Here is a 72,089-nt window from a genome sequence, read left to right as displayed (position 1 = left end):
ATGTGATTGCTGAGTCATAACAGAGTCTCAATTTGTAAATCATGTAAAGTGAAACTGAGTAGCAATAGCTTTAAACTGTGCACGTCTAAAGTGACGGACAAACAGGAGTTGGGGTTCATGGTGGTAACCCATGGCCTTTTCTGGGACCGGATTGATCACCGTGTTCTATTTTTATTAAAACGTTCCTCGATATTGCAGGTCACTGAGGTTACGAAGTCGCGCCCGTTCCTCGTCTTCCTTAGTGAAGACTTCTGGATGGACAACTCGGTCCATTGTCTATTTCAACTAAAATAATATTATTGTTATAAGTCTAGCCTAGTCTAGTCAAGTATGGTCGTCAAATTATCATGTTTTGTCTGCCCTTATTTATGTTCATTAGTATCATGTTAGGGTTGTTCGTTTAATAGTATCATGTTAGGATTATTATTGTTTTAGTGTGTAGTACTCAGCTTTGCTGATTACGTGCTTTTGCTTGTGCATGTTGATCATGGCTATGCCTTATTGATCCTGTGATGACCCAATCTTTGGTGAGCAGTCTCTAAGGATCAGTAAGCATTGTCCATCTGCAGGTTTGAAGATGTTGCATCATTGGGATCGGGAATAGAGAGCTTGTATTTAGTTTTGATTTGCTAAGTTAACTTGGGTTTGTTTAATTGGACTTTAAACTTGTTAGTTGATCTTATTTTCGTTGATTGGTTTTGGGATTAACTATGTAATCGATTATTTATAAACCTAAAGTTAATTTTATGTTTTCCGCTGCAAATGTTTGAATAAGCCGTTACGTTTTCACACGGGCGATAATGCCTTGATAATTCTCTACGTTTTGTTGACCCTAAAGTTTTGATGATGACAAAGCAAACTCCTGACAATTGGTTAAGTTATGTTGCATAATAGGTTCCGAGATCCTTAGAGGGATAATGCTAAGTTAAGGAGATCCTGAGTTGGATAAACTAAGCAACGTGGAATATAAGCAAGTAATTGATCCATGTCAGACACTACATTGAAGAAATAATCATTAAGCAAGGCGAGATCCTTAGGCGAGTTCCTAAGGCGAGATCCTCATATATTATGTGGATCCTCGATGTTCCAGAGAAGGAACAAATTGGGAAGTCTTCGAGTGAAGCTTCTAAAGGTGCAACATGAAGACTACAGCATATGAGTTTATGTTTAGGATTTATGTAAGTATTTAATATTGTTTATACGTAATTTGGAACGAAAGGAACCTAAGTATTTTGGTACGTTTTAAATGAAATATGTTAACTGTAATTATAAAAGAGTTTTAACTTGGAAAATCTTTTTAATAAATAAAATGAATTTAATTAATAAATGAAACATAGGATTCTGATTTATTATCCTTGTTTCTCAAGTAAAAGATTTTCCATGTTCCTTGAAACTCTCCCCACGTATTTCTGTTTAACGTACATTTAGTGTTTTGATTTGGTCTCCCTTGTTTCTCTCCAACTATGCCCATGTTACTGAGCAGTAACTGTTAGTGGGTAGTTGAGGAGAACATGGGTACCCAACCCTAAGTAAAACTCTCCTATAAAAGGAGAAGAGTTTTGGCTTTTCAAAATACAACTGATTTCTACAAAATCTATCTTAAAGAGCTTAAACGTTTTAAAAGAATCAGTTGGCAAAATAGAGTGTTCCTTGAGTTCCTTATTATTATAAGCTTTATTACGTACTAGAGTTTTATATCAAATTGTATTTTGGGTTTAAGGGTTGAGTGATCCTTAATTGACTTAGAGTTAAGTCAAAGAGAAACAGAGCGACTTAGAGTTAAGTCAAAGAGAAAAGGAGCGACTTAGAGTTAAGTCAGAGAGAGAAAGAGGAGCACAGTAATCAAAGGGGATTGCTGTGGGGAACTCGTGTTCGAGAGGAACTCGAGTTAGAGAGTGTATTTGTAATAGAGTTATTACATTAATACAAAAGAGTAGTGAGGTTCTTCTTGATTAGGGTCAAGAAGGTTCCTCCATTTTATATCTTTCTTCGCTCATTATTCTCAGTTTCTTTATTGTTTAAATTCCGCAAGAAACTTACCCAAGTTCCCAAGAAACAATTCACCCCCCCTCTTGTCAAGTGTTCCTACTGAACTATCAGTTGGTATCAGAGCAGGATCTCACAAAAATACAGGAAACCCTGTTGAGAAAAAGTTCCTGGAAAGTATGAACGCTTACGAGAAACTCGAGGAAGGTTATTCCACTCAAAGACCTCCAATGTTCAACGGAAAATTCTACACCTACTGGAAGAACATGATGGAGATCTACATCAAGGCAGAGAACTATCAAGTATGGCGAGTCATAGAAGTCGGTGATTTCGAGGTAACAATGATCAATGCTCAAAATGAGGTAGTTCCTAAACCCATGTCTGATTTTACTAAGGAAGATTTTGAGAAATTTGAAATCAACGCAATGGCTGTGAAAATCTTGCATTGCGGCCTTGGACCTCATGAACATAACAGAGTTATAGGGTGCAAGAGCGCAAAGCAAATCTGGGATCTCCTTCAAATAACTCATGAAGGAACTAATGAGGTCAAACGTTCAAAAATTGATTTATTAATGTCTAAGTATGAACGTTTTGAAATGCAACCAAGAGAAACAATACAGGAAATGTTTACTCGTTTCACTAATATCACTAATGAACTAGTTTCTCTTGGAAGAAATATTCCCTCCGATGAACAGGTTAGGAAGATCCTAAGGAGCATGCCACAGGATGATAGATGGAGAACCAAGGTCACTGCATTGTTTGAAACAAAGGACTTCACCAAATTCAACATTGAACAATTGGCGGGATCCTTGATGACTCATGAATTACATCTAGGAGCAGCTGTTCCTGAGAACCGAGGCCTTGCTCTCAAGGCTGAGGAACAGGAGGACTCAGAACCTGATGAAGATGAGGTTGCTACGTTGGTCAGAAGAATGAAAAGATTTTACAGGAACTCTAAACCTGGAAATCTAAGAGGAAGGAACTCAATGAGAAAACCAAGCGGTTCCAAGTCTGACCAAGGATGTTTCAAGTGCGGTGATTCTGACCATCAAATCAAAGACTGCCCTCAGTGGGAAAATGAAAAAGGGAAAGGCAAGGGAAAGGATCAATATAAGGAAAGATTCAACAAATGCACCTTTGCCAAGCCCAACTTCAAGAAGGCAATGATCGAAGCTTGGGAAGAAGCCACTGACTCGGAAGAAGATGAGGATCAACCAGAAGAAACAACAAACCTTTGTCTTATGGCAAAGATCGATGAATCAACACAAGATCCATCACGTGAAGTAAGTTCCTCAACTCTTCAATCTCTGTCTGTAAATTAATTAGTGGAATTATTGATAGAAACTCTAGACATTTTTAAAAAGCTTATCGTAATAAAGGCTCAAAGTGACAAGGCAATGGAACTTAGCAAAGAACACACAACCTACCTCGATAATGTTAAATCTGATGTACATGGTAGGTTCTTTCAGTTGCCTGACAGGAACACCTCTCTTAAAGACTCTTTTAAAAGAGTTGAAAATGTACATATTATGCTTGATGAAACTAATGAAGTTCAGGAACAGAAGGATTTCGAAAATGGTTTGATTCACTTCACAGATAACAATGAGGAAACTTCTCCAGCTAGACAACATAAAGAGACAGTTGAATCAGGAGTTCAAGAAATCAAAGTGAATCAGGGAGTTCCTACTCAAGAGGAACAAGATCTTAGAGTTCATGATCCAGAAGTTCCTGTTCCTGAGGATCACCCTATTATTAAACAGGAACAAGGAACTCGAGGATCTCAAGGAACTCAAGAAACAGAAGTAACTGAGGAAAGTTTGAATATTCTTGTGGCTCAATCTCAACCTAAGCCATGGAAACATCAGAGTTCCTCTCCAATGGATCTGATCGTCAGCGACATTGAAAGAGGAATTGTGACAAGATCTGAACTCAGGAACTTCTGTACTTTCCATGCGTTCCTCTCCATAATCAAGCCAAATAACCAGAAGGGGATAGAACTCAAATGGATGTACAGGATCAAGCTTGATAAACGTATGGTCAGGAACAGAGCAAGGTTAGTTGTTAAAGGCTACAATCAACAGGAAGGTACTAATTTCGAAGAAACTTTTGTTCCTGTTGTTAGATTAGAAACTATAAAAACTTTAATTATTTTTGCAGCCTTTACAGAAATTAAGTTGTACCACATGGACGTCAAACGTGTCTCCATAAATGAATTTTTTAAAAAGGACGTATGTGTGGAACAACCTCCCCATTATAAAAATCATGAATTTTCAAATCACATCTATAAGCCTGACAAAGCTCTCCATGGGTTAAAGCAAGTTACAAGATCGTGGTGCGAAATATTATCTAAAATCCTTCTGAAAAATGATTTTAAACGAAGCAGATATGACAAAACTTTATTCTTAAAATCAAAAGCAACTGACTCACTAGTTGTACAATTTTACGTTGATAATATACTGTTTGGTACAACTAATGAAAATTTGTGCAAGGAACATGCAAAGTAAACAAGCAGAAAGAAGCACGGAAAAATGAGATTGGACCTCGGGATGATCAAGCTGAGATAAGTAAGCAGGAAAGTTCCTCACAAGGTATGACTTTTATAGATTTATGCATAGCTACTATATACCATTATAAATACATGTGCGTGAAGCATAACTGAAGTTTACCATTGTTAAGGAACAACTAAAAAATTAAAATTAAAATATGTATTTAATTAGTCAAGCAATATGAGATACGTAATTAAAACAGTTCCACTAAAATAGGAGGATCATGGATATATTCTTTTTGTTACAATTTTCTTCCATCTTTTATTTTTCCACAAATTATTTTTATTATTTTTATTTCTTTTTATATATCCATATTTTTATTTATTTTTTTCATTAAATTTTATTTTTTCCAAAATTAAAAGCTAATGGATCACACCTATGGATCTCTCATACCCAATTCCACCACCAAATTCAAATTTCACCAATTCAAACAAAAGAAACCCTAAAAATCAAAAACCCCCAAATTCAAACCCTAAATATCAAAAATCCCCAAAATTAAAACACCAACCACCACTACCGGCGGCCTGACTCGGCTAGCCATGACCACCGGCCAAGTCTCACTCAGCCCAGCGACCGGACTCGGCCCGGCCAACCGATCGAGCCCAGCCGCGGAGCCCACTGTCGCGTTGCCAGCGAAACTGACCCATCCCTCAAAGAAACGCGAGCCACCAGCGTCGGTGACCCACGTCCCTTCGCTGGTGGCGGCTGATGACCCAAACCCGGCTGTGTCCGACACCCACCTAGCCACGCCGACCATCGTCCCTAAACCACCCTCCAATGTCAACCCCTCCTCCAGCAACGATCCAAACGCCGAGGTGCCTCACCGACCCGCCAAAAGGCAGCGGTGGTCGTGGGGGGTCCTCAAACCGGTCGGGGAATGGGGATGTTCGTTCTCAGGGGGAATTTACACCAAACCGTGTTTCTTCGGTTGAGGATGCATATTTGGTGAAAAGCTTTGCAGTTTATAAACTTGATGTTTAAAAGCTTTGCAGTTTATATACTAAGGGGACGTTGTTATACCAAAAAAAAAAAACAAAAAAAAAAAAAAAAAAAAAAAAAAAAAAAAAAAAAAGAGTATGACAGGGTTCACAAAGTGGTTCCAAGGTGAAATATTCTCTGTTGTTTGTTGATATATATTATGATAATGAGAATGATGATGAGAAAGTGGAAGAATGAAAAGACGCAATTGAGAAAGGATATGGATCTATATGCAGTTGAAAAAGGAACAACCTAAACTTGCTACATACCCAAGCCATCTTTCCTGATCCTATCCATTTGTGTTACATTACGCTTTTGATTTTTTTTGGAACTTTTTTTTTTTTTTTTGTATGTAACCATCTGTTGGGAAACATACAATTTCTCTTCCTTTATTTCTGTGGAACTTCTAAAGATCGTATCTCTAAAAACTTGGCTTGTTATTTATTATGTTTTATATTCGAATCTAGTACGTTGGAACTTTACTTTGAGGCTAACTTAGTTTGTCAACCGTTGATCGGAGGACGCTATAATCGGTATATATTAGTATTGTGTATTTCTACTTTTTGTTAATGCCAACAGGGGGAAATGAATGCAAACTTAACTTAAATTGATCACTTGAGTCCGTCTCACTACTCTCTTCTCGATGTAAGTTTATAAAATTTTATTTCTCGTTCTTAATTTTATTTTCGTTTATTAAAATTAATTTCAATTTTCCTTAATTTCATTTAGGAAATTTAGATTAATTTTTATAAAAATACTTTATTTAATTTATTGCTTTATATTTATGCTAATTGATTATTATTGCATTTAGTGAAAGTTTGCTTATGTTGTCATCACCAAAAAGGGGGAATATTGTTGACCCTAAAGTTTTGATGATGATAAAGCAAACTCCTGACAATTGGTTAAGTTATGTTGCATAATAGGTTCCGAGATCCTTAGAGGGATAATGCTAAGTTAAGGAGATCCTGAGTTGGATAAACTAAGCAACGTGGAATATAAGCAAGTAATTGATCCATGTCAGACACTACATTGAAGAAATAATCATTAAGCAAGGCGAGATCCTTAGGCGAGTTCCTAAGGCGAGATCCTCATATATTATGTGGATCCTCGATGTTCCAGAGAAGGAACAAATTGGGAAGTCTTCGAGTGAAGCTTCTAAAGGTGCAACATGAAGACTACAACATATGAGTTTATGTTTAGGATTTATGTAAGTATTTAATATTGTTTATACGTAATTTGGAACGAAAGGAACCTAAGTATTTTGGTACGTTTTAAATGAAATATGTTAACTGTAATTATAAAAGAGTTTTAACTTGGAAAATCTTTTTAATAAATAAAATGAATTTAATTAATAAATGAAACATAGGATTCTGATTTATTATCCTTGTTTCTCAAGTAAAAGATTTTCCATGTTCCTTGAAACTCTCCCCACGTATTTCTGTTTAACGTACATTTAGTGTTTTGATTTGGTCTCCCTTGTTTCTCTCCAACTATGCCCATGTTACTGAGCAGTAACTGTTAGTGGGTAGTTGAGGAGAACATGGGTACCCAACCCTAAGTAAAACTCTCCTATAAAAGGAGAAGAGTTTTGGCTTTTCAAAATACAACTGATTTCTACAAAATCTATCTTAAAGAGCTTAAACGTTTTAAAAGAATCAGTTGGCAAAATAGAGTGTTCCTTGAGTTCCTTATTATTATAAGCTTTATTACGTACTAGAGTTTTATATCAAATTGTATTTTGGGTTTAAGGGTTGAGTGATCCTTAATTGACTTAGAGTTAAGTCAAAGAGAAACAGAGCGACTTAGAGTTAAGTCAAAGAGAAAAGGAGCGACTTAGAGTTAAGTCAGAGAGAGAAAGAGGAGCACAGTAATCAAAGGGGATTGCTGTGGGGAACTCGTGTTCGAGAGGAACTCGAGTTAGAGAGTGTATTTGTAATAGAGTTATTACATTAATACAAAAGAGTAGTGAGGTTCTTCTTGATTAGGGTCAAGAAGGTTCCTCCATTTTATATCTTTCTTCGCTCATTATTCTCAGTTTCTTTATTGTTTAAATTCCGCAAGAAACTTACCCAAGTTCCCAAGAAACAATTCACCCCCCCTCTTGTCAAGTGTTCCTACTGAACTATCACGTTTATTATTAAAAGGTTATTTTAGAAAATAGAGAATTGTCAGGGTGTTACACATTAATTATAATTTTCATTTATTTTGGTGATGTTTTTTTTTAAGTTATACATTGGTGGTGGACTCTTTGACATCCCCTTTAGCAACCGACTTGGGAGTACCTGTGTATCTCCCAAACTTGCTCATTGGCATCTTTTCAAGTGAGTGCGCAACTAATCTTTGCTTGACAATAAAATTTCTTGTTATTAGATACTGTCTGTTGCATTGCATAAAGATAGTTCCATATTACAAACTTTGACCTTAATAACTTTTAGCTCGTTCTTACGAGTAAATAGTATGAAAATTTGATATTATGAAAATACACATTAATTATCTAGCGCAGCTTAGATTTTGAGAGCGCTTGACTAGCATCTATCCAAATAATCTGTTGGTCTTGATTCCCCAAGCTGTAGTTTGAGTTTTGCTAATAAATTGAGGTTTTGTGAGGAGAGAAGGAAATTTGTTGCCTATACTTGAGCTAAAATCAACTTAAATGCAGTGGCGGATCTTGGCTAAATATCTTCCGGGGGCCAAGAATTTTAAAAGTATGATTATCATCGAAACTAAATTTATCTTAATAAATATTTAAAAAATATAACTACTAAAAGTGGCCGGGTATTATTTATTAAATTAGTTGCTATAAAGAAACACAATACTTTTTTTATTTTTTTATTATAGGAGTATAAGTCAACTATTGAGAAATGTATGTCCTCTTGAATTATCTAAAAGACCCTCACATTTTATAGACTCTTTTAAATAGTTGTCGTTTTTTTTTCTTTTAAATTTAAGACACTGGTGCAGTATGTTCTAATATTAAATAAAACAATCATCTTTAATGTTATTTGTAATATATAAATTCAACTAAGAAAATTCTAATAACAATTAAGTAAAAATTATTATCAATGTATCATAAATTGAAGAGGAAACTAAAAAGAAAATTAGCATAATCCTTGTTGCTTTTGTTAAATTAGTGAACAGTCGTAGTAATGTACGGAGTACATTTCAATTCATGTGCATAAATATAAAAATATTGTGTGATGTACTTGTGTGAATGCATGTGTGGTCTGTGGAGTTGATTGTGAAAATTGTAGAAATGAAAAAAGGATAAGCAAGAGAATATTTAATTTCCTAATTGTGTCAGATTTTGTACATTGTGAAAATGTAGTGTTCAGTCAGCCCAACATTATATATTGGGCCTCGTATATTGAAAATTTATAAACTTCCAGATATACACTGCTTAGAGGCCTTCTTTTTGCAGTGGATCCACTTTTTGGGCTACCAGGGGCCAGGCCCTAGATGCCCCCCCCGGAAAATCCGCCCCTGCTTAAATGCAGGAGGAGAATTAATATATAATTTCAACAATTAGTAATTAATATATATCCCTCTCTTCTTCATTTAAAAAATTTACATTAAATTCCATGAAATCAAGCTTCCACTAAAACTAATACGGAGTATCTTTTTATTGATCTCCCGATATGAAGACAAGAGCCCTACTGCCTTAGTCTGCATCACTATGGCTCTGTTTGGTAGGGTATAAAACATTTTCATGGAAAACAGTTTTCTCCTTTTCAATCATTTTACGTTGTTTGGTATGGCGAGGCATAGTAAACAATTTTCCATAACTCTCTCACAGGTGAAAAAATCTTTTCCATTTGAAGGGAAGGAAACCATTTTTTCACCTTTCCTCCTTACCTCCCTCTCCCTCCTTCCCCTCAATCTTCACCATCTTCTCCCATTTTCTTTTAACGAACCAAACAAAGGAAAACTAGTTTGCAATTGCGTTTTTCCTTGAAAATATTTACCATGGAAAATCATTTTACACTGAAAACATTTTATACCAAACCAAACGGAGCCTATATGATGTGAGAGAAAATCATGTTAAACAGACCTCAATTTGGCTGTCTTTGAGGCATCTCAAAGTTTGATAAGCTTCATCAAGAATTCAAGATGATAATCACAAGGATATTGCATAAATTCATCTTAATCCTATAGCGCTGACAGACTTTACATTAAAAAAAAAAACTACTACCTCCGTTTCTGAAAATTCTTTGTAATTACTATTTGCACGGACTCCAATGCAATATTTAACTACTAATGTATCCGATTTCGTATGTGAAAAAATTATAAAATTTGATATTTTGAAAATACATACCGAGATCGATATAACAAGATCTTACATGTAACATTTTGATGTATATAATAGTGAGAATTTACGGTCAAAGTTTTTATAATTTGGACACATATTCCAAAGCGTAAAGAACTTTCAGAAACGGAGGTAGTATATTTGTTGTAGTGTTTGCAATAAAGTTGAGATATCAAGCACTACATACGCAAGTTTCTACTCCCTCCGTCCCGGAATACTTGACCTGTTTTTCTTATCGGGCCGTCCCTTAATACTTGACCTGTTTCTAAAAATGGAAATATTCTAACAATATTATATTATTTCTCACTCCACCCCTATTAACCCACCTACCCCCTACTCCATACAAAAAATAATTAAAAATGCAACCCCTACTCTCCCCCAACCCCACCCCTTCACACATTTCCCACTAACTACATTAAAATAATACCCCACTATCAATTATTACCTATTAAATTAAATAAGTCAATTCAAGTCCCTTAAACTCTGTGCCGGTCAAACCGGATCGAGTATTACGGGACAGAGGGAGTAGTGCCTTTAGCAATTGTAGGTTTTATTTATCCTCAATTTTGTATGTTGATGTTCACCAGGTACATTCCTCCTTTGCATGTCCCTGTTTTGTATGGCGGCATCCCTCTTATAAACGATCACGGAATATGTGAGATTAAGTCAGGTTACGTGGACATTCCGATTGCAATGAAAAAATCCGTGGTGTTCCATTGTTATAAGGTTAAATTTTATTTTATACGTCATCAATTTAGATATTATGGTGTTACCATGGTGTAAAAACTCGCCTGAGTTAACTCGTATCGTCCGGGTTAACAAGGTTTTGGAGGCCGGCGATACGAGATATCCCGAGTTGTAAAGATGTAGACATCTACTTTTGTCCCCATTCCCGAAAGGGAAGGTTCGATGATGAGAACATAAATCTCCACTTGGCAACGCATCTCCTATAAAATAACGAATCTCAATCGCCCTTTTCATTTCACCCGAAACCTGCTACTTATAGAAACCTGCTAAAGATAGTAACTGCCGTAATGGGTAGTTGTTAAAAGTGGCAAGTCATAAAAGATAGAAACCTGTCAGAATTAGGTGTTGCACTCCAACATAAATCCTAAATGAGATAGAAATTGCGAGAGGAATCCTATTCCTAATATGATTCGAAAATAAGAGTTACGTATTAATTAAAATCCTAACGAGCCTAGAGTTCGTAACGGGCCCAGACGCATTCCGTCATAAAGTTAATACGCACTAAAAGACTCGAATAAGTCTCAAACACTCCGGATTCTAAGAGTCCGAATCTGACAAAGAAAACGGCCCAGACCCTATTTTCAACGCCTGGTTCTGGGCGCCGAAATCTTCGGCGCCCAGCCCTGGGCGCTGAAATTACCTGGGAACGTATTCTTTCCTAATTCTTCGTGGATTAGAGCTCTAAAATTCTATTTTCCACGAACTCTTTTCTATAAATATAGCCCCAAATTCGACGTGAAAGAACACACAATTCATTATTCTGAGTATTGACTCCAACCCCTAAGCCTAAGCCTCACGCTGCGAAATTGATCACGCGTTCTGTCGCAATCGATCCAAAAATCGAACAGAAGGTATCCTGTCCCTTGTAGCTGAAGAATTAAGCCCGTAACTTGAGATTTGTTTAAAGGAGAAATAGCAAAGCCAAAGTGGTTAGTTTTCTGAGAACCGTGACGCACCTCTCAAGGGTGCGTCGTAATGTGTCCCTCCGCATGATTTAATTGCTTTCCTCGCCCTTTTATAAATTGTTAAACTATTAAATCTGATTGTTCTATCACGCCTAATAAAGATAATATTTTGGGAAATTGAACTATCATGCTAGGTCCCTTAAAACAATCTAAATCAGATAATCGCGATCGATCTAGTATTATGTGTTGCATATTGTTAAAATCAACTCAGATTAGTTTAATAGTTAACGTATGTCCCTTCAATTATTTATGCTGAGCTAGTAAGGATATCATGCCTCTGGAGTTATCGAAGAGCGAGTACTCCTCTCGGTAGTTACAGTCCCCCGAACCCTCAATCTCTACCTTGCGGGTGTATGTTGAGAGATCCACACACCAAGGATCACAAGGGAACCTATGGCCGTCGTGGTCAAACATAATTGCACTCCCTTTATGTCATGATAACCGGGTTTTGTCAGTTTTTCTCATTGTCGTTAAAAACTGAATGGCGACTCCTATATTACTAGTCAATTGGGTGTAAACTCACAGGAAATCCAATTACACTTGATTTGACAAAAAGAAATGTCACACCCACGAGGGACGAGGTCACGCATTAGCCTCGTGCTTTTTCGACCCCCTCACAAAAGATATTTTTTAAAAACGGCGATATCTCGGCCAGTACAACCGATCAAAACCAAATTTGTCCGCATTAAACGTTTTTAGCCTCACATCTAATCAGTTTTTAGCCGAATTTCCCATGTTTCGACAAAAAGAAAGAGAAAAAGGAAAGAAATGGAGAAACTCCATTGAAATAGAGTAGAGATTCCATTTTCATATATAAAACATGAGAGGAGAGAGAAGGTGGACAAAGAAATTCATTTAATTATACCACGTGTATGGTTTGGGGGAGGGGGACTAGGGTAGGTAGTTAGTGGGGCAGACATGGGGCTTCTTTTTCAAATTTCAAATTTCAAATTCCTACGCGACAACCGCGACACGTTCCGCGACTAACATATTATTTCCGTTACCGAAACTCCGCGACCGATACCGTATTTTTTATCTATGGCTATCCATGTTTGGTAAATGGCTTTTCAGTATCGTTTTGGTTGGTTGACTTTTGTTTTCCTTTTTTTTGGCAGGGGAGTAACATTATTGTGCGAGCTAGGGCTATAGGATGCAAAAAACATGTTCCATTTTGTACCAGCTTTTCCAGTGCAAGTGACCGATTCCCAAGATCGGCTTATTGGTTGAAGAAGGATTGTGAAGAGGGCTCATATCGTGAATTAGAGATAAAAGACTTTGTAACAGATGGGGAAATTATGCTCACTGTACGGGGTGTCCTACCGGCACCACCTGGTACCGGCAGAACTCCCCGTAGGTAAACTCAACCTGCAGGTAATCTGGTCATCTTAGGTAAATATCGTCTACCGGCGTTGTTTGCAAGTCCCCTACCGGCATTATCATGAAGACAACCAACCAAGGGTCACTATCAACAGGTCGCTATCTAACCACAAGGGACCTACCTGATCGTACCTTTGGATTGGTCTATATAAGGAGCACCTCATTTATTGCTATGAGGTACACAAACACTTAAACACACTTCTTTCTTACTCTCTAATCATCTCTTAATCTCTCAGTAATCTTACTTAAGCATCGGAGGGGGGATCCTCGAACCACCCCCGAGGCTAGTTAATCCATTCTGTTGTGCAGATATCAACCGGCACTCTCAACAGGAATACAGTATCCTACAGTCAGTTGTTCTCATTCCACACCCGGAACCATTGGCGCTAGAAGGAGGGGACCTCATCCCTTGAACCGGTAGAACAGTCAGCATGGATCTCTCACAGAAAGACGGTAAAAAATCAAAGAAAAGTCAGGAAAAAGCAACAACTCCGCAACCGGCGACAACCTCCAAATTCCAACCCTCACTTTTAAACCCAGCCCATCCATTACAAGCACAATCAGTTGTAAGCCCAGCAACAAAAAACACCTCGATACCGGCACAAAAGGAATTCACAGTGGAGGACGATGATGAGTTAGAAATAGAAAGCCCTGCCAGAGAGCAACCGAAAACTCTGCTGGAGCAGACGCTGCAGGAGCGCCTGTCTCCCCTGTCGGAAGTATTCACGGGAGAACAATTGAAAACACTGTCAGCGGTGATGGCCGCTTTGTCAGAGCTACCATCCTCGCAGCAGTCAGGCTCAGTCGGCAGTCTAAGAAAGACCAGGTCGGCGATTCCCCAGTTACCCGTTAGGGATCTCCTAACCGCCCTGAATCAAGAAAACACCCCAGAAAAAGAAAGCGCTCGGATCCGGCGGAAACAGAATGGCCTGAAACAGAGCAAGTCCCAACCGCAGAATATGAGCGAAGAGCGTCGGTTCTACAGATAGCCAGACGGCAGACAATCCAGCCAAAGGATTCTCCTCTGTGCCGGGAAATCCTAGAAGAAAGGATGGAAAGGATAAAAATCCCGACAGGGAGATACGATGGGACGACGGATCCGGAGGATCACTGCACCACATTCGAACAGCACATGATGCTGTACACAGATTCTGACGTCATGTGGTGCAAAGTATTCCCATCCACACTCTTAGGAGTTGCAGCAAGCTGGTATAAGTCCATAGAGGCACACTCCATTTACAGTTTTCGACAGTTGCATGCGTCGTTTTTGTCACGATTTGTGAGCAAACAGAAGAGAAAGAAATCGTCGGGAGAGTTGATGTCGTTTGCTCAAAGAGATAGAGATCCGTTAAGAGATTATCTCACCCGCTTTAACAACGAATCAATCACTATTCCCAATTTGCAGCAGGAGGTTGCTGTTCTGGCTCTGATGAGGGGAATGCAAGAGTGCGAATTCAAGAAATACCTCAGCCGGAAATCATACACTAATCTGGGCGACGTCCTGCACAAGGCCAATGAGTACATCAGGGGGGATGAAATGATGAAGATCTCCAATGTGGTAGTGGCAACCGGCGGAAATGTCGGGTACAATCCAGGCTATAACCCCCAGGCGGGAAAAGGAGGAAACAATTTTCATCAGAACAATAATCAGAAAGGGGCAAGCCAGAGAAACCAGAATAACAGAAATGCCAATCCACAGGGGCAGAAACCCCGGCAAGACAGAAGGGAGGCCAGAGGACTCTTTGATAACTACACTCCGCTGAACACACCGCGGACGGCAATTTACAACATAAACAACAAGATGGACGGCTGGAGAAGGCCGCCACCAATGCAGAGTAGGGAAAGGAATGTCAAGAAATTTTGTGACTTCCATAATGAGTACGGCCACCTAACAGAGGACTGCAGAGACCTCAAAGACAACATTGAGGATATGGTCAGAAAGGGGTATTTTTCACAGTATAGGGCGAGGCAAGGAAATGGTAACAACAACTCGGTGGGGGGAAACCCTGCCAATTCATACCGGCCACAACAGCAAAACCAACAACAATACCCTAGAATCCAACAGCCATATCAGCCACCTAGAATCGAGCAAAAACAGCCGGAAACCAGTGCCAGAGAAGAACAGAGGGATGGCGGGAAAAAACCACCCGTGTATGTAATTTCTGGCGGTCCAGTCCACGGAGGGACAATAAGCGGCGCCAGTAGAAGTTTGGAGGAACACAGGCACATGGTAAACTATCATAACACAAGAGTGTGGCCTAAGCCACCCAGCATACCAGTGATGACGTTCTCGGAATCGGATTGCAGATGCATCATTTTCCCGCATGATGACCCGCTAGTTCTTACAATCGATATAGCAAATGCCGATGTGAACAGAGTACTGGTAGACGGTGGCAGCTCAGCAAACATCATCTTCTGGGAAGCCTTCAAACAATTGCACATACCAGAGGACGAGCTTCAAAGGGTGAACTACCCAGTAATCGGTTTCTCAGGATCTGTACCCAGAGGGTAGTATACGGCTGCCGGTGAAAATCGGAGAAGGATCTGAAATGCGAGATCTAATGGTGGATTTCCTAATCATTAAAGTACCAGCGGCCTACAATGTGATCATCGGTCGCCCATTCATACATGACGTGCAGGCGGTAGTCTCCACCTATCACTTGACAATGATATACATGTCGAACCTGAAAAGGCCGGCAAAGATAAGGGGAAGTCAGTTGGCGGCAAGATCCTGTTACTTGACTGCTTTGAGAACACCGGGAAGAATGGTCCCAGAAGTAAACTTGACTACTGAGCCGACAAGGCAAGAGGTACACTTGACTACTAAGCCGGCAAGACAAGAACAACTGCCAAAAAAGAAGAACTGCGCAAAAAGAGGTCGAACTGACCTGAACATGGAACACTTTGATGAGAGGCCGGTATCAGCACCAAGACCAATGCCAGATGGTCTGACAGAAAATATCGAGCTGGAGGTTGGAAATATGGATAGAACAGTCGTGATCGGTACAGAAATGGGGAGTGACATGAAGGTCAACCTCATAAGCTTGCTGAGGGAGCACGCGGACATCTTCGCATTCTCAGCGGATGAGATGCCAGGTATCGATCCAGAGATAATGGTCCACCGGTTAAACGCCGACATAAATGTTAGGCCTGTACGGCAGAGAAAACGTAATTTCTCCACGGAAAAAATGGCAGCAATACAAGAAGAGGTGGATAAACTGCTGGCGGCAGGTTTTATTGAGTCATGTGACTACCCTGAATGGTTGGCAAATGTAGTAATGGTAAAAAGGCCGAGTGGGTCATGGAGAATGTGTGTAGATTTCACCAACCTTAACAGAGCATGTCCGAAAGATTTCTACCCACTACCACGGATTGATAGGCTGGTAGACTCTACTAGCGGCCATGCAATGCTCAGTTTCCTAGATGCTTTCTCAGGGTATCATCAGGTCAGCCTGCATAAATCAGACAGGAAGAAGGCGGCTTTTATCACGGATGCAGGAGTTTTCTGTTATAAGGCGATGCCATTCGGGTTGAAAAATGCAGGGGCAACGTATCAAAGGCTGGTCGACAAGGTGTTTGCCGACCAAAAAGGCAGAAACATGGAGGTCTATGTAAATGACTCTATCGTAAAAAGCCGGAAAGAGGAGGATCATGTTAACGATCTCCGAGAAACTTTTGAAACTTTGAGAAAATACAGGATGAAATTAAACCCAAAAAAATGCGTCTTCGGAGTAAGGTCGGAAAAATTCCTGGGTTTCTTGGTCAGCGAGCGTGGCATAGACGCTAACCCCGAAAAAGTAGAAGCAATCATCAGTCTGCCGCAACCCAAAAGCGTAAAAGACATACAGCGGTTGACAGGAAAAATGGCCGCCTTAAACAGATTTGTGAGCAAGTCGGCAGATAAGCAAATGCCCTTCTTCACAACCTTGAGGCAAAACAAGAAATTCAAATGGGGGCCGGCAGAGCAAGAGGCTTTTGAAGCTCTAAAAAGTCACCTAAAGAACCTGCCAACAATAGCAAGGGCAAAAGAGGGTGGAAAATTACAATTGTACATATCGGCGTCGCCAAAAACAGTTGCAGCAGTACTGGTAGCCGAAACAGAAAACAAAGGGCAGCAGCCAGTATATTTTGTCAGTCATGTGCTAAACGACCCAGAAACAAGATACACGTTGGTGGAAAAATGGCATATGCAGTCCTCATCGCGGCTAGAAAGTTAAGACCATACTTTGATGCGCATACAATCGAAGTGCTAACAAACTTTCCTCTCGAAAAAGTCATCAGCAAGCTAGATACATCAGGCCGGCTGCTAAAATGGGTAATAGAGTTATCCGAGTTTGACTTGGAATTCCGGCCAAGAACTGCAATCAAAGCCCAGGCATTGGCGGACTTCATAGTTGAAGCGTCATACCAAGAGGATGAAGTACAAGCTGAAGTATGGGATGTGTCAGTGGATGGTTCAGCTGCACAGACAGGCAGTGGGGCTGGAATAATCATGAAATCGCCAGGAGGAGACATTTTTTAGTATGCTATAAAGTTTATGTTCAACGCGTCAAATAACGAGGCAGAATACGAGGCAGCAATCGCCGGCATCCAAATGTGCCTCGCAGCAGATGCCAAAAGAGTAACACTGACAACAGACTCTCAGCTGGTAGCAAGTCAATTCAGCGGAGAGTACGAGGCCAAAGAACCTTCAATGGTCAAATACCTGGAAAAGTTGAGGTCAGTGTCGGCTCAGCTAGAGAAATTCAGCATTAATCTGGTACCCCGAGCAGAAAATACGCTGGCAGATGCACTATCAAAGTTAGCAAGTTCAAATGTCGCCGACTTGAAAAGAACAGTCATGATGGAAGTCATGAATAAGCGAAGTACGGAGTCGGGGGAAATACGGGTCATGGCCATCACAACTACGTCAGAAGGGTACGATAATATCCAAACATACATACAGACTGGAGCCCTACCAGCAGATTTGGCAGACGCCAAAAAGACAAAAAGGGACGCGGTTTGGTACATCATCCTGTGGGACGGTTGTACAAAAAGTCATTTAGCCTGCCACTCTTAAGGTGCCTGACAGCATTCGAGTCAGCAAGGCTGATCGAAGAGATGCACGAAGGGACATGTGGGAACCATGCCGGTGGAAAACCCCTTGCCATCGTCTGTCAAAGACAAGGCTATTACTGGCCAACAATGTTAGAAGATTGTCGAGCATATGTAAAAAAGTGCGAGAAATGTCAAAAGTTTTCAGCTGTGATAAACTTGCCAGCCAATGATTTGATGCCCATTCTGAGCCCAATCCCATTCGCACAATGGGGAATGGATATTGTTGGACCATTCCCAATGGCGGCTGGAGGGCGCAAGTTCTTAATAGTAGCAGTGGACTACTTCACCAAGTGGATAGAAGCAGAGCCGGTAGCAAAAATAACGGCAAACCAGGTGAAAAAGTTCATATGGAAAAATATAATAACAAGATTCGGGCTGCCGCAGGCAATAATTTTTTATCATGGATCACAGTTTGATTGTGCACCCATACAATGCTTCCTGGGATAATACAAAGTAAAGTTAGCTCACTCGTCAGTATGTCACCCACAGAGCAATGGGCAAGCAGAGGCGGCGAATAAGCAAATCCTGGCTGCACTAAAAAAGAAGCTAGAAGACTGTAAAGGCAAATGCGCAGATCTTATGCCAGAAATTTTGTGGTGCAACAGAACTGCTATCAAGGAGGCTACCGGCGAGAGTCTGTTTAAGTTAAGCTTCGGGTCTGAGGCGGTCATACCGGCAGAAATGGCTCTGCCAACTATGCGAATCCAGCATTACGATGAGGAAAGAAACGATCAGCTGCTGCGACATCAGTTGGATTTCATGCCAGAAATCCGCATGAAAGCAGAAATCAGTTCGGCAGCATACAAAAGCAGAATGAGCAGAGCATACAACAAGAAAGTGAAACACCGGCCTCTAGGAGTAGGAGACCTGGTACTGCGAAGAACGGCGACAACAGGAAAAGGAAATGCTCAAGGAAAGCTGACAGCTAATTGGGAAGGACCATACCAGATATGGGAGGAAATTGTTCCTGGATCATACCGGCTAATGCAAATGGATGGTACCGCGCTCAAAAACTCCTGGAACGCCAGTATTCTGAGAAAGTACTATGTTTGAAAAAACTGTAATGATGATGTACGAGCAGACTGATTACAATAGCAGTCTGCATTTTGCTGTTATGTATAATTAGGGCGGTCCTCAAATACGACCAGTCCATAAATGAAGGAAGAAAAAAGCAAAAAACAAATGCTGCATAAATCAACACGCAAAGGTAATGTATGGATGTGATCAGTAACAGTAAAGAAAATAAATGCCGTATGTGCACTTTACTGTGAAGCGTAGCAGTCCATAATAAGTTGATGTGATTAGTAACTTTGGAGAAAATAAATGCCGTTAAGGGGCACTCCATTGTGAAGCGTAGCATTCAACGAAGTTTATGGATGTGATCAGTAACAGTAAAGAAAATAAATGTCGTATGGGCACTTTACTGTGAAGCGTAGCAGTCCATAATAAGTTGATGTGATTAGTAACTTTGGAGAAAATAAATGCCGTTAAGGGGCACTCCATTGTGAAGCGTAGCATTCAACGAAATGTATGGATGTGATCAGTAACAGTAAAGAAAATAAATGCCGTATGGGCACTTTACTGTGAAGCGTAGCAGTCCATAATAAGTTGATGTGATTAGTAACTTTGGAGAAAATAAATGTCGTTAAGGGGCACTCCATTGTGAAGCATAGCATTCAACGAAGTGTATGGATGTGATCAGTAACAGTAAAGAAAATAAATGCCGTATGGGCACTTTACTGTGAAGCGTATCAGTCCATAATAAGTTGATGTGATTAGTAACTTTGGAGAAAATAAATGCCGTTAAGGGGCACTCCATTGTGAAGCGTAGCATTCAACGAAGTGTATGGATGTGATCAGTAACAGTAAAGAAAATAAATGCCATATGGGCACTTTACTGTGAAGCGTAGCAGTCCATAATAAGTTGATGTGATTAGTAACTTTGGAGAAAATAAATGCCGTTAAGGGGCACTCCATTGTGAAGCGTAGCATTCAACGAAGTGTATGGATGTGATCAGTAACAGTAAAGAAAATAAATGCCGTATGGGCACTTTACTGTGAAGCGTAGCAGTCCATAATAAGTTAATGTGATTAATAACTTTGGAGAAAATAAATGCCGTTAAGGGGCACTCCATTGTGAAGCGTAGCATTCAACGAAGTGTATGGATGTGATCAGTAACCGTAAAGAAAATAAATGCCGTATGGACACTTTACTGTGAAGCGTAGCAGTCCATAATAAGTTAATGTGATTAATAACCTTGGAGAAAATAAATGCCGTTAAGGGGCACTCCATTGTGAAGCGTAGCATTCAACGAAGTATAAAAATGAGATCAATAGCCGTAAAGAAAACAAATGTCGTATGGGCACTTTAGTGTGAAACGTAGCAATCCATAATAAATTGATATGATTAATAGCTTTAGAGAAAATGAACGCCGTTAAGGTGCACTCCATTTCGAAGTATAACATTCAAACAAGTTAAGTAAATCATATCAATATGAGGAACATGCATTTCGAAATATAACATTCAACAAGTTGGCAATGCAGTAATACCGGCATAATTGCAAGTATCATACGCAAAATGAAGTAAATATGAAATCAAAAATAACTTGTTATAAATACATGGCTACAAAAGGAAACACACGAAAAACCGACAGCCATCACCCAAAAAACTTGCGAAGTGATTAGCTGATAACAAGGCACAAAGGGATGCCGAATAAAACCGACACCGCCACGATAATACGATGTTCTAAATTAAAATTACATCAACATTAAAGTGCCCTAACAGCATTTGCTAAAAAATCAAAAGCCAGCCGCCAAAAAATAAAAATCCTAACAAGTATGAGGCTGACTGGGAAAAGAAGAAGATCCGCAAGAGGAGGGAGGTGATGACTGCCGAAACCGTCAAACGGCATGCTCATCATCAGACCAATAGGCTGCTTCCGGAACATCCAAAGGAGGCAAGGTCCTCTGATTAGCATTACAAATCACCGCCTCGGGTAGCTCCTGAGGCTCAAAGCCGGTAGCAACCTTATGCAGCTCTTTCTCCTCATACCCATCCTCAAACTCTTGCCAACCATCCTCGTCCAGCTTCTTCACATGGAAAACGACCCGATGCGCAGCACACCAACCTCCGTTATGGCGCAGAGTGAGAATGTCATTAAACCAGTCAGACTGAAGAAGTTTATCAACAGCCCTCTTGGCGGCAGATTTCTTCACTCCCGGCAAACTTTCATTAACACTCGTCAGCTATTGATCCAAGCCGTTTTCCCTCTCAGTCTCAGCCTGCAGCCTAGGCTCAATATCCTTGAGCCGTTTATTAGACGCCTCCAAATCAGAAGTCGCAGTATCCAACTTCTTCTTGCTGTCTTCCAGCAAAGACTCAGCATCCTCAGCCCGCCTCCTCAAGTCGGCCATATCAATGTTGTTCTGAGTCAGCTGCAGCTGATTCCAGCGGTAAACATAGTACAAGTCCATGCTGGACTGAACGGCCTGAACATAAAACAAGGAAGGGAATCAAAACGGCCCTCAACCAAATGGACATATTACAAATAAAAAATATATATATAATAAATGTATATACAAAAAAAAAAACAAGATAACATACCTTGTATAGGTCATTAAAGTGTTGAGCAGCAGGGGCATCAATCTGACCTTGTGGCCTGTCAGCAGGCGTTATCAAATCTTTAAAAGCACGGTAGCCTAAATCACCAGCGTCCTTAGCTGAGTCAGTGGCCACCGGCTCCCCACACAGCAAGTCAATGGTGGGGTAAAACTGATCGGTAGGTTCACCGCCAGGAGTCTCGAACCATGACTTCATTTGCGGTGGAATCTTGAAAGGAGTATCCTCGATCCAACCACCGGTGCGGAGGGGTAGGTGATAATTCAGCCTAGAATCCCCAGACTTGTTCTCGCTGCGACTAACAGGAGGCATACTAGAATTACCACCGGTAACAGCAGCAGAAGTAGCTTGGTGGTGGAAGTTCTCAACAAAGCCGCCGACAGGACCCTCGTTGTCCAAAATCTCAATAGAAGCTTGAGGAGACGGCTGCACCTGAAGGGTTGTATCAGCAGTTTTCTTGGCGGCAGATTCCAAGACAGGCTCATTCGTCTCAAGATCGGCGAGAACATCATCCTCACCGGTGGCCTTTGCCCTTTTAGTCGGATTAGACCGGCTGGAATTAAGAGACGACCTTTTGCGGCGGGTTCCACCTCGGCCTGTAGGATTGGATTTCATTGTGGATGATGGCGGAGCTTTAGAAACAACAACAGAGGAGGATTTGGATTTGCAGGCGGCACTCATGCGATTATTCGCAACAGTGGTAGTAGAGCGACGAGAGGAAGCTCGTGTTGAATACGTTGATATTGTGTCGTATTTCGCTTTAGGTTGAGGAGGCTGCGTGCACACAAGTCTCCAATTCTCGTCAAAACCAAGAATATCTCTATCCAAGGTTTTCGTACCTGAAAAAGACGACAAAGGAATTAATACCGGAAAGACACTTGTACAAAATAAAAAATAAAAAACCTAACTAAGCAAAGTAAGAATAAGAGCTGGCAAATCAACTAATGGTGTGTCTACCAAAGCAATGAGTATTGCATAAGCCGACAGCAGACAACGGTTGGCTACCCAAAATATAATAGGCATTGGGAAGCCAATTTCTATTTACAGCCTGCTTTTTGCTGAGGCCGACATCAAGAATGTCGCACTCTAAATAATCAAATTCTTTTCTTTCCCGACGGCCCAAACCACGCTGGTTATACTGCTCCATTCGAGGCCTAGGTTTGGTAAAGGTCCGCCGAAGAAGAAAATCGTCGGGAACTTGAACAAAATAAAAACGATCCTGCCAGTCTTTACAGCTCGACATAGGAGGATGCACAGTCTTCCTTTTTGTTGCACTATATGCCGACATCCACCCTGTCTCACCGTCCTTCTTTAACCATAACAACCGCTTGAATAAATTCAATGTCAGCGGCCATTGCTTAAACAGACACAGCCAGACAAAAGAAATAACGGTTCTGATAGTAGTAGGTGTAACCTGGGCCAAACAGACATTCCAGGCTCGAAAAATCTTCTCAACGAAAGGATGCAAAGGAAAGCGAAGCCCAAAATCAAAATGCTTCGCGTACACAGCAATATGGCCGGGAGGACAATCAAAAATTGTAGCACCTTCAGGCGGCACTACCAATTTATATTCAGCCGGTAAACCAAGAAAAACCCCCCCATGAACCACATGATTTTTCTTGATAATCAACTCGCGCCATGTCGTCAAAATCTTTGTCGTACGAGGAAGAGTGTCTAAAGGGGGAAGCTCTTCTTTCCGGTGAACATCCGTGGCGTCGTCGGTAAAATAAGGCTGCTCCTTAGCCTCATCCGCAAGAACTTCGGCCACTATAACGTCGGCAGGATCATCATCATCTGAGCCAATACCATCATCGTTGGCTTCCATACCCTCATCGTTGGCTTCCATACCATCCCTACCAGATACGCCGGCTTCATCGCCAACACCACTTCTGTGTTCGTCAACACCCTTACCGGCGGAATCCTCAAAAATGGAGTCACCATCAGAGTATTCTCCAATAGCCATATCAACATCATCAGTAACAGGCTCTTTACCAGGGCGGCGGCCGCTAGTGCTAGCCGGTTGTTCTGGTGCCATCCTATCAGCCTGACCAAAAGAAACACCGAAGTTGCCAGTATTAGTTCCATACTGCCCATGGCCACTACCGGCGGAATCCAAAAAGTCCCGATAAGAGCGAATGTGATATCGCACTGAAATAGGGGAAACATCTAAAACGGGCTCGGTAGCCGGAGTAGGGCGTTCATGAGACTGCATTTCCCTTATCATTCGAGCCCGCAGTTGATGTAGGGCAAAGCAACGCTCTCTCTCAGCCTGACTCAAACCCTCGTCATACACCTCACGAATGGCAGTCCGTCTTAAATTAGATTGAAAGTACGGCTCCTCCCGGGCCCAACTACAATTACTCTCTCGAGGAACACTCCAACCAGAAAACCCAGAAGGTTGAGAAGAAGGATTGTCCCCGCCCAAAGTTTTGGTCATTTTGAAGGCGGCGGGTAGTAAAAAGTTTAACACAAAAAAAAAAAAGCAAAAAGCTAAGAAATCAAAGAGGAGCAGAAAAGAAGGGGGGATACCTACGAGTTTTCTGGAGTTTGAAATACAATGAACCACGTGAAAGGGAAACACAGGAAAAACCTACAAAAAACACAGATACGAAGAAAAAATCAACCACAAAGATAAAACAGGGGAAGGAAAACCCAATATTCAGTAACAAAAGGAAAGGAGGCTAGTAACCTTGGCAAATTCAAATCACCCCAACAACAAAGGCTTGGTAAAACAGCAACGGAGTTCAACGCAAAACCGCAAGGGAAGAGAGAGAAGTCGAAAGTTCAAAAGAAGTAAAAATGTTTGAAATAGTAAATTCTCGAAGAAGTTTTGGGGTCTTATAGGTCAAAGAGGGGGGATGTGAAAGGTCATGCCCCTTAAGTCGAGCAGTTGAAGAGACAGTTACGATCGAAATCAATGGCCCAAAATAGGCACACAAAATGAGGCGCAGGATGAAGGCCACGTGGAAGAACGTGGCTAGCAATCTCCCGCCACTTGCAGGGTAAAAATTCAAAAAGTGGCTAGTCATCTGAGGTATTCCCAAGGTGGCTAGTCGTCCAAATCTTTTCAAGGGAGCTAGTCGTCCAAATCTTTTTCAAGGGGGCTAGTCGTCCAAATCTTTTTCAAGGGGGCTAGTCGTCCAAATCTTTTTCAAGGGGGCTAGTCGTCCAAATCTTTTTCAAGGGGGCTAGTTGTCCAAATCTTTTGCAAGGGGGCTAGTCGTCCAAAATTATTTCAAGGGGGCTAGTCGTCCAAATCTTTTTCAAAGGGGGCTAGTCGTCCAAATCTTTTGCAAGAGGGCTAGTCGTCCAAATCTTTTCAAGGGAACTAGTCGTCCAAATCTTTTCAAGGGGGCTAGTCGTCCAGATCTTTTTTCCAAAGGACCTAGCAACATAATTCTTCATTCAGAGCGAAGGCAGTCAGCAAACTGTTCGCGGTCTTTTCTCAGAAACACTCGCAACACAGTTAACGCCCGCGCTTCACTCTGAGGGGGCTAGTTGTACCACCAGGTATCAAAATAGTACTTATTTTTTCCCATTAATTCAGAGCAAGCGCAGTAATTGTCATATATGCGCTTACTCTGAGGGGGCTAGTTGTACGGGGTGTCCTACCGGCACCACCTGGTACCGGCAGAACTCCCCGTAGGTAAACTCAACCTGCAGGTAATCTGGTCATCTTAGGTAAATATCGTCTACCGGCGTTATTTGCAAGTCCCCTACCGGCATTATCATGAAGACAACCAACCAAGGGTCACTATCAACAGGTCGCTATCTAACCACAAGGGACCTACTTGATCGTACCTTTGGATTGGTCTATATAAGGAGCACCTCATATATTGCTATGAGGTACACAAACACTTAAACACACTTCTTTCTTACTCTCTAATCATCTCTTAATCATCTCTTAATCTCTCAGTAATCTTACTTAAGCATCGGAGGGGGGATCCTCGAACCACCCCCGAGGCTAGTTAATCCATTCTGTTGTGCAGATATCAACCGGCACTCTCAACAGGAATCCAGTATCCTACAGTCAGCTGTTCTCATTCCACACCCGGAACACTCACCATTAAGAATGACAGTTTCTCATCAAAGAAAAAAAATTGTGTACTTGTGCTTCACATGGCCTACAAATGCTCTTGATTCCGGTAAGATTGTACTTCCGTAGTTCCTTTTTGTTCGTCTCATTTTCCTTTTTTAGCATACTTTGCAGTTACCAGTGACATCAGTGTGTACATTTCAACTACATATTGTAAAAACTTATAAAATAACATTTGAAATGAAACGTTCAGACGAGTTTATTAACATTCTATATGAGTATGTTTTTCTTATATAAATCGATGATTTTTCATGATAAAAGTTTCTCTTTCTTCAACTGAAGTGTTTTTATTATAAGAGATAAATAAAAAGGAAGGAATGGTGTAATTAGATATTTTATGTAATTTCTAATACTATGTTATGAGATATAACGTCTCCTTTGAGTAGACTTATATTTTATTTCCGCAATGTGTTTTCCTTAATAGAGATCAAAGAAGACGAGAAGAAAGAGAAGCAAACTGTATGTTAGAAGAATTAGACCGTGAAGAGGAACACGAAGTATATAAGTGACATGGTGAAGAAAAGGAAAGAGAGACATAGAATGAAGAATTACAATTACTACGTATCAAGAAAGATTTTGTGTCAGACAAACATTTGTTCGGAGCGGGAATGCCTAAAGTGTTAGAATCTGCTCACTTGTTTTCTCTACGGAATATTTGTAAATTCCATACTACATAGCTTAATAAAAATTGTTAATCTATATATATATTATACTAAAAGAGAGGAAATCAATGTGGAACTGACAAATGTCGCTCTCTGATTTGCCTCTCTTTTAATTAAAATAAATATATTTTTTAAAAATATTCTCTGATATATATAGAATAATATCAAACTCTTAATTAAAGAAAATAAAATTATATCGTCATACTCAATACTCATATTCATCTTTAACTTTATACTAATTTATACGAAGTATATATTAACTAATGTGTGTAGCTTACCATATAGCAACAATCATTTTCATATTAATGTTTAATATGGAATATGGTTTTTCTAAGTTAATAACCTATATACACCTAAATGCATACGATAAGAATGATCCATTATTGAAAAAAGAAATGCCTAAATAAGCAATTACACCCCATAGACTTGACGAAGTAAATTTTACCAGTTGTGTGAAAATTGTATTTTTGGAACTTACCGAAAACAATGCAAAGAAAAATACATGTGGGATATTTATCCTTAAATAGATATTATTTCCATGGCTGCCATCATTGGTAAAATCAATCTAGCGCTAGAGCAACAAACTCAACAAGATATTACACTCTTTAGTCTCCAACTAATCAACACCCGACATACGCGACCATCGCAATTTATTGTCTTATTGAGACAGATGCTAACCGCCATGAGTCCACGACTATTGAGAGAAATTAAGTAATGATTTTGAAACGGACTAAAAAGAAAAGTGACATTGATTTTGAAACGGAGGAGAATCAATCTCCCATAGTCCATATATACGATATTGTCGATATTCTTTAACATTGACATCATTTGAGAGCAAAGAGAAAATCAATGCGGAGTATATAAAGGAGATCGATGGCGGTTGTGTGATTGTGTTTGTGCATAGGTTAGAAATATCGGAAAAATAATTAAATAAAAAATTTATAGGCTCGCATGAAAATTGAATTATTAATATGGGAGTACATATTGTATAACGAGTATCAATATGAATGGCAATAAAATTTTAAAAAATAAATCGCAACAATCTTTGACATAAAATATTTCACATGATCCAAACATATATATTTTCCCACATACAATATTATGGAAAACGTGTATATTCTCTAATCTATATTAACAAATTGAACAAAATGTGTACTAAGATGTACTACCTACGTTTCAAATGATCTTTACGGGTTACTATTTGCATAAATATTAAAACAAATATGAAAAGTGTGTAAAAAGTTGGGTGCATATAATAAAATATGGATAAAGTAAGGTAGATGTGTAGAAATGTGGGTAAGAGGGGTAAGATAGTAGATTTTTATGTCATAAAATAGAACAAAGAACAATTTAAAAAACATTTATGAAACAGACTAAAAAGAAAAGTGTAAAAATCATTTTGAAACGGAGATAGTATATTAATATTGAAATATGTTTTTGTATGGATATTTTGTTACAATTACACCCCATAAAAATAGATTAAATCGTAGTCTATTACATTTTTCACTCTTTGATTTAATCACTTGATTAATATATAATTGTTTTTGGTGAGAATCGGTCACAAGAGAAATATAATTACAGAAGGAGGAGTGAGATTCGAACCTCGGATATATAAAAAGAAAAGAACCGCAATAAAACAAATAATGAGTATGATAGTAAGAGTAAGAATTAAACTAATAGACAATACATACGAAGTAGATCACAATGTATGTAGTACATAGTTAAACAGTATATAGATTGTGTTTTATCTTACACAGACCCTAAAACGTTTAGAGTAAGATTTGAACTCGAGACCACAACTAGGTTAAAGAAAAATGTTTTAAATTTTAAAGATTTAAAAAAAAAAAAAAAAAGTAATTGGTATAACAATTACTCTTCTCTTCATATGAAAAATTACAATGAGAATAAGTCAAAGGGATTAAGAAAATATAATTGCATCAATATAATTAATATCAAATATTTTTAATAGCCCTTTTTCTTTGATATGACTTCTTTTAAAATTGTCTTAAAATGCTCATGCGTAATACCTGGCCTATATTGACAAAATGATTATCTAAAATATATAGATATCAATATTTTAAATTACTACAAAATTAGTAAATTTGTGAATTGGAGCGGGTTAAATGAACAACTGTCTGTATCCACCCTAATTAGATGAGAATTTTGTTGGTGGAGGATTTAGGAAGTGGCGGCAGAAAGGACCGATGATAAAAATTGCATTCGTCTAAGTATTTAATCTCCTTGCAATAAGTTTCATATGCAAAGATTGATAGTTTTTGTTTTTGTTTTTTACACCTATGTATAATATTAACTCCTACGTAGTGTTATTCAAAATTCCTATTCAAAAATTTAGTGATGAAAATAGAAACATTCCAGTATAGTTCATCATCCAAACAAGAGAAAATAATTTGTTCAAGTATTACTTAGTCGTATCGATGTTGGACATCTGCCCCCAAGTTGTATTATATATTATGTTTTATTCAAAATTATATTCTTCAATATCACTAATGATTCATCAACCTTAGTCTCTTATATTTTGAATCCTAATTAATATACTAATAACATATTCTATGAATTCTTACTCATAATAATAATAAGTGGTATTTGAATGGAGTATGAGATTGTTTTGAAACAATGTTAACAGTTGATCAATAATGGCTAATTGTTTGAAAAATAATTATTTCTGATTTTTAATATTGTGTTAGATTTCTATTTAGACCAACTTTTGTAGATTGTCTATCATAAATAAACTTTATTTGGAAACTTGACTTAAATTGATTATTGCCTTTGATTATAGTTTCTTATGTTTTTTCTGCTCGATATATTTTTCAAATGAGACTATAGTAAATGGGTCGGGTTGACAAGTATACTGGGTTACATCATGTTCAAGTTTATATTGGTTCAGTTTTTTAGTGTTTAGGCTCAAACAATGTGGATAAATCAATAGCGTGATAAAAGGGGTAAAGGGTTATGCTTCGGGTCATGTGAATTTGGTTTCAAATTATAAAATCACAATTTCTAATATATTGAGGCCTTGATTAGGGGACGGCAAAGTCAATAACTAACTTTTAGAAGTGTTAAGAATTTAAGATCAGTAGCGGGAGTAGCGGGATTAAACGGGCTATAGGTTATAAACGATTCGAATTAAATGGGATACAAGTTGTAAATGGTTCGGATTAAGTGGGTTACGGATTAAAACAATTCGGGTTGTACGTACACAGGTTTTCCCTGGGTTCATACGGTTCGGATTGAAACAGATTGGGTCATTAACGGATTTTGAATCCATTCGGCTCGGATTCAAACGGATAGGGTTGCTGCGGAACGGTTTATTATCGGGTTTAGGATCTTAATCGGGTTAATATTTTCCGGTCGGTTTGGGTTGAATATAATCGGGTCGGGTTTGCGTTCCAACTCGCGAGTTATTAGCGGTTCAGGTTCTAAACGATCGGACCAACCCAACGGGTTCAACGGTTCAGGTTGAGAATTTACATCTCTTATAGTATAAGATGATAATTGTTTGTTATACCTAACATGAAATCATAGGTGATGCATGAGAAGGAATAAAAAAAATCTACGTATTTTTCTATGTTTCTTTTCTAAATTAATTTAACTTTGCACTTAAAATTAAAATATATAAATCGTGCATCGCACGGGTCCTATACTAGTTACTAACTAATTTTCTAACAAGTGATGTCAATTGTTATTTTAATCAATTTTTAGGTCAATTAGTCAATTAATGATGTTTTAATTGTCCCTAATTATACTTAAATCATTTCAATGAATTAATAAATATTAATCCTATTAATTTTTTAAAAGAAACCCAAAAGATTAGATTAAGTTTAATCCTCAAGTCTTATATGTGACCAGCTTGATGGTGTGGCGTGTTCACATTTATAAATAAGCCCAACGCGTTTAAAGCTCAACACATTGGTTAATGGAATCTAAAAGTAACATTAGCATAGAAAATAAAGTAACATCGGTTTAAAGTAACAACGAATACAATGTATAAGTAACACCATCATGGAAAGTCAAGTAACACAGTCTATATCAGGAAGCTTTAACATGAAATTGAAAAATCTGTAAAAAAAAAAAAACAAGAAAAGTAACAGCGAATACAATGTACTCCCTCCGTCTCTTTTTGTTTTTTACATTTGGTATTTTGCACGCGTTTTAACGACTAATTAATGTGCATTGAGATTATTCTAAGTTTTTCATGTGAACGAGAAAAATTACGTTTATTTATAATGTTTTCACTCTTTTCAAAACTATGATATTGGGAAAATGAGAAAAAGTTAATGTCCATATGGAAAAGTGTGAGAGATTAAATGACCAAATAAATTTAATTGGTTAATTTAATAATTGGACACAAAATTTGATAGAATATTAAATGATTTATCTGATAATATAATAGGAAATGTAAAGAACATTTTGGAACACCCAAAAAGGAAAACATAAAAAACAAAAAGAGACGGAGGGAGTATAAGTAACACCAGAATAGAAAGTCAAGTAACATCAGAATAGAAAGTCATGTAACACCAGTCTATACAACTATGAAACAAGAAAAAATAACAGTGAATACAATGTATAAGTAACACCAACATAGAAAATAAGTGTAACATCAGTCTATACGAGGAACCTCTAATACGAAACTGCAACAAAACAAGAAAAGTAACATCGAATATAATGCATAAGTAACATCAACATTTACATTCAAGTAACACCAACATAGAAAATAAGTGTAACATCAGTCTATACGAGGAACCTCTAATACGAAACTGCAACAAAACAAGAAAAGTAACATCGAATATAATGCATAAGTAACATCAACATTTACATTCAAGTAACACCAGTCTATACAAGGAACCTATCTCTCACATGAAGTTGAAGAAACTACAGTAAAACAAGAAAAGTAACCGCGAATACAATGTATAAGTAACATCATCGAATCAAGTAACAACAGTCAATAATCTTTTCCATAATAGCTACGCGCGTCGCACCATTAAATTAATAGTGTGATTGGTCACACAGAAGACGTGTTGCTAGCTTACTTTTCTTGTCTGCGACAAAGGAAGAAGACTAACCAAAAGAATACCAAAATTATGTAATCAAAGAACTTCCTGCCAGTAAGACACTACTTCTACTGATGGACATCATGGAGTAATCAAATACTTCCACCGCTTCTTTTTATTTATTTTAAACTTGCCCTATTTTTCTTTTATGAAAGTTGCATATTAGTTACACCATTTTCCTTTTATGAAAGTTACATATTAGTTGCATCATTTCCTTAACTTAACTAACATGTAACTTAACTCAATAAAGACTTTTTTTTTACAACTAGGTCACCTTAAGCTCCGAGGCACTTTTGGTACTAAGGACTCGATAGGGATAAGTGGGATAAAATAAAGGATCTGCCCTCGTTAGTTGATATCATGGAGTATAAGTTTTACCAGATTCGGGAGTTGGGATTGAGCAGAATCAGAATCTCGAATGTGCCGACAGTACCGACCTTACTTCAGGGTCGGGGTAAGGAAGAGCAAATTCGACCTGGTTCAGGTTCACATATGTATCATTAAGCAAAAACGAAAGCAAGTTTAGAAATCGATTAGTCAATGGATTTCAACTAACCTCTTTCTTTGCCTACGGGATGTGCACTCTTTTCTTCTTTTTGTTAAGGGTAAATTGGTCATTTTCAATTCATTTCTTACCCTTTGGTATAAGATTGGTCAGGTGAACTAGAAAATACTTCCTCCATTCTTATTTATATGACACAATTATTTAGACACGTTTGCCAATGCACGATTGCAAACACTAATATCTTCAATTATAGATACGAAAAAATTATAAAAAGTTGATATTTAAAAAATATTTATTGAGACGAATCTAACAAGACCCCACACGACTATGTTTTTTCTTAAGTATAAATCACAAAACGAAGTCAAAGGATCATTTGTGAATAGTGTCTAAAACTCAATTGTGTCATATAAATAAGAATGGAGGAAGTAGTTGTTTGTGAACAGTTCCTGATCAATTAGATAAGTTCAACTTGTGCTTGATTCGTTTGTAATCGAACCAAGTTTGAGCTTAGCTTTTTAGTTCAATAACTAAACAACCAAACTCAATTGTGTTTAGCTCGAAATCTCACAGGCTCGTTAATTTAAGAAAAATAATGCATATTTATAAGGTTTTGTCATATTATATCCCTTTATATCAATACCTAGACTATCAATTGAATGGCAAATAGCTTGTTAAACTGAAACTAATGTCTAATTACAGATGATTTGATTAGGGTCGAAACAAAACTGATTACAATGTTCAATGAATCCAAAAATAAAACTTACAACGGGAGCCAACAAGAACAACAGGAAACAAACACTCCAAAACTATACCATTCACAAGGGTGTATACAGGGATACAACATCCAAGACAGCAAACTCCCTCCATTTTTGTTCTAAAGGGACTTATTTCTTTAATAATTTAAAACGACCCCTTGATAGATTTTCAAGCTTCTGGAAGCTGAAACAATTGTCCTTCACTTTCAGTTCACCAAATTTAGAAAGAGACAATGTATCCAGCCTCGCCGCAATAGCAACTGCACTCACTACTGTAATGCGAAGATCCAGTATCAATTAACAAGACTGTTGTATCAATTAACAAGACTGTTGTTCATTGTCAACTCCCACCTGATGCATGGAAGAAGGGCGGGGTACAAGGAGCGATAAGTCACAAGGAGTCCTCATATCTGATACTTTTACTGTACATGGGTGATAACTCATTGTTCGCAACCTAGTAATGAATTTTGCACTTAGGGTAGTTATGAGTTATGCTAACACTGCTCAATAAGCTCTGTAAGGCTTCTGAAATGTAATGCTCACACTTCTCTCCCTGAAATGTAGTAAAATATTAAAATCATTTACAAGATATTAATATTTCATCTAATCTTATGCATATAATGCACTTTAGTCCATACACACGATCTCTAAGTGAGAAGGACGCAAACATTAAAATTTAAAATGTCAACACGATACATCAGAACCAAAAGATATATGTAAGACAAACTAAACGTCTTTTCAAGTTTTGGCTGTGTGGAGGAAGTATTTTCGGATATCAGATATGTGCTTGCAAATACATATCATAGCAAAAGACAAAATAAGAAAAAGGACAAAATAAATTAAATGGTACTTTTTAAAACAAAAATGGTACTATTTTTTACAGAATGGTACTTTTTTTTTTTACAGAATGGTACGTCCTATTTTGTCTTTTAGCTATTTGTCTTTTAGCTGATATGTGTGTTTCCACACATATCTGATATGCGAAAAAACAACCTCGTAGTAGGGCGAAGTAGCAAACTCATACCTGCATATGAAAATATTGTGGCAACTTTCAAATGAATTACTTTATCTAATGCTCAATCAATTCTCCTACATCTGATTCACCCAAAAATTAAAGCTAAGCTTCTTTGGCATTTATTTCAATTATCCCTTACTTTAATTTTGGGCTTCCAACACCGTCAACAATCTGGCATTTATTGCCTCCAAATACTTAACCTTATAACACCTGGTTGCTCGGTTTTTCATGTGGTTGCCTGGTTGGTTTTTCACCGGGTCACTCCCAACCTCCCTAACCATATCCTCCTAAAAAGTTTCAAACTCAATCAGTGCTCCTATAGCACACTCACATTTATCACATCATTAGTTCAATAAAAAGGGAAACACACAATTAGGTTGAAAGTAAAATACAAAGAGGTACCCATGATGTCTTGGCCAACTGGTTAAGAATGAGGGCTTGTGTACAATAGGTCTCAGGTTCCAATCCCCCCTACGTAAGTGTAATTTATATTGCCCTTGTGAATCATTCGCACCGAAAAAATAAAAAATTAAAAAAAGTCCTTAGACTTGGGGGTTGTTTGGTTGGGCATATTGGAATGGGTTGGAATGGAGGTAGAACCCATTCCATCCATTTTATTGTTTGGTTGAGACTTTTTGGTATGGGATCTCATACCCAAGGGTTTCTAACTTCTCCCAATTCCCATGGAATCCCATACCCACCTCTCACCCAAGTTTCCCAATCCATTCCCTCAGGTCACAAACCCTAACTCACAAAAGAAAGATGAGAAGAGGAGCCATTCAAAATTGAACGGTGCCCGACTGGCTTGTCGGCAAAATACAAGGATTTTGCATCTTTTTGTTCATTTTTATCAAATAAATACAGAGTATGATTTAAATTTGATTTTTAGTTTTTTTATTTCTATTTTTACATAGGATAAATTTATACAGTATTAAACTGTTAATGAGAAGAAAATTTGAAATTATAGTTTGCAAGTATTTTTTTTTTTAATTTAAAACTAAATTAGTTACATGAACACTAGAAATAGGATATAGAACACATTCCAATGTTGAACCAAACAAATCCATATTGGTAAGGGGTTTTCAATCCATACAACCATGGTATGAGAATCCATTCCAATCCATTAAACGACCCCTTAGTTCATACCCCAAGGAAACTTAAGGGAATCAAACTAGGAGTACAACAACATCATGGTCCATGAAACATGAAAAACTCAAAATAAGATCTAAAACATACAAAATTGTTCTCTAACCAACACTCACTCAAATTAATACAATCTCATTGGGTGACCTGGATATCCCTTGTCATAGCTGCTCTAGGTGGTGGGCTCAAGCTCGTAGTTAGAGTCCAGATAAAGGTGGTCTCCTTACTCTTCCCTCATGACGGCTCCGTTAGAGCTACCTAAAAGATACAATTAGTGAGGTGATTTTCTAGCAGAGCCGCCGTGAGGGGAAGTGAAAGGAGACCAGGTTCATCATTTGTGACAAGTAGGAGCTTGACCAGGTTCATAGGTTCATTGACCCCACCCCTGAGAGCTTGATGAGATTGGATTAATTTGGGTGGCTGTTGGATAATGGAGTTGGTTGGAGAAACTTATGTATATGAAATCTTCTTAGTATGAGCTTTTTATGTTACTTGGACTACGATTGTTGTATTTAATTTCCGTAAAATTTCCTTAGGGTATGAACTAAGTATAGAGACATCTTTGTATTTAAGTTGAACTAAGTGCAGGTAGAGGTGCAAACGAGCCGAGCCGAGCCGAGTCGAATATTACCCTGTTCATGTTCATTTAATTTCATTTAATTTAGGCGAGCTCGAGCTCAAAAATCTGTTCAAGCTCGGTTCGTTTCAGAGATTTTGTGTTGGTGAACTATTCATGATCGTCTCGTTTAATAATCGAGCCGGACTTATAAACGAGATTTTTTCTTAAACGAGCATTGCGCTATAGAGTTTAACCATTTGAAAATATAATATTGAATGTGCACTAATTTCGCCTTTTAAATTCAATTTTTTTTTATTCTACGACACTTTTTTTGGATGTTAAAAGTCAAAATACGATTTTTATTTATAATAAAACAATTATGTATCGCAAATTTGATTATAAACACAAATTGACGAGCTTGTTTATGAGCGTAAGTAAACGAGTTGTTCATGAACTTAAATGAACGAGCATGCGTTTGTTCATGTTCAAGCTCGTTTAATAAACGAGCTTCAAAAGTTGTTCAAGTTTGGATCATTTATTAAACAAACGAACATGAATGAGCTTTAACCGAGCCCGAGTAGTTTATTTAGAGTCTCGGCTCATTTGCACCCCTAAGTGTGTGTTTCCCTTAACTTTTTATGAACAAATTTTATGTTGAATACATTATGTACAAGTATGTGTGAATATTTGTTTATGTGATAAATGTCAGGGTGCTATAAAAACCCGTTAGGATATATTTTAGGAGTTATATTGTAAACTGATGAGGATTGATTGCGATCACTCATTATTTCCTAAATTCGTGCAAACGTTATACTATAAGTTAAGTGTTAGACTCATCTAATATATACACAACCAAGAGGCCAATGAGAATGTCAAACAATTGCATCCTTAATTACTTATGCATGATATCACAACAACAAGAACATTTAATCAAAGGCTCGTGATTATGGAGTTCCTCCCACAAAGTATTCAATTTTGCAAAATAAGTAGACACAAACATGTTTTTGGTTTGTTCACGCTTTGCAACAGAGGTAGGTAAGTGCTGAATTCGAGGACCATTAACAACATCTAACTGAGATCTAAGATTGTCCATAAACACTTAGCATCCCTATGTTTGGAGAGAGAAGACTTTACCTTCGGCTTACTGGTGTTTGTTATCCACGAAACTAGCATGCCTTGAATTTGCAAAATTGAATACATTGTGGGAAGAACTCCATAATCACAAACCTTTGATTAAATGTTCCTATCATGTAGAAGTAACTAGGAATGTAATTGCTTGACTTTCTCAATGGCCTCTTGGTTGTATACATATATTACATGAGTCTAAAGCTTAACTTATATAACGTTTGCACGAATTTAGGAAACAATAAGTAGTCACAATCAATCACAATTAATCACCATAAATTTACAATATAACTCTTAAAATATATCCGTAGTTTATGGTGACCGTATGAAGACCAATGGAGGTGGTCGAGGTAGAGGCAAAAATAGCGGCGTGGCAGAACACGACAGCCATAATCCTGTATGTCGTGGGTGCTACAGACACGGAAAAATGGAGGGCACTCTTTTGTTTTAACCTCACTATACTATTCATAGTTGCGGGCCACTATGTACTTACTACTTTTACGAGAAGCAAGTGAATGGGGCCAATGTGTGGCAAACAGAACGCTTCATTAAGTCATTTTTCACCCGCTCTCGATCAAAACAAAATAGAAGAAAACTATTAGCCTAAGGCAGATTCAAGGTATGTGACCATCCGATGTCGAATCATCTAGTTGCTTTGACTACAGAACCATGCCTGTCTAGAGGTTTCTTTGGTTGTAACAAGTTTTTCTGTGAAAGACAAAAAATTCTTTGCAACTATTACATAAAGTAAGGAGTTTCGATATTTTAAGGAAGCCATGAAGGACATTAGTTGAATGTCAATGCAGGAAGAACTTCAGGCATTGGAGGACAATTACATGTGGACTATGGAATGTTTACCTACCGGTAAACGTGCTTTGGGAAGCCAATGGGTGTATCGAAATAAATTTAACACTAATAACATTTTAGACGGGAGAAAATCAAGATTGTTGATTCTTGGCAATCATAAAAAAAAAAAAGCCCATTAACTACACCGACACTTTTGTTGCGGTGGCTGAAATAGTCCGCAGGTTCGAAAAATTATGAATTTTATCAAATGGATGTTCATAATACTTTCTTACATGGCGATCTGAGGAAGAGGAGTACAAGGAGCCACCTCTTTGTTTTTACACAGCAGGGACTCCGAGAACGGAGTCTATCTTAGCTTGGGGGGAGTTTGTGTGCCTTGGGTCGTCATTGGACTTCTTGTTTGGTGTGAGTAGTTAATGGTCATGGGAAGATGAAGCTAGCAACCCTCATAAGTACTCTAAGGGATAGGTGGTGAACCGTATCCTGGTACCCTTTGGGCCACTTATAGTGCCCCCAATGCATCATCTGCTGTTCCTCGGTAAGTGAGGGCATGGGGATTCGCTACATTGGGGCTGCGTGTCTAAAGGTCGGATCACCCTTTGGATTACTTCCCCCGGTTGCCTATAGTCATATGGTAGGTAGGAGACTTGTTCTGACCTAGGGATTAGACTCTCGGGGCCTTGCCAATAAGGGGAGGTGGGTTGGCCATGTTGCCATTCGGGCACTGGACCGACCTTCTTGAACCGGTCGGTTGGGGTAGTTAAGGTATGGGGCAATATTTCCACTTCCACTCTCGACCTGTTGAGAATACAGACGTTGGGCTACAAAACATTGATACTCATTCTCCTCTAGGTTCCTCGTTTGCAAAAGCTTTAACCTCTCTAAGGTTGGACAAGTAATCATCAGTAGAGGTAGAGAAGAAGAGGGTCTCTCAAATGTAGCAATGGAGGAGACACTAACACGCCTACTGGTTGGTTGGTCAAAGCTAAGGGGCATGTCACCGTGGTTCAAGGATATAAAGGATGCCTCCCAAGTGGTGACGGCCCCTACCCTCTGGTGATGTCCGGGTGGGAGAGGATACAAAGGTGTTGTTTGGCTACCATCCAACTAAACCTTTTACGTCCTCTCTCACTGTCAATCTCGGTAATGAAGTTTGCCCTCACCATCTCCTTAATAGTGAAAGTGCATTCCTCGGAACTGAATTCATCACATCTATATAATCCCCGTGACCTAACTCTCTAACTATGCGTATGATAAGCCCCCCACATTTGATGACACCACTTAATTTTGGATTATCCCTAATATTAAGACATCTTTTAATGAAATGGTAAGCCGAGTTTACTAATCCTTCCTCCGGTCGATTTTATAAACAAGCGGTGGACTTTTAGCTTGGCTTGAGTGAATTTGCTCATGTCTTCTTTAGAGAAAATGGCCATGTTTATCAATCTAGAGGCCGTTCTATGTGGTAGAATCCTCACTCTATTTGCACTTGCATTTTTCCAATCTAAAGATGATAGCCCCGTAATCTCTTTCCACCATCTCAACTGATCATGCCCAGAATAGGTGTTGCTATGAATATCAAAAACAGTGTTAGACAACTGGCCATTTGAGGATTTTGTTTAGTCTAGTCAAAGTCAAACATGTTGGCTTGTTGAAAAGTCTAAAACTAATCTCGTACTCGGGGTACTCATTATCATTAGTGATCTTGGACCTGTGTAGGGTGGATAGGAATTCTAATGTGGTCCTCTCATAAGTTAGTTCTGTGATAGTAAGGAACTCCCCCCAACCTAAGTTCTTAGGATTTTCCTAACTCATACATCGATCCCAAGATCTTGGCAAGCTTCTTGATCATAGAAAAGAGTGGGAAACATTAAGTGCTCATTTCAAGGTAGGATTTTTTTGCTAGTACTTGGGATGTTAAGTGGTAGCTCAATAAGTCGTTCATCCTCATGCTCGGGTGTTGGTTGTGTGGAAGAATAACGATTGGTTTATTTTTTTATTTTCCCCCCTTAAGTCCCATCATTCCCTTTTTTAAAGCATACATTTTTATTTTTTTGGAATGGTTTGACACAAAATAAGGGTAACGTAAGCTTACACAATGAAAACAACCACAATTTTCAACTTCACAAAACACCACAACACACTCCCTTTCCTTCAAACCCCCATTCAATCTAATGTACCTGTTTTAACAATTCAACAATATATAATACCCAAGCACAATGGGGGAGGGTTGCCAACAACTAACAACACTATACAAAAATTAAACAAAATGTCACACAACACACTATTTACACTAACTACAATAATCACAAAAATTCAACATTTAACCACAATGCAACTAATTTTTTTTATTATTATTATCAGTTTTTTGTATTTTTCACAAAAAAAAATTAAATAAAAAATATTTTTAAATTAATTAAACCTACGAATTTCAGATTTTTTTATTAATTAATAATAAATTTTAATATTAAAAACCTTTTCTGAAATTCATAGCTTTAATTAATAAAAAAAAAGGTATAGAAGTTTGTAGCTTTAATTAATTAAAAAAAAAAAAGGTATTTTTATTAAAATTTATTTTTGTCCGAAAAGTACAAAAAAATCAGATATAATATAACAAAAAAAATTTAGTTGCATTGTGGTTAATTATTGAATTTTTATAATTATTGTAGTTGGTGTAAATAGTGTGTTGCGTGACATTTTGTTTGATTTTTGTATACTGTTGTTAGTTGTTGGCAATCCTCCCCAATTGTGTTTGGATATTATTGTTGAATTATTGAAACAGGTACATTGGATTAAAATGGATTAAATTGGTGGTTTGAAGGAAAAGGAGTGTGTTGTGGTGTTTTGTAAAGTTGAAAATTGTGGTTGTTTTCATGGTTTATTTTGTGTCAAACCTTTCCCAAAAAAAATATAATGCATTAAAAAGGGGAATGATGAGACTTAGGGGGGAAGTAAAAAATAAACCAATCATTCTTCTTCCACACAACCAACACCCGAACACGAGGATGAGCGACTTATAGAACCACCACTTAACATCCCAAGTACTAGCAAAAATTCCTACTTTGAAATGAGCACTCAATGTTCCCACTCTTTTCTATGATCAAGAAGCTTGCCAAGATCTTGGGATCGATGTAGGAGTTGGGAAAATCCTAGAGAACTTAGTTTGGAGGGAGTTCCTTACTATAGCAGAACCAACTTATGAGAGGACCACATTAGAATTCCTATCCACCCTACACTGGACCAAGATCACCAATGATAATGAGTACCCCGGGTACGAGATTAGGTTTAGACTTTTCAACAAGCCAACATGTTTGACTTTGACTAGATAAACAAAATCCTCAAATGGCCAACGCTCAACACTGTTTTTGATATTCATAGCAACACCTATTCGGCATGATCAATTGAGCTGGTGGAAAGATATTACGGGGCTATCATCTTTAGATTGGAAAAATGCAAGTGCAAATAGAGTGAGGATTTCACCACTTAGAACGGCCTCTAGATTGATAAACATGGCCATTTTCCCTAAAAAAGACATGAGCAAATTCACTCAAGCCAAGTTAAAAGTCCACCGCTTGTTTATAAAATCGACCGGAGGAAGGATTAGCAAAACCCGGGTTACCATTTCATTAAAAGATGTCTTGATGTTAGGGATAATCCGAAATTAAGTGGTGACATCAAATGTGGGGGCATATCATACACATAGCTAGAGAGTTAGGTCACGGGGATTATCTAGATGTGATGAATTCAGTTCCGGGGAATGCACTTTCACTAGTAAGGAGATGGTGAGGGCAAACTTCATTACCGAGATTGACAGTGAGAGAGGACGCAAAAGGTTTAGTTGGATGGTAGCCAAACAACACCTTTGTATCCTCCCCTACCCGGACATCATCCATACTGTAGGGGCCGTCACCACTTGGGAGGCATCCTTTATATCCTTGAACTACGGTGACCAGTCCCTTAGCTTTGAGCAACCAACCAGAAGGCGTGCTAGTGTCTCCTCCATTGCTATATCTGAGAGACCCTCTTCTTCTTCTATTTGTACTGATGATTACTTGTCCAAAACCTTAAAGAGGTTAGAGCTTTTGCAGACGAGGAACCTAGAGGAGAATGAGTACCAAAGCTTTGTAGTCGAATGCCTGTACTCTCAACAGATCGAGAGTGGAAGTAGTGGAAGTATTGCTCCATACCTTAACTACCCTAACCTACCAGTTCAAGAAGGTCGGTCCAGTGCCCGAATGGCAACATGGCCAACCCACCTACCTTTATTGCAAGGCCCCGAGAGTCTAATCCCTAGGTCGGAGCAAGTCTCCTACCCACCATATGACTATAGGCAACCGGGGGAAAGTAATCTAAATGGTGATCCGACCTTTAGACACGTAGCCCCAGTGCAGCAAATCCCCACGCCCTCACTTACCGAGGAGCAGCAGATCATGCATTGGGACCACTACAGGTGGCCCAAAGGGTATGAGGATGGAGGATACGGTTCACAACCTATTCCTTAGAGTACTTATGAGGTTTGGCAGCCTCACGCTTCATCTTCCATACACAAGTGACTCTGAGGACGGAGTCCATACACAAATACACAACAGTGACTCCGAGGACGGAGTCCATCTTAGCTTGGGGGGAGTTTATGTGTCTTGGGTCGTCATTGGACTTCTTGTTTGTTGTAGGGTAGTTAATGGTCCTTCTTCTTGTTGTTGGGTGACTTTGTGCTAGGGTAGTTAATGGTCCGTTTCTATTACCAAACTTAACTCATCCTGTGTTTAGTTCAACCTAACCTAAAACAAGACAGTATACTTACCAAAACCACATAATAACTAACGAGGTACAACAATCTATCATTAAGATACAATAAATTTTCGCATTATGAAACCGTAGGCAACTCTTGAAACTAGGTGCTCTTGTAAATCAAGTTCATGCTCACAGAGACGCAGACTAAGGTTACTGTATTTCATTCCTTTTCCAGTTTTCCCTTTTTCGTTTCTCTTCTCATTTTCCAAAATTTCCTTGTGAGTGTATTGTTATTGTGTTTATCCCAAGTTTTAGGTGCGTAGACAGCCTTGGATTTTGAAGAATATAACACTGAATACCAAACACCAAAGAAAATACTCTACAACAAGAATTAGACATGGAAAGATATAATTTTTAAAAACAAATAGTGACCTGTTCAGCAAACATACTTTTACTAATGACCATATGAGAATTTTCTATGTACAACTGGCATTACCTTAAGCAGACACGAAGATGCAACAAGAGAACTATCCCAATCACAAGAGAATTAGAAGAATAACCTAGATTTCCAACAAATATTAAAGATGTTGGAGGAGTGGGGGTAGCACAAGCGTTTTAGGCTGCATTATAAGTTGTCCAATAAACTAAAGGTTCCCTTAATACCTGATAGAAAATGCATAAGTTTAAAAACATGAGAGCATAACTGTCAAATATTTCATGTTAAAGTCCACATCCTTGCATATATTCAGTCTATTAAAGCCTAAGACTAAATCAAGCACATGGAAAGATTCAACAAGAACAAAAAAAAGATATATTGAATGATAAATCCTTACCACTTTTCCAACGAATATGCCTCTTTAAGCTGTCACGTCTCTGCCGTCAACAACCCTGCTGAAGAAACCTACATTATAGCATTGGATTGCTTCATCAACTCTGCCCACATCTTTAAGCGCATTACCCTTATTTAAGGAAAAGGATAACAAATCAGGTCTAATAACATGACAATATGCGGAATATACAAAATGATTCCTCATAATCAGCAAGATCCCAGAAACAAACCAAATTATTGTATGCCTCCAGAAACTCTGAATCACAGATAATGGCCTCTTTGAAATGAAGAATTGCCAAATCAAAATGCCCTTGCTCATAATACGTACTAGCCAAATTACCTGCCATTGCAAGGCCACAATGCTATGTCACAAACATAGAAAATACTAATTTGGCGAAATATCCATCAACGAACACAAAATCAAACCCAGAAATACTTCTGACAACCAAACATGCCAACTTGAAACAAATAAATTATATATGAGAACTACACATTTATGGGTAGTCTAACACAAGCTACAACAGTTTCCCCACAATCAACAAAAGAAACTACGAATATAATACAACCATGTTTGATTCTCCCTCCATTTCTATGTTATTCTTGGTCGGAATATTCTAGTTGAAGAAAGAGAAACTTTGGCCATGAGTGTTCATTAATAATATACAATGACTTTAAAAGCTTGGGTTCAAAAAGGCATCAGTAATGAAATTATTCAGACAGATAGCTGAAAAAGTCATTGGTAGTTACGGAAAGAAACAAACAGAACATCACAATAATTCAAATCTCAGAGATTTATCTAATCTCATAACTCCTACAACAATAACGTAGAAAAAAAATAGGAGGCTTACCAAATGCCATTGCATAGTTTGGTCGCGCCTGAAGAGCATGCTGATAGCACGTGACAGCTTCTTGACTCATTCCCAAAGCCTGAAAAAAGTAAAGTAAATAAAAGACTGTTTTTTCTCCATGCATAAATTTGTTGTTAAACTAACCAACTCAGCAGCATAGAAAGAAGCACTTCAAACCAATTTACCTTGTAAACATTTCCCAAGTTCAAATATGCATCAGGAAAAGATGGTTTAAGTTTCACACCTTCTGAGAAAAAGCAAGCATGAAGGTCACAAGACTCACAACTCACAAGTGATTGGGTAAAAAAAACTAGATAAGAGTTATCAGTAAGAATGATAAAGTAAAGCACGAAAAGTTACTCTTAATCTGTATACCATAATTCAAAAGAAAGGGGGACTCATGAGCTCTATCTACCTTGTAATACTGAAGCGCCCTGTTTAGAGAACCCGATTCCATAAAAAGGCCAGCAAGATTTGACCAAGCAACCCCGAAAGTTGGTTGTATACGTTTAGCCTCAAGATAGCAACTATAAGCCTGCACAAAAATAGATTCTAAAATATGAAGACTTGGAGATGGAAGTAACAACATGATCAACATTAGAGCCTGCCATGTAGCCAAGAATTGATATCTGTACTGAACTGTAAATAAAGCCATTTACAGACACGAATTACTCCCATCAGTAACACAACTGGTGATTGAAGAAGAAAGAAAAGAAAATTAAGGGGGGTGGAGGAGAAAAGAAAAATCAAATATTGTGACCATCATTTCCCGTTCAAGTTTTTCCTCCATTTCTTTTTTATCTACTCACTTCACTTTCCATCAATACCAACGCTCCCATATAATTTTAGGAGAGAGAAAAGCTAAAATGTGATAGTAACCTGCATAAAGTAGTATACGTGAGAGTAAAGAGGTGCGTCAAATGTCTAAAAGAAGTAAGTTACCAGTGTGTAGATTAAAAGAGACATCCAGAAAAGGAAAGTAGGTAAACAGAAACGGAGGAAGTATATCATTTTGAGCCTATTTTATAAAAGTCATAACGACCGAGAGGATGATCGTACCCAGAACTGAAGTGTATGAGTTAGAATAACATGGAGCTGAACATCAAGAGAACCAACATACAAAAGAGGAGATAAATGCTTTTCAAGTATCTGTTTCTTTTACTTTCCTTTCATTTACTCCGGAGGAGTGGGAAGTACATTCGCTTTAATAAATTTATTTTTAGTTGAAAAAACATTTACAAGAACCAAGATGTGCAGATTTTCGGGTCCAACTTATTTTTATTTTTTTCAGGAAAGTGGTTGAAATCAAAACAAAATTGGCCGAGGTTGGGTGAGACGGGAGTACGGGAAGCAATCGAAAAATGTACGGTTTGTTAGAACTAGACGGAGATAACTGTTAGATAACACAATTTTGAACATTACGAATTAACAACTGCGTATAGAAGAAAACACTATCAATGAGTTCAAGAACTTCCCTCTGGCAACTTTCTTCCTCTGATATACCCCATAATTTAAGGAAAAGAATAAACAAAGAGAAGTTGAATAGGAGACCCCCCAATAAGCTAAATGCAACACGAAGTAAGAAACTAAAAGTCTAGTCTTTCAATAGACTAGCAACACACGATACTGACCAACATCTTTCCGATGAGCTTCAAGAAAGCAAATCGAAAAAATATCTCCCTTTAAAGTACAGAAAAAATAAATATCTTTGACATAGCACTGTGTAGGACTTACTTCTTGCACTAAGCCTTGTGCCTTCATTAAATTCCCAAGGTTGCTATGTGCATCGACCTGATCAAAGGCACAGAAAGTTCAGCCAAGATATGGCGTTGAAATCCAGAATTCTGACCTTAAGCCTTATTTGACCAAGGTTGACATAGAGGGAGAAAGAAGGAAGAATAACAACGCTGTGGCATTTAGGAACCGGGATCTAACCAAAAGAGGATTTAATGCCAGAGCCTGGTGGCAACATTGGGCTGCCTCAATCAATCTTCTCCCTATACGCATGTATGCACTATGTCACGGATGGCCTCCCACACCATCGCATGTGGCAGCATGCAAGGCAACAAGCATCGCAAGGCAACAAGCATCGCAAGGCAACAAGGTGCACCGCCAAGGGTGGCGGCAAGGTCGTTGGGCACCACCGGGCAACGTGGTGTTCCATCGGAAGTTGGGTCGTATGAGTCGTTGATGCATCGGGGTGCATCATGGTGCAGGGACATGGACGCTGGCACTGGGCGCTAGACAACACCCACCCCCTATAGAGGTTTATTTTGAATAGGCCATGAATTCCCAATGAACACCCACATGACAATAACGTAATAATGGGTCGTTTGGGGACCAAACGATATCCAGATGGGCTGAAACTTGAGAGTGCCACGTATTTTGGCCCAATGAAGATGATGGTCGGGCCATATTTCGGGTTTGAGGCCCAGAAGGCCCGGTTTTGTAGCAGCTATGTCCGGTTGTGCACCGGAAGGTTCTAGAGTGCTCCGGAGGCATCTTGGACACTCTAGCTTGGTTGTTCCTTGAAGGTTCTAGGTAGGTGGAGTCTAGAACCTTGTTGTACAGATTAGGGGAAATAATTCTAGAGACCTCTTGTATAGAGGGTTCCCTTGGAGGTGAGAACATTCTAGAGAATTGTAGGGAATTCTTTGTAAAGAGTAGTGTAGAATATTCTAAAGTGTAGAATGTTCTAGGCTAGGGATTTGGGTGCCTATAAATAGGCTTCGCCATTCATTTGTGCCAATCAGCCAACACCTTTGTAATTCTCTCAAGCAATACAAAAGGCTTTCAAAACTCTCTTGCTTACAAAGTTTCCTTACTTAGCCATTTTCGTAGCACACTTAGCATAGCTACAACATCGGGTAGCCTTGACTAGTGATCCGACAGGAGTGTGATGCTAGTGGGCAGCGTGCAAAGGGCTTGGAAATAGTCAGCACGTGACAACTAGCTAAGATTGACCTACGTTATAGCATTGGATTGCTTCATCAACTCTGCCCACATCTTTAAGCGCATTGCCCTTATTTAAAGGAAAAAATAACCAATCAAGTCCAATAACATGACCATATGCAGAATATACAAAATGATTCCTCAAAATCAGCAAGGTTCCAGAAACAAACCAAATTATTGTGTGCCTCCAGAAACCCTGAATCACAGTTAATGGCCTCTTTGTAATGAAGAATGGCCAAATCCAGTTGTCCTTGCTCATAATACGTACTAGCCAAATTACCTGGCATTGTAGGCCACAATGCTATGTCACAAACATACACAACACTAATTTGGTGAACTATCCATCAACGAACACAAAATCAAACCCAGAAATACTTCTGACAGCCAACCATGCCAAGTTGAAACAAATAAATCATATATGAAAACTACACATTTATGGGTAGTCTAACACAAGCTACGGCAGTTTCCCCACAATCAACAAGAGAAAGTACAAATATAATACAACCACGTTTGATTCTCCCTCCATTCTATGTTATTCTTGGTCAGAATATTCTAGTTGAAGAGAGAGAAACTTTGGCAATGAGTGTTCATTATTAATCTAGAATGACTTCGAAAGCTTGGGTTCAAAAAGACATCAATAGTTCCATTATCCAGACAGATTGCTGAAAAAGCCATGGGTAGTTTCGGAAAGAAACAAACAGAAGATGGGTATGAGCAGAGTTTGTAAGAGAGCGTAAAGGACGCTATTTGTCTACACTCTACCCGAAAGGAGGAGGAGGGTAATGGAAATTAGAGACATTGAAGTGTAGGGTTACAGATGAAGAAGAAACAGAACCAAGTGTAGCAACTCGATCGGTGAATGTTGTTCTTACGTAGTTTTGGTGTTACTTCATGTTTTGGGCAATTTTTGTCTTTTTCTTTCCTACACGGTAATTATAATTTTATGATTATATTCCACTTTTTTTTTGTTGATTTGTAGAATAAATTCCTTTATCATTTTCAGATTCCTGGTTCCAACCTATTGATCCTATCCTAAAATAAATAAAATGTTATACGAATTACTTAATGTATATATAACGATAAGGTATAGGAAGGTAATTCGGTTTCTAATTTTATGGTTATTCCTTGATGTAATGAGTTATCGATGAATTTTGCATACAAAAATGTATATATATATATATATGTATAACAGTTTTATGTGTAAGACAATCTTCTTGCCATTTAGCCATACTTTTAATCAAATAATTACATGTTATGATCAAATGATTACATTAAATTAATTATGATCTACAATCAAATAGTCATACCTTCTAATTAATTAGTTATTTTTTCTAACCAAATAGTTGTTACACTTTCTAATCGTGTTATAATATTTTTCAATGTCGTAAGTTTCTGTAGATCTCCTAATATACTCCTTCCATCTGTTTTTGTTTTTACGTTTGGTATTTTGCACGCGTTTTAACGACTAATTAATGTGCATTGAAATTCCTCTATTTTTTATTTAAACAAGGCAAATTACGTTTATTTATAATGTTTTCACTTTTATCAAAATTCTGATATTGGAAAAATGAGAAAATTTTAATGTGCCAGTGGAAAAGTGGGAGATATTAAATGACCAAATGAATTTAATTGGTTAAAATAATCATTGGACACAAATTTTGATCGAATATTAAATTATTTATGTGATAATATAAAAAGAAATGTAAAAAACATTTTGGGACACCCAAAAAGGAAAACGTAAAGAACAAAAAGAGACAGAGGGAGTAGTAAATATATACGGAGTATACTTTTATATAACGAATATTTCACACCTACTACCGGATATCTACATTGTTGTCTTTTTCTTTTTAATACAGAAATGTCATGTATCTGTATCCCGTTTGTTAGAAATTCCTCAATAGGGCTTTGTTATATTGGAGCGAATTAATCTAAACTTATATAAGTTGAATTGAATGAATTGAAGCTAAACTTCAATATTCCGGTGATGCTTTTATTAATTTATTTTTGGTGCGATTGAGCCACAAGGGCTACAAATTACAAACGGGGAGAAGGTGAGGATTCGGCCATGTGACTTATCCCTCGTATATATATCCTCTATTTTAACCACTAGGGCAAACCTTTTTTTTTCTTTTGAGGGGGACACTAGGGCAAACCTTATTGTTAACTTATAAGCTTTATTTCCTTGAGAAAAACTTATAAGCTTTATAAATCACAACATTCATTGGCACTAGTTTTTGTTGTTGACTTAATCAATAAGTTTATTGAACAAGTAGCTTGAAACTTTGAACACGAGCTTGATACAAAGCAAGCAACTTCTCCCTAGGAGGTAGACATTCTTTTACAACACCAAACTTAACAAACTCTTGAGCCCAATTCAAGTATTCCACAAAAGAGGAAATCTCTCATGCACCAAAATCTTTTTTCTTGTAACTTCCTCTTGTACTCTAACCCAATATGCAATCCCATTAGCAACTATATCAACAAACCCAATATTTTCACCACCAAAAAACTTCTTCCTTTTCACACTAAGCTCATTTTCAAGCCATCCTAAGCATTCAAATGCTTCATCCATGGCCTCTTCACACTCTTCTCATCAACCCACAAGGCCTTTTGTCGCGCTCGAAACAACCTATCATCTATAAAGTTTGCCCAAGAGAGGGCATTAGCTTTCTCCCAAGGGTCCTTAGGCAAAAGGGGAAACATTTCACAAGTTTCATCGATGTATTGAAGGATAATTAGTGACTCTACTATTGGTTTACCATTATGAACCAAACTTGGGATCTTTTTATTAATAGGGTTGTACTTCAAGAGTTGAGGGCTCTTGTTGGTGAGGTCTTCTTCTATGTATACATAAGGGATGCCATAAACTAAAGGTTCGCTTAATACCTGATAGAAAATGCATAAGTTTAAAACATGAGAGCATAACTGTCAAATATTTCATGTTAAAGTCCACAGTCCTACATATATTCAATCTATTAAAGCCTAAGACTAAATCAAGCACATGGCAAGATTCAACAAGAACAAAACAAGAAAATAGTGAATGATAAATCCTTACCACTTTTCCAATAAATATGCCTCTTTGAGCTGTCACATCTCTGCCATCGACAAGCATGACCAATCTGCTAATCACATCATTAAGCATCACGAACTTGTGCTCATCTATCATCTAACATATCAAGCACCTCTTAAAGACACTTCTAATTGCTCTATCCTTTCGGCAAGGTCATGTTTCCCACTATTCTTCAATCCATCCGTGACCACATCAAAGTTTTTCGATAAAGGTGGTAAGTTCATCTCAGTCATCTCAACCAAATAGTTTGCAGCCTCAACAAATCTACCCCCACGAGCACACATCCTAATCAACATCGTGTAAACTGGCCTATTTGGCGGATGCCCTTTAATCTTCATGTCACTGAAAAAGCAAAAGGCATCATCAAACTGTCCAGCCCTACACAACGCCTTTAGAATTGGGGCATATAAACTCGGAAAGGGCTTATGACCTTCCTCAATCGAGCAATGTAGTAGCCTAAACGCCTCATCCAATTTATACAACTTAGCAACAATCGGAATCATGATTTTATATGTATCAATATCAGGGCAAAGCCCCAACTTACACACATCATTAAACAATTCAATGCAAAACTCAACCTCCCCCGACTTAAAAATGGCTTCCAACAACGAATTAAACGTCCTAATATCAGGCACAAATCCTTCCTCAGCCATTTTCCTAACCAAACTCTTAGCATTTTCAACATGACCAGCATTCAACAACCCATCAATCAACAAATCCCGGCCTCGAACAGGCGGATTAAACCCCTTCTTACTCATCTCCTCTAAAAACTCTTGAGCCTCCCTCAACTTCCCGGCCTTACACCACGCGTTAACTAGCACCGAGTAAGTCTCCTTATTAGGATTAACCCCTTTTTTAATCATCCTCCTAATCAAAGAATAAGCACCATAGAAATTCTTCCCCTCACACAACGCAAACAACAAGGAATTATAAACCCCAACAGTTTGTTCACACTTGAAAACCTTAGGACAAGAATTGAAAACCCTAACAGCTTCATCAATAAAACCCTTACTACCATACTCACGGATTATAAACTCAATTACCTCAGTGGAGAAATTCAAGGAAGACTCCTTGCAAAGCTGATGAAGTGCCTTCCACATGGTCTCCCAATGGTGAGTCCTAGCTAGGGTTTTGATGAGCTCTTCGTGTTCGATCGCGGTAGGTGAGTAGGAGGGAGAGTAAGACCGCGCCCAATTGAAGAAACGGAAGGACTGTATTCCGTCACGAGAGCAGCTGCGAAGAACGCGGTAAACGAGCTCGTTGGTGACGGTGAGTCGGAGCTTGTTTAGGGTTCGCTCGAGGTAGATGTCGCGGCGAACAATGTTGGAGATGTGGTGGATGGCGGCGAAGTACTCGTCATTGGTGGTGGTGGTGGTGGAGGAGGGGTGTTTTCTGCCATTGGAGGAGGAAAAGGTGGAGAGGAGGGAAAAAAGGGAGTTGAGAGGGAGGAGAGAGAAAGGGGTAGATGGTGAGGTGGGGTGGGAATGGAGGAGACAGTGTCGAAGGATGGAGTTTGCAGTTGATGATATCATTCTTCTGCTTTCTCCGTTCTGGTGAAGAGACAGAGGAAATGATAAGGACTGTAGGTGGTGGTTCTCCGGGATGCGGAGAGAAGTTCTGGTCGGTAGTGGTAAGATCGCATACAGTGAGTACTAGTCTTATATGCACGCAATCGCGTGCGGAATTATATAAAAAACGTAAAATCGAGTGATTGTACTTATCTAGTAACTTTAACCTACTTATTCAACATGCTTTTTTCTTTACTTTCTTAATCATAAATAGAAACTAAAACTACCAAACAAAATTTCAAAAGCTAAAAAGGTGCAAGCACACAAATAGAGAAAACACAGATAGAGGCCCTGAGACTTGCAGAAAGTATTGTCATGTTAAATTCGAAAAAGTAGAGATAACACAAATAGAGGCTCTGAGACTTCAAAATATTTTTTACTATTACATATTTCTCCATCATTCTCATCCCATCAAAAATTAAGGCAAAAACTTAAATGACTAATCAACAGCAAGTCTACTCAAATTAAGTCTCATCCCAATGCTTTCATTCATCCCTCCAGCTCAAGGAAAGAAACATCAATCAACAAAGAAGGGTGCACACCGCACCCTAACAAACAAAACACTGCATAAAAAAACAGAACAACAGTAATGTTAAGACAACATCAAAACACTGCAGCAGAACACATCAGCTGTTGCTGGGAAAAAACAGAAGAAAATTAACACTTACTGCAGCAGAACACATCAGCTGTTGCTGGGAAAAAACAGAAGAAAATCAACACTTGAAACAACCTGCGAACAACAGGAACAACCTAACAACAATTGGTGATTAATTAAACAAACCAAAATAATTCAAAAAAATACTCTGTAATTATCAATTTCATATTAATTAAAATGAACAAACCCAGAAAAATTAAAGCAATGCCCAAAAAAATTAATGGTGAAATAGTATCAGGATCGCACCAAGGAATTTGATCGCCGGCGCCGAAGAATCAAATATACAGGTTATGCACTGGTATAATTAAATCTGCACAAAGTTGAAATTAAATCAGCTTCAAGGATCAGTATTCAGTGTAGAAGTTCGAAAATTTTAGCAATCCCGCTAATAGCTGAGAGCCAACAAACATTTCAAATTAAAATAAATTTACAAACAAATTGTTTAAAAAATGAAGGAAACTAAAACCAAAATTGGATCAAACAACTAACCTACCTCAGATAGAAGGCAATTTTTCTGAAAAAGTTACTAAAACATACAGTCTCTCTATCAATGTAAAAATCAAAAAAATCTGCGAAAGTTTACATAAAGTCTCTCTGTATGTCTTATCACATGAACCTGGTTTTGGCACAAAAGAACAAAAGGAAAACTTTTTCAGCAAATTGTACATTTATAGACGATCATTTTCGACAAATCACATTTTCAAACATTGAAATCTGCAAGTAACCAGAATTAATTACTTAGATACAGAATCAGCTATCCATGCAGATAATTTCACATGAATATAATGAAGCAGAAAATACACAGCAGTGCAATAACTTTTGCTTGAAGGATCAAATAAGCTTACAGTTGGAAGACGTAACTATTAACAGAGAATGTTGTGTGGGTTTTTTCCATTAAGTAAACAATGAATGTATGCTTCAAACTTTATATGAACATGAGGTATCCTGGTTTAAGAATTCATGAATAACGCGATCTATGGTTCTTGTATACACCAGATGATGACCCCAACAACACTCTTTAATAGCAGAGTGAGCAATAGCAGTTCTCTAAGCAGAGTGAGCAGCACAAAGTTCTCTAATAGCAGAGTGAGCAGCACAAAGTTCTCTAATAGCAGAGTGAGCAGCAGCAGTTTATGGCTAGAAATTTGAGTAAACATGAGATTAGCTCACTGAAGTTCTGCATAGGTTGATTAGCTAATACATTCTCATCCAATTGCTAATTAATCAAAAAACAAAATTATATGAATCGCCGAATAATTACTTGTTCAATTCCAGTAATTATGTCCAGGACTTAACACTAAAGTAACTCGCCAAAACACTAACAAATACCCAAAAAAATCATGAGAACTCAAAACAATCTTGTATACATTACAATCAATTTAACATAAACCAATTATTAATGAATTATCTATTAATCTCTTATGCATGAAGACATAAGTTCGATGTGTAGCTGATAGAAAAAAGATGGGGCCACAGATCTAGACGAACCTAAAGGTGATTTCCAAGAGGAAGTGAGTGGTACCAGGATCACGCAATACCCGTGCCGCCTTTCAAATTTGGGCCAGCTCCCTCTTCAAATGCAGCTTGCTCGGATCATACACTCTACTCCTCCCTGCCATTTCCTTCTTCACCTCCCTTTGTGTTAATATTCTACACAGTTAAATCTGCATTAAAAACACAACCTTCACCAACAACAAAAAAATCGAAGTACCCAGAAAAGGGATTTGAATTTACATGTAGTTTAGAAACTACCCACATCAATCAAAAATCAAAAAAGGTCCCCACTTTTGTTTGTTGTTATAAATCTGTATAAATCCCAAAAATCCTCTCTTTCTAATGAAGGAAGAACATTGAGAAGTGAGATATCTATATGATGGTGAAGTAATGTGTAAGTAGACCTATAAAGTATAATGTAATAAAATCCTAAATTAATTTATAGAAGATGCAATAATTTAATTTATAGATGATTGAGGAAAGAGGTACTACTGCTACTGTACTACTCCTAACTTTGTAATAATGACAGCAAAGCACCCAAATTTCAATCATCAATCAATGGAGCTGGAACAAATTAAACCCCCAAATCTTACAAATTTGAAATAAAAAATTTAAGAAATGAAACAAATTCAAATCACAAAATCTGCAAAATTAAAAATAAAAAAAATCGAATTGACAATCTAAATTCACAATTCACGAAAGAAAAAAAATTGAAATAATTTCGAAAATTTTCAGAATTGGTGATTAATTAACAAACTAAAATAATTCAAAGAAATACTCTGTAATTATCAATTAAAATAAATACCAAAATCTAGCAATATATTGGAGTACTATTTAATTTCATCAAAGCAACTGCCAAATCCCATAACAAAAAAATTCCCAAATTGGTAAAATTAAATAGTAAAATTAAATCAAATGAAACTCACCACGATTTTTGATGTTGTTATTGTTGCTGTTGTTGTCGGAAAGTCGCCATCTCCGCCCTCCCTCCGCCGGTCCCTGCACCACCTCCGTCGTATAACACATCTCCGGAAAACCCAGACGTCATCTTTTTCTTCTTCTCACCTTCCAATTGTTTGAATTGAAGCCAATGCGTTAGGAAACGGACAAAAGCAAAATTTATAAGGCCCCAAATCATATTTCTAAAACCAATTAGGAATCCAAATCAGATTTCTAAAACCTAATCAAAAGCAAAACCTCGTAATGAAAATTGCAAAAACGAAAACTAAATAGCACTTAAAATCCTTAGTTTTGTAAAATCGGGATCGCAAAAATAGAATCAAAGACGAAGAAACCACAAAATTGATGGGAAAAAAATAATTGATTGTATGAATTACCTGATGATGAGATCGAAGATGAGAGAGAATTGAAGAATTGAGATTTTTGAGTGAAGGGAGGAGAGATCGTCATCGCCTCCTAGTTTGGAACCCTAATTTGCAATTCGTACTTGTTTGCTCAGATTTTGAATTTCGAGGGTTTCCCTGGTGATCGGGGAAGAAGACGGGGAGGTTTCGGAGGTGTGAGATTGCAGAATTACCATGGAGTTGAGAGGTTAGAAAAAACGATGGAGTTGGAGAGGCCAGAGAAAAGGATGGAGTTGAGAGGAAAGAGAGGGGATGCGTTCAAACCCAGTGATTTTCTAGGGTTTGGAATCAAAGTTGGGGGTTAGATTAGGAGGAGGAGAGAGAAGAAAACGGGAGGGAGGAGAGCAGGAAGTCAGGAAGGGTTGAATGTGAATATGTGGGGGTATTATCGTCAATTCAAAGATGGACACGAAAAGTTAATTTACTTAAATACCCTCAGGAGTTGGCTTATATAATAGAGATGAGTAAAATCGGATATTCTGTCTGATTTAATAACCACATCGGAAACCGGGTTTTTTATTAGTTAAATCATCTAGACCCATATCCAACCCGATTTAACTGAAAAATAGACAATCCTATTATAACTGGACATGGCCGGACTTGCACAAGGGCTCATGTGTGTCTTTGTGTCATTGAGTTTTCTAAGTTGTATTCATTGTTTTTAAAAGTTACACGTTAATGTCGAGTTGACGGAAAACTCAATTCTTTTTAGATGCATTTACTTTTAAATATACATTCTCCTAACATTCTACTTCGTATGTATGATTTCCTTAAAAAAACAAAACAATAACAATTTTAGTGACTTGTTATAAACCGCTATAAGATTAAACAAAAACGCCCTAATTTACTATGAACTTCCCTTTGTACCCTTACTAGATTCTTTTCCAATTACATGCCCCTTTTACCTACTTTACTGACTCTCTCCTTTCACTCTCTCTCCTCACCTTCACTGATACATTGACACCACCGTTATTATTGTAATCCCCCTTAAATTTATAAACTTTATTAATATATTTTAACATATAATTAATTATATTTAAATAAAATTTACACATTTTAGTAATATATATATATATAATTAACGTATATTTATTTTATTTTATTACATTCTAAATATTTTAACGATTTATGCAATCAAAAATGATTTTAGAGTTTTATTTTGAAAAGAATTTGAATTAAGAAAACATGTTTGAATTTGGAAAACAATCCTAATTGGTTTTGTATTCAAACACTAAAACCCAATCCTAATCCTAGCCCAAATTGGTAAAGCCCAGAATTAATAAACCGGTAATTCCCTATCCTTGTTTCAACTTCACGTGAAAACAAGAATCTCAAACCCTTCTTCTTGCTTCAACTTCACGTGAATAGCTCTCAAGCCTCTCCTTGCTTCAGCCACCAGCCAGCCGCCATGTCGGACAACCGTTGTCCTCACCGCCGGTAATCACTCTCCTCCTCTCCCCTCTTGCTTCGTCCTTTCTTCCGTTTCCTCCTCCCCTTAACCGTGGTTCTGTTTTGCACAGCCACCAATCGCGCAACCACCTTCACCATGCGACCACCTGCTCGCCGCCGTGCCTCTAACCTTCGGCCGCCCACTCTCTCCTCCTTATTTGGTTATTCCTTAAACCCTAAACTAATTAATGAATTTAATTACGTTTTAATAACTTAAATTATGTTTCTTGAATTTATAAGTTTTTATGATTATGAATTATTACAATTATTGTTTCGATGTTCTTAGCATGTTAATTTGGTCTTGACGAAGTTTTAAACGAGTTTATATTGCTGGGAATTTAAAGGATAATGTTTTGTAGAGTTTTTAATGAATTTCAATCATTAATTCAATAGTTATCATGCGAGCATTAAGATGGAACCTTTTGAGGCATTATATGGAAGAAAGTGTAGAAGTCCCACTTGCTGAAATGATTTCAGTGAAAACATAGTTTCGGGAACAGAATTCATCGAGGAGACTGTCAAGAATGTAAAAATGATTTAGGCTAGAATTCAGGCTGCCCAGGACAGGCAAAAGAGCTATGCAGATTTGAAGAGAAGAGATGATGAGTTTGCAGTAGGTGATAAAGTGTTCTTGAAAGTATCACCAACCAAAGGCGTGATGAGATTTGGAAAAAAGGGCAAGCTAAGTGCAAAATATGTAGGCCCATATGAGATTCTGCAATGAGTAGGGAAAGTAGCATATAAGTTGGCCTTGCCAATGGAGTTCGAAAATATGCACGACGTGTTTCACATTTCCCAACTAAAGCGTTATATCCCTGATGAGCGTCATATCTTAGAGCCTGAGGGAATCCAGATCGATAGTAGCCTCACATACGAGGAAAGGCCTGTGAAAATCCTCGATAGGAAGGTGCATAGTACACGCAATAAGGACGTCAGTATCGTGAAAGTGCTTTGGTCGAACCATGAGTACGAAGAGGCAACGTGGGAAGCCGAAGCTGAAATGAAGATTAAGTATCTAGAGTTATTTTCTGAGGTGAGTTACGACGCCGTAACTCGTTTTCTTTAAAGGGGTAGAATGCGATAGAAATTCGCGCTTTTTACCTATTTTTATAGCATTTTTATGCATTTTATGCTCATTTTTAGCAACTTATACATGTTGATGAAGGAAATAATGCCCTTGGTCCAAGTATGCATTCAATGTTAAGTCTAATAAATGCGGTTCAGTATTAATTAACAAGTTAATAATTCAGTGAGATCAAGTGAGCTGAATGCCTAGCTAGAGGCCGCTTCAGTTCAAGTGGAATTAATGATATTAATCCACAGCTTACTCTTGACTGAACCCGTAGGGTCACACAAATAGTACGTAAACGGATCAAGTATTTAATGGCATTAAATACTCCATCTATGGATATTCGGAATCGACGGATCTTGGTTTCAGTGGGAGCTGAGATCGTCACAGGCAAGAAATGAATACTCCGGAAACGATGATATTGCCGGAAACGGAAATATGGATCGTATCGGAAATATAAATATTATCCAAGTCGTAGATGTTGCCGGAAACGGAAAGATGGTACGTATCGGAAAATATTATCGGAAATGGAAATATTGTCGGAATCGGAAATATTGCCGGAAACGGAAATATTGTCAGAATCGGAAATATTATCGGAATCGGAAAATAATTCCAGAAACGGAAATATTAAATATTTGTTCGAAACGGAAATTAATTCCGGAATCGGAAATATTAAATGTTGTTCGTATCGGAAATGAATTCCGGAATCGGGAATTTAATCGGAAGCGTATCGTACGAATTAGCATCGGACGAGGCCCGCTAGACGAAGGCCCAGCATGAAGCCAGGCCATCGCCCAGCGAGCCGCACGCAGCAACGCACGCCTCGACCAGGCCCAGCGCAAAAGCCAGGCCCAGCCGAAGCTTGGGCGCGCGCGCGGACAAGGCTGCGACAGTGGGCCTTGCGCTGTGCGCTCGGCGTGGGCCGCAAGGCCTGCGTGCGGGTGTGCGGTGCTTGTGCGCCACTCGTGTGTGCTACTCGAATCCTAAGGCTACCGGGATTCGTAATATGATTAAATCTAATCCTAATAGATAAAGTTTGTTTAATTAGAGTCCTAGTAGGATTATAATTAAATAGATTTGTATTCTAATAGGATTATAATTCCTTTCCATAAACTCTATAAATAAGTGCCTAGGGTCACATATTTACATCGAGCATTAAAGTATTCAAAGTGAGTTTTTGAGAGAAAAATTCAGTCACACATTTGCCTATAAAGTGCCGAAAATAATAGTACCTTAAGGGCGATCCTAGTTGGTCAATCTTAAGGCGGATCCGGACGTGCTGTGGACTATCTACGGAGGGACGACACTTGGAGTCCTAAAGACTTGTTCTTGTTCGGTTCGGGCGCAGCTAGGGAAGGCACGCAACAAAGAGTATGCATCTAAACTATGCTAAATGATTATGTGTAAATAATATGTTTTCCTGGCTTTATGGTTTTTCCGCATGATTTATGAATTGTCATATGTATCATAACCTAACAGTGGTATCACGAGCCTCTTATTATTTTCATAATCTAAATTGCATAAACATGGTTAAATATTACAAATTTGCAAGAATTAAAAGGGGTGATTAATTTTCGTAATTGTTAATTAATTGCAAATTGCGTTTATTTAATTATACGTACGCAGTTTTTCGGCAGTTTCTTCGTTACTCATCCAAATCGAGTGATTTTTGTGTCAATTCCGCATGTAAAAGGCATTCTAAAATTTTGACAAAATTAGTATTTTTCTGCCGAACCCAGAATTCTCAAATTCGAAGCCTAACTATGACTTTTCGGAGGTTTTAGTTTTTCGAATGCAAAATTTCGTAAATTTAAGATGTTAAATTAAATATTTGCGATTCTTGTTGATAAATCTTGAATTTTTGATTGACCTACTGTATATGTTTAACAAGTTTGAATGCCTAGCCTTGTTAATTATGCAATCTAATTTGTAATTATGATTAATTTGTTGAAAATTAGAATAATTTAGAATTAATTTGATTTTCATAATTAATTATAATTTAATTAGATACCTATGATTAAAAACCACCATAAAAATTGTAAATTTATGATAAATTTTAAATTTTTATGACCTAGACTTGAATCCATGTTAATCGGAAATCAATTGAATAATAAATTTTCGATTTTTCGCCCTAAAATTATGAAATTAATATTATTTATTAATTTGTCATTAATTTTAAATATAAATTTTTTAAATTTTATGCAATTCGTTCATATAACTTGCACGCACAAAGCAATGGACGCTACGTGTTACCCTTAAAGGGTGTTGTATAGTGCGGGCATGTGACGACGAGCAAGGGAGCTCGTCGCCCATGCGGCACGAATGCAATGAGCAAGGCCATAGTGCACGAGCACAAGGCAGCAGCCCTGCCTTGTGTCGTGGGCCGTGAGAAATGGACGAATGGGCGAGGGCGAAAGCAGGCACAGCAGTCGCGTGTGGGCAGCAAGCGAGCTGCGCCACAACGCGCACTGCCTCGCGCAAGCGTGCGGAGCCTCGCGCGCAGCGAGCGCAAGCTCACGTGCCACGAGTGCTCCGCCCAGCGTCGATGCCTCGCGCAGCGAGCGATGGCTCGCAGAATCGAGCGCGCGCAGCAAGCGCTGGCTCGCACAAAGCGAGCGCTGGCAAGAGTGCGCAGCGAGCGCTGGCCCGCATAAAGCGAGCGCTGGCGAGCGCGCGCAGCGAGCGCTGGCTCGCATGCAGCGAGCGCTGGCGAGCGAACGCAGCGAGCGATGGCTCGCGTGCATTGAGCGCTGGCGCGCGCGCAGCGAGCACCAGCTCGCGTGATGCATTGTGAAGGAAAGCAGCAGCAGCTATGCGACGCAGCGCATGGGCTGCGCGCACATGGCCAGCGATGGCTGTGTGCGTGTGGCCCATGGGCGTACGTTGCGTGGGGTTGTTGCTGTACGATTAGATCGTTTTGAAATTTTAATTTGAAATTTTCAGTCTACGTAATTTTAATTAATTTTAAAATTAATAATTTAAATTATTTTCTTGGATTTTAATTTTGAATATTGTAATTATAATAAATTTTATTTATTCTAATTATTTTACTAAAATTAAAATCATGAATTAATTTAAATACGACTGAAATTAAATTAAACTTTTTGGATTCAATTATAAATTTATATGAGCTTTAAATTTTAATTAAATTTGTATGTTTCCGGTTAGACTAGAAATACATTTTTATGTTTAAAATTAGTAAAGCATATGAATTTATTGGTTTAAGTGGGAGCGCTTTTAGTCATAAACTCTTGATTAGGTCTACAAATCCTTAAGGTTAAAACAACTTGATTAGAATTAATAAGGACTGAATAATTGGTAGATTATTGGTGCCCTTGATTAATTGCTGCAAATGTTTAAGTGATGCATAATGTGTTTTACTAACCAGCTATGTGGGCCATTCATGATAATGAATGGGTGAATGGTATGTATTGTATATGTACTGTTTTGCAGGTTATAAAGTGACTAGTATGGCCCAAATAGGATAGAAAATATGGTCTGCGTACCATTAATTTGAATGTAATTGGTCTAAAGTACCAAAGTTGTTTTTAATTCAAATATGGTTTGCGTACCATCAAATAGTTGTAATTAGTTTTAATTATAGCTTATCCTATTTGAAGAAAATGGTGCCTCCCACGGAGATTTTCAAGACGGACTTTGAAGTTAAAGCTTCAAGATGAAGTCGGGCCATACTAGATCACATTTATCTTATGCATATTTTAAGTTATTTATTGCTTTTAAATATGTCTTAAAATGCATGAGATCAAAAGCTTGATTATGTTGCATGATTAAGGATTTTAGTTCACTTAAAATCTAACCAACATAGTATGAGCCTTAAGTTCCAAACTTAAAAATTGAGTTAAAAGGTGCCATGCCAAAATATACACTTGCTTGGATATCCTTTACATCAATCTAGTAATAGTTTTCGCTCAGCGAGGTGTTACTTATTGGTCCTAAAGGGACAAGGTACACATATAATTGTGAGTACATGTTAGTTTTGGTGAAACTCAACGATATAAGTAAGGAGTCCTTTTATGTCGTGGCAAAATCGATAGGTTTACCTAATAAGTTCTTAGACGTACCTATCAACCAAGAATAGTTTCTAGACTATTAGCAAAAGGCTTTTGCTTACCTAAGATGTTTTAGGATTAAGTCGACAAACAGTGCTTAGTTCTTCAATGATTTTAGGATCTTGGAATCATTTTATTCACACCTGCCGGAACACATAATTCGAATAAAATGCTAATGACTTGTTTAAATTGCATGATTGCTTTCATTTTCAAGTTATTATTCATGATAAATGTTTAGACTTTGCATGCTTCAATGTATGTTTTAATTATTGTTTATAATTAAATATCTTGCACTGCAATAAATCCTTTTAGAAAGGTAACAGTAAATTTCCTCGATTGGTAGTGAATTCAAGAACGATTCACGGAAATGAGAGAAAATGAGCAATTTAAAATGTACATTTCTTTTCGCGACTTTTATGGTTGTTTTCGAATATCAAAATCGAATGGCAAACCAATTGGTGCTTGTGAATTCAAAATAAAATGTAGTTTTGAGATCATAAAGCATTGAGTTTAAACGCTCAGCTTTACCAATGGTTAACAACCTAAGATCTTTTTTCCATTTAATTCTCGAATGAGTCTAGTCCCTATACATTCGAATAGATCGATGCTTAGAGAACTTTAGAAGCTTCTGGTAAGATCATCTAGTTGAAACAGAATATTCAACATAAATAAAATGGTAAGAACTCTGTTGGAATGACATCAGACATGTCTAACAAAGTATAAAAGTCAACACTATAGAATTCAATTCTTAAGACTATAAGAAAGGGTACAAGAAATAGGAAAACAAGGAACAAATGAAAGGAATTTACGATTCCGTTTCTACCTATAAGTTTATGTTTAAAGAAAAGTGACCTAGCAATCAAACTTCCTTGGTATCATATACCGCTTGAGGTTCTTACTTCGGTAATAACTCAAACGATGGAAGCTAGGCTACACTAATGACCTACAAGTGGGAAATGAAGCATGGCAATGCTACAATAGTTGTAGGGTCATCTAGTTTGTTTTAAGTCCTTTCAAGGCAGGAACTAAATGACTATTTTGTTCCATAATCAGCATACCTAAATTTCTGCTTCAAACACAGAAAGACTCACATTCAGAAGAACAAAAAAAATGTTTGTTTGTTTGTTTATTTGAATAAAATGGTCATTTACGGGATGAGTCAATATGCTTGATTAAAACAAACAACTCTTTAACAATAAAAACTTTACAAGGTTCAAATCAAACCCTTGATTTGAGTTCCATTAATCTTTGGCATTGTTGCTTAGATCATATCAACAAGTTAACATTCACAAACTCTATTTTAATGGACTTTTGAAAGTTGGTTGATTTCTAGATCAACTTAAGACAAGCTAGTCTTACTTGTTGAAAGTAACAAAGAATATGAACTATTGTTAGAACGCCTAGACGATAGAGTTCAAAGCTAAAGAAAGGTTTTATGACTTTATTATTTCACATGGATTTGAGTGAATATAGGTTTATTTACTCAAATGTGATATAAGTTGAATCTGTTTGGCTAGTTCAAAGATTCAGAAGTATAAAATCCACTTGGCAAGAAATCATAAAGATCTAGGTTAGATCATGTTGATGATTACTTGGGACCAAATATGATCATCAATGATTGTGTGTTGTAATTTCACAATCTAGCTCCATAAGATATGGCATATCTACGTTGGAATAATCGAAGTCAATTAGTACTTGATTCGATCAATGATGAATCATAAAGACTTTTCCTATAATTTCTAAAACAAAATGCTCAACTACCACCAAACTAAACCAAATTCATCAAAGCTATTGAAAAGTAATTTCAGAATAACTTTTCATAAAATATATCTAGAGAGTTGCTAAACTCAGTGGGAGCTTAGTGTTTGTTATTCAACAAACTAAGGCCCAAGTATAGATATACGTTTCATTGTGATTTATTCAAATGAGACACAAGGGTATTGTTTCTACCACGAATTTTTGAGAACATAATGTTTGTTTGCTCGAAATGATGTCCTTTTGGAGATTCGTTTCCAAAATGACAAGTGGGAGAAAATAGACCTCGAAAGTCTTTGAGGCGAACAACAAACATAAACGGACATTCCGGAGGCTTTTCGAAGTGCTTCAGAAAACCCGAACTTATTCTTTAAGGACTTTAGAAGTGGCTTTAAAGAATAGACTTCTCTTAGAAGACTTTACAAGTGCTTCAAGGAGAACAGAATATTCAAAGGACTTTCAAGTGGCTATTGATATTCTGTTGTTTGATGTTCTATACCCAAGTAGGCATAGAGTTCAAATCACTGAAACTATGAGATTCTTCTATAGTGAAGAAACATGGAGTTCAGGTCACTGAAACTATGCAATTCTTCTATTAGATAGTGAAGAAACCTACAACTTACAGTCAAACTATTATCATGTAGATTAATGAGTTTGTGACCTGTAAGAAAGCTATGACGAAACCTAGATTCCCTAAAATGGTTAGAGGCCATATATAGACTCAAATGTTTTAAATGGTTAGAGGCCATAAAACATACTCAATGTTTTGATGACAAAATTGAAATTTTGTTGATTTGCAAGAATAGTTTCACACCTATTGGTTGCAAAGTTTGTTTTAAGGATAAAAACCATCAAACATGAAATTGTGTTCACACACAAAGCTAGATTAGTTGCTAAAGGTTACAAGCAAATTCACGATGTGTATTGTGTTGAAACCTCATGCAAAATCGTAATGCTTAAGTCTATAATTCAAGCAATGATTGCATATTGGTACATATGGCAATTGGATGACAAAACATCTTCCTCAGTCAAATGTTGGAAGAAACTATGTACATGCTATGTCATAGGATTTGTGGATCCAAATAAATGCTTGAAAAGAAAAGCTAGTTTATAAAATCTAAGTACAGATTTAAGCAAGCAATTGGGAATTGGAATTGTATTTTAGTGAAGCTAATAAGTATTTTAGTTTCATAAAATATACATGATTCTTATAGATATATAAGAAGTTTAGTGGGAGTACATAATAACTTAATTGGTCCTATGTGTATCACACACATATCTCTCTATTGTGAAATAACATTCAAATGCTAATGACTTAGATTTGAAATTATTCATCAATAATGGACCATGGCGAAACTTAGTACATACTGGGTATTAAGATCTATTTACAAAGATCTTATAATATTATTTTGGATTAAGTAATGGCATTTACTAAATCAAACACGAAAGACTCCATTGGAGATATTCGACCCATATGAATAAATCTAAGTAAAGGATGTTTGAACTATGTATAAGCATTTACTAAGTTAAACATCAAAGAGTCTAAATGAGATTCTTAACCTATATTATATGTCAAAGAATTTAGCTGAATTTAGTATCTACTGAAACTAGATAAGCTAAAGTTACATGAATAGAATTCAATTGGGAATTATTCTGCAAAAGAATTTATCATGTATGATATAATATGAGGATCGCCAAAAACGTATCGTATGACTTTAGGCATGACGAACATATACCAATCTCTATTGATCTAAGTGAAGATCAACTAGATTGAGATCAAGAACACTTATGGTACTTGAAAAGGTACATAGGAATAGTTCTTGATTCAAGGAAATAAAGATATGCTAAATATTGATGCTACACGCATAAACACTGGCAAAGGATCAAGCAAGACCCTTTGGAGTTAACCATTGACAAGGACGAGCTAAAGAGCATCGTGTTTCGAAATGGCAACATGGATTGGAGACCATGAGTTGTTGCGTGGGAAATTAAAATATTAATTTCTATGTTCTAAGATACAGCTGGAAAGTCTTCCACATATCTGTGAACTGCTTGGATAAGCAAATCCAAACAAAGCATCACTAGCAACCTAAACAGTTGAAGTAAAAGTACTTATTGCCTAAGAAGCAATAAAACAGGGTTGTTTATGTTAAAGAGTTCTTCACTGAACTTGGGAAGATCACCTATCTGCTGGCTTGATGGTTCTTCATTGAAAAATGCGTAGAACCACTCTTGAAGCAAGAAAAAGGTCTGCTAACTTGATGGTTCTTCATTGAGAAATGCGTCGAACCACCATTGTAGCGAGAAAGACTAGATCACAAAATAAACATACTCAAAAGATCTTATCATCTATCTCGAAGAACATTCGATGAAAAGGATATTAAGATTGGCAAAGCATGATAACTAAACCTATGCAACAAGTGAGAAGCAACACTTACATTGTAGCACTGGAAATCAAGCATAGCTTTGAAATTCCATGAACTGTTTTAGAAGATGGGTTTGAGGCCCATGGTTGTAAAACATTGGGGTTGAACATTTATCATATATGAAATGCATTTTCATATTCCATTTAATCTTGGTTTAGTATTAAATGATGAGTCCCTTCAATTTGACGATATATTCAAGATAGACTGTCAGGACCAGTCCTGTGACTAAGAAATGTCTATCAAGTGAACTTGAATGTCAAAGGTTGAAAATGGTCCCTAGTCGGAGTTTTCTATAAAATTGGACGCATAGAAAACGTTAGACGATTAAAATGCAAGATGACTAGTAGTTCTGTTTCTTGAACTATGTGGACATGGCAATGTCATAATCATTTGCATAGATACTTACTTTGGGAAGACTAGTATCGGACAAGACCTATGAAACTTTACTGTAAGAGATGAAAATTTGTCATAAGTAAATTTCATTAAAATTATTAGACACTAAATCCTCAATACCTGAGTGATTTGAGATTACTTGTTTGAGAACTGGTTGCTTTGACGTTGACCAACCGTCGCACCGTAAAAGGAGGCTATAAAGGCAACGCTCAGGTAATCACCTATCAAACGAAGTCTAATCTCAAGATCGCAAGATTGGGATTGTCCTCCCATAAATCGGGATGAGATGCTTAAAAGTTGTACAAGGCCACTCGGAGAGCTAGAAACTGTGAAATGCATGGCCGTACTCGGATGAATCATAGGCTATGATTATCTGTCTATTTGATCAGTTGAACTCTGAAACCGAGGAACACCTCTGGACATAATAAGGATGACAACTCTTACCTTATGTTCAAGAGCAAGCATCGAGCGACAAAGGAATTAGGAAATGCACACTTGTCCCTAAGGACAAGTGGGAGACTGAAGGAAATAATGCCCTTGGTCCAAGTATGCATTCAATGTTAAGTCTAATAAATGCGGTTCAGTATTAATTAACAAGTTAATAATTCAGTGAGATCAAGTGAGCTGAATGCCTAGCTAGAGGCCGCTTCAGTTCAAGTGGAATTAATGATATTAATCCACAGCTTACTCTTGACTGAACCCGTAGGGTCACACAAATAGTACGTAAACGGATCAAGTATTTAATGGCATTAAATACTCCATCTATGGATATTCGGAATCGACGGATCTTGGTTTCAGTGGGAGCTGAGATCGTCACAGGCAAGAAATGAATACTCCGGAAACGATGATATTGCCGGAAACGGAAATATGGATCGTATCGGAAATATAAATATTATCCAAGTCGTAGATGTTGCCGGAAACGGAAAGATGGTACGTATCGGAAAATATTATCGGAAATGGAAATATTGCCGGAATCGGAAATATTGCCGGAAACGGAAATATTGTCAGAATCGGAAATATTATAGGAATCGGAAAATAATTCCGGAAACGGAAATATTAAATATTTGTTCGAAACGGAAATTAATTCCGGAATCGGAAATATTAAATGTTGTTCGTATCGGAAATGAATTCCGGAATCGGGAATTTAATCGGAAGCGTATCGTACGAATTAGCATCGGACGAGGCCCGCTAGACGAAGGCCCAGCATGAAGCCAGGCCATCGCCCAGCGAGCCGCACACAGCAACGCACGCCTCGACCAGGCCCAACGCAAAAGCCAGGCCCAGCCGAAGCTTGGGCGCGCGCGCGGACAAGGCTGCGACAGTGGGCCTTGCGCTGTGCGCTCGGCGTGGGCCGCAAGGCCTGCGTGCGGGTGTGCGGTGCTTGTGCGCCACTCGTGTGTGCTACTCGAATCCTAAGGCTACCGGGATTCGTAATATGATTAAATCTAATCCTAATAGATAAAGTTTGTTTAATTAGAGTCCTAGTAGGATTATAATTAAATAGATTTGTATTCTAATAGGATTATAATTCCTTTCCATAAACTCTATAAATAAGTGCCTAGGGTCACATATTTACATCGAGCATTAAAGTATTCAAAGTGAGTTTTTGAGAGAAAAATTCAGTCACACATTTGCCTATAAAGTGCCGAAAATAATAGTACCTTAAGGGCGATCCTAGTTGGTCAATCTTAAGGCGGATCCGGACGTGCTGTGGACTATCTACGGAGGGACGACACTTGGAGTCCTAAAGACTTGTTCTTGTTCGGTTCGGGCGCAGCTAGGGAAGGCACGCAACAAAGAGTATGCATCTAAACTATGCTAAATGATTATGTGTAAATAATATGTTTTCCTGGCTTTATGGTTTTTCCGCATGATTTATGAATTGTCATATGTATCATAACCTAACAGTTGATGCAAGTAAATATATTCTCCGTATAAGAAAAAGGTGTTCATGAGTAACACAAACAAGTTTAAGTGGACAAAAGAGTGCACATGAGTGGTACAAGTACTTCTCCAGTAAGAATAAGTTGAAAACTTTTGAAAATTGTGTGAACATTCGTGTCAAGTTTTGGGACGAAACTTCTTTTAAGAGGGGTAGATTGTAATCCCCCGTAAATTTATAAATTTTATTAATATATTTTAACGTATAGTTAATTATATTTAAATAGAATTTACGAATTTTAGTAATAAATATATAATTAACGTATATTTATTCTATTTTATTACATTCTTAATATTTTAACGATTTATGCAATCAAAAATAATTTTAGAATTTTATTTTGAAAAGAATTTGAACTGCGAAAACACGTTTGAATTTGAAAATTATCCTAATCGATTTTGGATTCAAATACTAAAACTCAATATGTTTAGGATGTATTTAGAATACTTTATTAATTCACTAGTTATTATGCTAGGAGATTAAACATCCAAGTTTTGATATTGGGGAAGGTTCTAAATATGTTTAGGATGTATTTAGAATACTTTATTATTGTTGTAAACTATTGGAAGTTGATTGTGAATCTTTATTGGTTGTTTTAAGAGGAGAATTCTTTGTAGGCAACTTTTGAAATCGTTAAAGTGGTCTATCAATTTGTTTACACAAGGTACGTACATACATGTATGTTTGTGGAGGTGTGCTATTGTTGAAACTATGTTGAATATGTTTTTATGAACTGGTTTATGTTGAAATTTCATGTTCAATGTCGTTGAATGAATAAGTTAAGCATATAACTTTATTATAAGAATTATAACATGATAGCATGGATGATTGGTGTAAGCATGTACGTCAGTTGGGAACTTTATATTATTGTATATATATTGGTTTAGATCGATTGAACGTTGTTCCCCTTTAGCATTTCACTACTTTATGAGGGCCAAAGACCTTGTTTAGTAAGTTGATACTTTACACCTATATAAAGGTGGTTAACCATTGTTAAAGGAAATGTTGAATTAATTGAAATGAATTTTTGATTGATAGCTTTGTGATCACTTATTAATTCCAAGATAAAAACAGTTGTGAATACTTGTTGATTATATGATTTATGTGATTGACGAGTCATAACATAGTATTAATTGGTAAATCACGTAAAGTGAAAATGAATAGCAATAGCTTTGGACTGTGGACATATGTGTTAGGTTATGATTCATATGACAAAACATAAACCATGCGGAAAAACCATAAAGCCAGGAAAGCATATTATTTACACATAATCATTTAGCATAGTTTAGATGCATACACTTTGTTGCGTGCCCTCCCTAGCTGTGCCCGAACCGAACAAGAACAAGTCTTTAGGACTCCAAGTGTCGTCCCTCCGTAGATAGTCCACAGCACGTCCGGATCCGCCTTAAGCTTGACCAACTAGAATCGCCCTTAAGGTTGCTTAGGAATTTCGGCTATTTAGGTGCAAGTGTATGGCTGATTTTTCTTCAAAATCTTACCTTTAGAATACTTCAATTGTGTCTATAAATTATGACCCTAGGCACCTATTTATAGAGGTAGGGGTGTAAATGAGCCGAGCCGAGCCGAGCTTTACCCTGTTCATGTTCATTTAACTTATGCGAGCTCGAGCCCGAGCCCGAGCTTTTAACCGAGCTCAAAAATTTGTTCAAGCTCGGTTCGTTTAAAATATTTTGTGTTCGCGAACTTTTCGTGAACGGCTCATTTATTAATCGAACCGAGTTTATAAACGAGCTTTCTTAAACGAGCTTTAGAGTATAACCACATGAAAATCTAACAAATTATAATTATATCTAATAATAAAGATTAAAGTATACATTACTTTATTTGATAAACAAACTAATAATTTAGAAAGAGTCAAAGAGCAATAATTTAGCAATTAAAATTTTATTTCAAAATATTTTTATTCTATTATAGATTCCAAAAGTCAAAAACATGATTTTTATTTATATTTGAAAAATGTATATATGGTAAAATATGATACATAACATAACTAGACGAACTTGTTCACGAACATAAATGAACGAGTTGTTCATGAACATAAATGAACAAGTTGTTCATGAACTTAAATGAACGAGCATACATATATTCATGTTCAAGCTCGTTTATTAAGCGAGCTTCAAAAGTTGTTCAAGCTCGGCTCGTTTAGTAAATGAACGAACATGAACGAGTTTTAAACGAGCCCGAGCCCGAGTAGTTTATTGACCGGCTCGGCTCATTTACACCCCTATATAGAGGTATGGAAAAGGAACTGGAATCCTACTAGGATACGAATTAATTAAACTAGAATCCTAGTAGAACTCTTATTTAATTAATTTATCATTTTAGGATTAGGAATTTAATCATATATCGAATCCTGATAGCTTTAGGATTCGTATAGCACGTACACGAGCATCGCACGAGCACCGCACACTCGCGCAGGCCTTGCGGCCCACGCTGAGCGCACAGCGCTCGGCCCATGCTGCTGCCTGTGTCCGCGCGCGCGCCCAAGGCCTTGGCTGGGCCTGGCCTTGCGCTGGGCCTGGTCGAGGCTTGGCGTGTGTTGGTGATGCGTGTGGCTTGCTGGGCGATGGCCTGGCTTCGTGCTGGGCCTTCGTCTAGCGAGCCTCGTCCGATGCTAATTCGTACGATACGCTTCCGATTAAATTTCCGATTCCGGAAATCATTTCCGATACGAACAATATTTAATATTTCCGATTCCGGAATTAACTTCCGTTTCGAAAAAATATTTAATATTTCCGTTTCGGGAATTATTTTCCGATTCCGATAATATTTCCGATTCTGACAATATTTCCGTTTCCGGCAATATTTCCGATTCCGGCAATATTTCCATTTCCGATAATATTTTCGGATACGTACCATGTTTCCGTTTCCGGAAACATCTACGACTTGGATAATATTTATATTTCCGATACGATCCATATTTCCGTTTCCGGCAATATCATCGTTTCCGGAATATTCATTTCTTGCCTTTGACGATCTCAGCTCGCACTGAACCAAGATCCGTCGATTCCGAATATCCATAGATGGAGTATTTATGCCATTAAATACTTGATCCGTTTACGTACTATTTGTGTGACCCTACGGGTTCAGTCAAGAGTAAGCTGTGGATTAATATAATTAATTCCACTTGAACTGAAGCGGCCTCTAGCTAGGCATTCAGCTCACTTGATCTCACTGAATTATTAACTTGTTAATTAATACTGAACCGCATTTATTAGACTTAATATTATATGCATACTTGGACCAAGGGCATTATTTCCTTCAATATGAAGAGACGGACAATCAGGAGTTGGGGTTCATGGTGGTAGCCCATGGCCTTTTCTGGGACCGGATTGATCACCGCGTTCTATTTTATTTAAAAGGTTCCTCGATATCGTAGGTCATTGAGGTTACGGAGTCGCGCCCGTACCTCGTCTTCCTTAGTGAAGGCTTCTAGTTAGGCAACCCGGTCCATTGACTATTTCAATTAAAATAATATTAATGTTATAAAAGTCTAGTCTAGTCTAGTCCAGTCAAAATGTGGTCTTCAAGTTAATATGTTTTTGTTGTCCTTACTTTTGTTTTATTAGTATCATGTTAGAAATATTTATTCATTGATTTAAAACGTAGTACTCAGCTTTGCTGATTACGTGGTTTGTTTGTGTGTGTTGATCATGGCTATACCTTATTGATCCTGTGATGACCCATTTTGGTGAGCAGTTGTGTGTTGATCATGACTATACCTTATTGATCCTTTGATGACCCATTTTGGTGAGCAGTTGTGTGTTGATCATGGATATACCTTATTGATCATGTGATGACCCATTTTGGTGAGCAGTCTCTAAGGATCAATGAGCATTGTCCATCTACAGGTTTGTAAATGATGCATCATTAGGTTCGGGATTGGAGAGCTTATAGTTTAGTTTTGATTTGCTAAAGTAATTAACTTTGGTTTGTTTAAATTGGACTTTAAACTTGTTGAATCAGTTGCGTTGACCTTATTTTCGTTGGTTGGTTTTGGGAATTGATTCAGTAGTTAACTATTTATAAATTTAAAGTTAGTTTATGTTTTCCGCTGCAAAATTTTGAATAAGCCGTTACGTTTTCACACGGGCGATACTGG

General features: G+C 37.7%; 2 protein-coding genes, 1 long non-coding RNA gene and 1 pseudogene across 14 annotated transcripts; 1 reads left to right on the top strand and 3 right to left on the bottom strand.

Annotated features, from left to right (window-relative positions):
* The first annotated feature begins 13,953 nt into the window (after positions 1 to 13,953).
* LOC130471338 (uncharacterized) lies at positions 13,954 to 15,414 on the top strand. The gene has a single exon (XM_056841396.1). The coding sequence runs from the start codon at positions 13,954 to 13,956 to the stop codon at positions 15,412 to 15,414; it is 1,461 nt and encodes a 486-aa protein (XP_056697374.1).
* Positions 15,415 to 32,633: 17,219 nt separating this feature from the next.
* LOC110794707 (pentatricopeptide repeat-containing protein At5g18390, mitochondrial) lies at positions 32,634 to 51,438 on the bottom strand. 10 transcript variants are annotated; one of them, XM_021999669.2, is made up of 10 exons: positions 49,770 to 51,438; positions 46,885 to 46,994; positions 45,698 to 46,784; positions 45,497 to 45,553; positions 44,178 to 44,297; positions 43,948 to 44,009; positions 43,763 to 43,841; positions 43,145 to 43,254; positions 42,919 to 43,044; positions 32,634 to 33,258 (listed from the first exon to the last, which is right to left on the bottom strand). In XM_021999669.2, exon 1 carries the CDS (start codon positions 51,314 to 51,316, stop codon positions 49,889 to 49,891), a length of 1,428 nt encoding a protein of 475 aa, XP_021855361.2. In that variant the 5' UTR covers positions 51,317 to 51,438; the 3' UTR covers positions 32,634 to 33,258; positions 42,919 to 43,044; positions 43,145 to 43,254; positions 43,763 to 43,841; positions 43,948 to 44,009; positions 44,178 to 44,297; positions 45,497 to 45,553; positions 45,698 to 46,784; positions 46,885 to 46,994; positions 49,770 to 49,888. The 10 variants fall into 10 exon arrangements, with proteins under 10 accessions (XP_021855361.2, XP_056699498.1, XP_056699497.1 ...); XM_056843520.1 differs by lacking the exon at positions 45,698 to 46,784; XM_056843519.1 differs by lacking the exons at positions 45,497 to 45,553; positions 45,698 to 46,784.
* Positions 47,038 to 49,880, bottom strand: LOC110794718 (probable glutathione S-transferase; annotated as a pseudogene).
* Positions 51,439 to 51,586: 148 nt separating the features above from the next.
* On the bottom strand, positions 51,587 to 54,975 carry LOC110780266 (uncharacterized). 3 transcript variants are annotated; one of them, XR_008919489.1, is made up of 6 exons: positions 54,839 to 54,975; positions 54,428 to 54,566; positions 53,496 to 53,671; positions 52,254 to 52,317; positions 52,021 to 52,082; positions 51,587 to 51,915 (listed from the first exon to the last, which is right to left on the bottom strand). It is a non-coding gene; the product is annotated as an uncharacterized lncRNA (long non-coding RNA). The 3 variants fall into 3 exon arrangements; XR_008919488.1 differs by having other exon boundaries at positions 52,021 to 52,102; positions 53,496 to 53,657; XR_008919487.1 differs by having other exon boundaries at positions 53,496 to 53,657.
* Positions 54,976 to 72,089: the final 17,114 nt, after the last annotated feature.

This window comes from Spinacia oleracea, chromosome 4 (genome assembly GCF_020520425.1).
Source record: "Spinacia oleracea cultivar Varoflay chromosome 4, BTI_SOV_V1, whole genome shotgun sequence".
In the NCBI taxonomy this organism is placed as follows: domain Eukaryota; kingdom Viridiplantae; phylum Streptophyta; class Magnoliopsida; order Caryophyllales; family Amaranthaceae; genus Spinacia; species Spinacia oleracea.
Note: the sequence above shows the minus strand (reverse complement) of the source record. Positions and strands in the feature narration are given on the sequence as shown.

Excerpts from the sequence above, each read along its gene's own strand:
- LOC130471338 (XM_056841396.1), top strand. The coding sequence starts at position 13,954 with ATGGAAAGGATAAAAATCCCGACAGGGAGATACGATGGGACGACGGAT.
- LOC110794707 (XM_021999669.2), bottom strand. The coding sequence starts at position 51,316 with ATGATATCATCAACTGCAAACTCCATCCTTCGACACTGTCTCCTCCAT.